This window comes from Ochotona princeps, chromosome 22 (assembly GCF_030435755.1).
Source record: "Ochotona princeps isolate mOchPri1 chromosome 22, mOchPri1.hap1, whole genome shotgun sequence".
Taxonomy (NCBI): domain Eukaryota; kingdom Metazoa; phylum Chordata; class Mammalia; order Lagomorpha; family Ochotonidae; genus Ochotona; species Ochotona princeps.
The window spans coordinates 3,442,185-3,511,300 of NC_080853.1; the positions used below are offsets into that span (position 1 = coordinate 3,442,185).

The following is a 69,116-nucleotide window of genomic DNA, read 5'->3' on the forward strand; positions in this document are numbered from 1 at the left end:
CAATTAAAATAATGGACCACCCACATTTAAAAATGCTGTCATGGTTGGCAGATGACAGCTCATCTCAAAGGGGGAATAGCAACTCCATAAAAGAACACACTGACTTAACAACAAGTTCGGAGTGGAGCTCTGTGGCAAGGGGCCCGAGGACAGAGAGCGGAGTCAGGGAACACGTCCCAAAGAAGGAAAGAGAGTAGAAGGTGGGGCTCCTTCGTGTAGAGACAGGCTTGTGCTTGGCTACAACCTCATGAATGTGCCAGGGGAAAAAAGAAAAAAAGCTGAGAATCAGCAAACCCCACTGAAGGGAAATGAGCAGGTTTGTAGGAAGCAGCAGAGCTGAGCTTCTCGGTGTGAGTGGGCACGGGTGAGGTGTTGTCTCAGGTGGGAGAGCTGCAGCGGCTTCAGTGAAGCCACAGCTGCGGCTCATTTTGCAAGGGTGGGCTCTAAAGTAAGCCCAAACTCCAGCCTTCCAGTCCCACATTCTTACGGGCCAAAAAAATTTAACAGGGCAGAATTCAAACAAAACATTCCTTTCCTACACTAAATTAATCTTTTTAAAGAGTTATTTTATTTATTTATTAAAGATTTATTTATTTATTTTATTGGGAAGTCAGATTTACAGAGAGGAGACAGTCATGGGACAAGGACCAGAGACCTGTTACCCGAAGGTGACCGCCAGCTGCTATCCACCAAGTGTTCCCGGGATTGGGTAGTGGGGCCCAGCAATGCAAGCAGCACACTTAGACACAGCTACTGTTATTCCTGCTTCATGGATGAGAAACTGATGGGGAGGAGAGAGGGAGAAAAGGAGAGAGGAAGGTTTGGTTAAACAAATGACCTAGTTTTTTTTTTTTATTTTAAAGATTTATTCATTTTATTACAGCCAGATATACACAGAGGAGGAGAGACAGAGAAGAAGATCTTCCGTCCGATGATTCACTCCCCAAGTGAGTCGCAACGGGCCGATGCGCGCCGATCCAAAGCCGGGAACCAGGAACCTCTTTCAGGTCTCCCACGCGGGTGCAGGGTCCCAAATCCTTGGGCCATCCTCGACTGCTTTCCCAGGCCACAAGCAGGGAGCTGGATGGGAAGTGGAGCTGCCAGGATTAGAACCGGCACCCATATGGGATCCCGGTGCGTTCAAGGCGAGGACTTTAGCTGCTAGGCCATGCCGCCGGGCCCAATTTCAGAATTTGTTGCTCAAAAATAAGCAGTTTACCCCTCGCACATGTGTGCATGATAATCCGCAGCCGTGTGTAGTATGTGTAGCAGGTGCTGGAAGTGCGCGTTCATGTGGAGGAGGAATGTTACGGTGTGCAGCTGCTCCTTCGGGGAGGCTGGCAAACCAAGGCCAACACAGTCGGCTCACCTACCTCTCTTCTCTCTCCATCTCTAGAGTCCTGGCTCTCTTTGTCCCCACCCTCCGGTCGAGCAGAACCCGACCTAGTTTCTTAAAAAAGAAAACACTAAGGTAGAAAAAAGACAAGAGGTAGAACTGAGTCTTCGCACACAGGCCTTGTTTGGACCCGGATTCAGAACCAGTGACGTGGATGGGAATCTGAGCAGACGCACCTGTGTCTTCAAGTTCATCAGTGGTAGTGCTTGTAGGTATGATGTGGCGATGAGTGCTTTAAAAGTTCCTATCTTTGAGAAGTACCTACTGAAATACCTGTGGGTAACACACATTGGTGCTTCACTTTAAAATAATTCACTGAAGGGGAAGACAGAGGATCAGGAGCTCAGTGTTAGCAAGTCTGGGCCCTCTTTCTGCATTTTTTTTTTAAAGCAGCTTTGTGGAGACGCAAGGCAGGTGCCAAGCGCAGTATACAATTCAGTGGTCATGACACATGCAACCAGCACCTCCCAAGCAACCGTTAGCAGTGCTCAGGCCTGTGGCAACCTGCATTGCTGCTGTATTACTGACTTCTGTACACATCTGACAGTCTGTAACAAAAAGTAAAGAGGAAGGATGGGCATACTTGCTCAAGGCCCCAAGGTGAAGTGACGCAGCCAGCACTGAACACACATTCACTGGAAAAGAGATCTCACGCAAGCTCAGGTTTGAGTGGTCCCCAGCCAAGTTCAGGAAAATGATGCAATTTACATGTCATTGTTTTTCTAGGGAAGTCAACATGGATCAGAAAACTAAGACACAAGAGGATTTGGCCCTGAAGTTACACACGTTAACTCCTACACAGGCATCTAATGTAGTGCTTTAGGAATAAGGGGCTTGGCTCTTCAGTCTGGTATGTGATCCCCCAACAGCCTTTGCAAGTGACAGGCATGGGAAATTGTTTTAGACAGGTTGCTGAAATTCTGTCTGGGCCAGGTACAATGGTTCAACTGGCTAAATCCCTACCTTGCAAGTACCAGGATCCCATATGGGCACAGTTTCTAATCTCGGCGGCCTCACTTCCCATCCAGCTCCCTGCTTGTGGCCTGGAAAAGCAGTAGAGGACGGCCCAAAGCCTTGGGACCCTGCACCCACGTAGGAGAGACCCAAAAGCTCCTGGCTTCAGACTCACTCAGCTCTGGCACTTGTGTCCACTTAGAGAGTGAATCAGCAGATGGAAGATCTTTTGTCTCTCCTCTCCGGAAATCTTATCTTCCTTTTCAATAAAAATAAATAAATCCTAAAACCAAAAATTGTGTCTGGGGACAAGTGAATTTTTTATGTACACAAATACTGCAAGCATTGACAATGAAGGGAAACTGGGAGCTTTCGAAACATCCGGCTGTGTGAAGGTTCTAGAGAACCGAGTTAAGGAGACCACAGTGAGGTCATCTTAGTGCTCTTGGCCCTGGTGCTCAACAGTTCTGGGTCTGATCGTGTCACCCTGGCAGGAGCACTAAGAAACACGCAGGAAGGCAAAGTGGACATGTCTGGTTTTACCCACTTTTGTACTGTTTTACGTATGTCAACTTTCCGTCACCTAACTTCTTGACAGGCAGTGTCAACCACTGGGCACTTGGGCTGGTGTTGGAAGGAGTGGCTGACACCGGGCACTTGGGCTGGTGTTGGAAGGAGTGGCTGACACCGGGCACTTGGGCTGGTGTTGGAAGGAGTGGCTGACACCGGGCACTTGGGCTGGTGTTGGAAGGAGTGGCTGACACCGGGCACTTGGGCTGGTGTTGGAAGGAGTGGCTGACACCGGGCACTTGGGCTGGTGTTGGAAGGAGTGGCTGACACCGGGCACTTGGGCTGGTGTTGGAAGGAGTGGCTGAGACACTGGGATGCTCACATCCCACACTGGAAGGCTCTGCTTCTGAACCAGTTTCCTGTGAATGTGCATGGCAGGCTGTGGATGCTGTCCCACTGGTGCCTCAACTTGGGGTCCTGTCACCCACACGGCGGCCCAGCTGTTGTGGGCGTTCGGGAAGGGAAGCAGCAGGTGGAGGCAAGCTCTCCATCTCTGACGCTCCCTCTGCCTTTCAAACAAAATGAAAATAAAAACTAAAACCGAGCACCAAGCGCTCAACACTTGGATTATCAGGAACAGCTGAACGCCACACTTGAATAAGTTGGCAGGACCCGGCACCCTGCCCTGAGTTAGGTCATTTGTGACTATCTGGCAGATGTCAACCTCATGGAGATAATTCATAAACATGGCTCTCTTGGTCGAGAACCTCACACACTGCCAGTGTCACTGTGCAAGCTCGGACATGGACTATACAGGCAGGTCTGGGGTTCTGCAGTCACAGGAATTGTTAGGGCAAACGCAGTTCCTAGCCTAGATTTTGACTTTCAGGTTGAGAAGAAAAAGCAATCAGAGTAAGAACTGAAATGGATGCCAAGGTAGCATCGTGTGTGTAGACAGCAGGGAGGAGGCTGGGAAACTGCTGGGCACCGGCAGGACAAGGAAAGCTGGGGCAGAAATTACAGCCTGGGCAAGGAGTCGCTGCGTGGGAGGCAGGTGAACCGGAAGAAACTTCCCAAACATCTACCAAGAACAGAGATTAAACGGTAAACGCTCAAGGGAAGGTTGAAAGTGCATGTGAAAACCAGAAAAAAATGTTAAAATTACTTTTCTGCAAGTTTCATTGTTTTATTCAAATCTTCCCCTCCCCGCCATCAAGCATGTGTTTAAAGAGCTGGGGAGAGCCGAGTGAGCACTTCATCTGTTTTAATGGCCCCAGGGCTGGGCCAGGCTGACACCAGGCTGTCCCCGTGTGTGGCAGGGGCCCAGGGTCTGGGTCAGCATCAGGCCGCTGGCCTGCAGGTGCAGCAGTGGGGACTCACACTGCCACTTACATGGGCTGCCGGTGTCGTCACAACACTGGTGCCTCAACTTACTCATCTTTTTTCTTCAAAAGATTTATTTTTATTGGAAAGACAGATTCGAAGAGAGGCAAAAGAGAGATCAATCTTCCAACTGTTGGTTCACTCTCCAAATGGCTGCAACGTTGAGTTGAGCTGATTTAAAACCAGGAGCCAGAAGACTCTTTCAGGTCTCCCACATGGATGCAGGGGCCCTAGGACTTGAGTCATCTTCCACTACATTTCCAGGCCACAAGTAGGGAGCCGGGTTGGAAGCACAGTAGCTGGGATTAGAACCAGCGCCCACACGGGATGCAGGTGGATTAGCTTACTGAACCACAGCGTCACCACCAACCTACTTGAAATTTCTAGTCCTTGCTCCCACTTTGGTTTAGTTCTTTAGACATATCCTACGTGCTGGCATTCTACTCTACATTAGGAAAGGCGTGTTTTTTTTCCTCATTATGCATCTGTGAGCCCAGGATTCCGAGTGCCATCCTGAAGCACTCAACATGGGAATTAACATGTCTTCCAGACAATCTGCACTGGCTCCTACGAGCCACCGGTGGCCACCACCACCTGGACATGCCATTAAACTCCCTCCCATGCTAGATTTTTTTCCAAGCATGCTCAATTTGTGGTCAGGGCTCTGAGACGACAGCCTGTTTGTCCACAACCCCCTTCTCTACCCAAGATCCCTGGTCAACATAGTTCCTTCACTTTCTGGAAGGCAGGTTTCTGTGAAGCGTACCCCTTTTCTTTTGAGGGCGACATCTCCTGGGTGCTTTCTGGCCACTGGCTGAAGTCTCCAGGCCACACACTCAGATGAGAGCTCAGGCTTCCAGGAGGTGAGAAGCTGGCCCGACTGCCAGCTCCAAAATGGCCCCCCAGGCAGACCTGCTGGAGTCTGGAGTTCCCTTACTATGTCAGTCCTGCCAGCTATTTTAAAGATTAAAGACAAATTCCACCCATGTGTCTATGAAAACGCTGAGTATCTGGCCTGCAATATACATTAGGAAACAGAAATCTCCTGGGCGGCTGCTTCCTCCTTCTGGCACCCATGGGTGCTCCTTAGCAAGGCCACATCAGAGCGCACACTGGGCTCCTCCACCCCGCTCTTCCTACGGAAACCCAGAGATGAAGCCAAGATAGTTTTTGCTGAAGGACCCGAAGAAATGAAATTCTACTCAAAGTCTCCAGCCCCCAAAAAAGCAGCTTTAAATTATCCTGATATACAAGATGTTTATTTCAGAAGCCACACATCTTTGCAAGTAACACGAGGTGCATTTTTATTCTGACCTGATGTCACTCCTCACAAGTGCCAGGGTACAGTAAACGAGATGCAGGTCCTGAGTCCATACGGACACTGCTGACACTTAACCCAGTTCAAACCTGATGGTGACTTTCCAAGAGGGGAAAAAGAAAACTATTTTGGCGATACACCAAGTATCTTGATCTTGTAAATATCAGCTCTGAAACGCTAGGCCCACGACTGAACTCATTCTGAAAACTGTAAGCAGACATTATTTTAACTTACAAACAACTGAGTACAGCCAATAGAGGGCATACAGCAACTGCAGTGTGGTCATTCCAGGACAAGAGCTAGGGCAGAATTCAGAAATTAAGGCTCTGTGTTATAGTTCATGGGTGAAAGAAAAAGTAGTGGGGAGTTTGGGTTTCTTTTAATTTTACGAAGTAGCACCTATCGATAGCCAAGTTCAAATACCAAAGAGTGAGGATACCAAGGAAAATTTGCCATAGAACAACAGAGATCTCTGGAAATGAGGACTAACACTCTGATTTCGTATGTTCAGAATCTTTAAAACGGCTTCACAGACCAAGGAGTTGTAATAATCCACAAGGGTACAGTGTAAAGCAGAATTCTTCCATGGTAACTTCAAGTAGTTTCTGAAACATAAAGCAACTTGCTTCACTTTAACCTACTTCCTATTTATCAAATGATCCCAGATTATATTTCTAGGTCCTCTTCAACCTAGATCATGAGGTATTTGGTTTTTATTTTTAAGATGAGGAATTCAGAGTTCTTATAGAGGAATCCAAAGAATTATGAATACCTCCTAAAAAGTTTTAGGGAGATTTCTACCAGAGGGTTAACAACACACATCTCCAATGGGAAGTTATAGTTCTTGCTGCAGAGAACTGAAAAGATTTCAAGTTGGATAAAAACAGTCAGTCAGTACTAACCATCTGGAAGAGACATCTGCTGGCAAAACTGGGGCCCATCACCCAAACTGGATTAGAACACAGTTCTGATCATGTTCCCCATTAAACTGGGGCCCATCACCCAAACTGGATTAGAACACAGTTCTGATCATGCTCCCCATTAAACTGGGGCCCATCACCCAAACTGGATTAGAACACAGTTCTGATCACGTTCCCCATTAAACTGGTGCAATCTTTCACTAAAGAAAGTAACGCAGGTCCTACAAGAGTAACATGTGAGGTGTGAGACACGGCTCCCAGAAGCCCTGGGAAAACCGGCCGTTGGTTCTACTGAAGTGAAAATGGAAATGAAATGGTGGCACTGCAGATCTGAGCTTTATAAGAAAGATGTCCCTTCAGGAGAGAATCAGGGATTGTCAAAACTGGCTCCAGTGTGGCACAGTGCTGCAGTCCTCGCAGCTAACCGCTGCTCATCTGGAAATACAGTAGGAGCAGGAGGGCAAGCTGACAAAAGGACCCATGAACAATTCCTCAACGGACGCACTTGTGATCTGTAAAGCACTTTAATTCTCTATCCTTCAGACAGCCAGTCCTGTATTTACAAGCCCAGGGAGATCACACTGGAACAATCAGTGAACGCACAACTGCACAGATCTGCTTCCCACTTTTCCACCATGATTCTACATCAAGGTAAAAAAAAGATTCTTCTGTACAAATCCACGGTTGTCGACAGAGGTGGCAGCCCAAGGTGCCACAGCTGGTACCCGACTCACTCCTGCAGGTGGCGACAGGGCACGGGGGAGGAAGAGAAGGCCCACACCCGAGAGTGGCTCAGTCGGTGGTGGACCTGCGGTACCAGAAGCGTGCTCGGAAGTCGTCGCTGCAAGTCATGAAGCCGGGGTTGGTGGGCGAGTGCACGATGCAGCGCACAATGTTGTTGTGTCCCAGGGAGAGCAGGTTCCTCCGCTCGGCGGTCCTCGAGTCCCAGCAGCACAGGCTGATGGTCCGCTCATCTGGCAGCAGCACATAGTCCTCGGTGTGGTTGAACACGGCCTGCGTCCGGTGCACCTGCCGGCCACTCAACCCCGCGCCTGCCGCAGAAACAAGAGGTTAGGGGTCTGTGCACAGGGCTAGCCTTCCAAGCTTGCCTCTCACAGTACTTCAGTCTTCTTAATCCTTTCACTGGAAAAAAAATCTACTGTAGTGTTATGTTCTGAAACTTGGAGTATTAAGAAAATGACCTCAAGGCGCCCCCCTGAGGCAACACTGAAAACGTTCTGATGTACTTATAGGCATAAAATGTATTTTTAAAACACAGAACTAGGAGCCCAGTGCTGTGACACAGCAAGTCACCAGCATCCTGTTCTGGAGCTTCTGCTCCGGCTCCTTGCTAACGTACACAGCACGCCGTGGAGGATGGCCAAGGGCTTGGGCCCCCACCATGACTTTAGGTTCCGTCTTCCACGTGGCCCGGCCCTGACTTTCGCAGACAGGGAGAGTGAACCAGATGACTACAAGTTCTGTCACTCTGCCTTTGGAACAAATAAATATTGTTCACAAATATGAGACCGGTGTCATACATATATACATTTATCATAGTTTAAACAGCTTTATGTTAGGTACATTTTAAAAAGAGTATTTTATATGAGGTCAGCATCGTCTATCAGAAGATAGTGTCTAACTCCGCTTTTCATAAATCTTTAAAATAAAAAAAATTATTTATTTGGAAAGTAAAACGCCTGGAGGCAGGAGAGGGAGAGAGGTGGGCAGGCAGGCACATGGAACTGCATTCGCTCCTCACACACCCACAGGCAGGGTCAGGCTAACACAGTGGGAGTTCTGTGCAGCGCAGGCCTGCCGGAGGCCTTTGGCTGCCCTCCCACGTGTGCCAGCTGGCAGAGTAGCAGCCAGGACTCACACCACTGCTGCTCTGACACGGGACAGCAGCAGCCGCAGCGCTGGCCCTCGGTACATTTCCTCACATCTCCAATGGGTGCAAAGCAGCCCAAGTGCTTACTGAACACCACTGCTCAGTGAACACAGCTGCCCTGTACAGAAAGCTTTATTTCCTAGGAACACAATAAGACGGAAGTGTAAGAACACCCACTTTTTACAAAGAGATTTTTACTGCTTTCTAGCATGAAATATGTATTTTATGTTTAAAGTACCACATAACACAGGGATATGAAAACTTTTTTGCTGTCAAGGGCCATTCGGATAATTATATCATTTGTGGGCCACAGACCTAAACATTAGCCTGTTGTAAATTTTGAGTTCTGCCTGGTTGCCTTGGCAGGCCCAGACCTTCTTCACATGATAGAAAAATGTTAAAATTGCACAAATTTTCACTCTCCAGAGAGAGAACTGTCCATCTTTAGGTGAATAGCCTTTCCAAATATTTCTGTTTACTGATTTCCCTAAGCAGGAGCACAGGCCGTGTTCACTCACGCAGGCCACGAGCTCAGGCCCGACTGGCGCTGTGACCAGGCAGATTCTGTAGTGGCCTGGGCCCGGGCGGGGCTGGCTCCGGCCTCCCCTCTCCAGGCTGCTGTGAGGACTGCAGTGACCAAGGCACAGGAGAGGTCCAGTGCTTCCGGGAAACTGTCGCTGTCCCCGACTCTCAACTACTCCAAGTATGGCTGCAGTGTGTACAGGTTCAAGCTCCACAGTTACTTAATCTTTTTAAAGATTTATTTATTTTTATTGGAAAGGCAGATTTACAGAGGAGAGACAGAAAGATCTTCCATCTGCTGATTCACTCTTCAAATTGCTCCAACAGCCAGACTGAGCCAATCCGAAGCCAGGAGCCAGGAGCTTCTTCCGGGTCTCCCATGCAGGTGCAGGGTCCCAAGGCTTTGGGCCGTCCTCAACTGCTTTCCCAGGCCACAAGCAGGGAGCTGGATGGGAAGCAGGGCTGCTGGGATTAATACCGGCACCCACTGCTTGCTTTGGTAGCATATATACTAAAATTGTACCGGACCGTATAGTTTTGATTCTCTGACACTAAGCTGACCTTCACAAATATCTTACTAATTGACTTCCTTACCAAGAGTTGATTTCTTCAAGTTTTTAGCTCTAATCAATAAGTACTATCTCCTATTTCTGAAATCTGATGAACCAAAAAAGACAGTCCCATTTTAATTCCTCAGGCTGACAGTGAAGTCAGTCATTTCATATATTTACCGGTACGACTGGGTCTGATGCAATGGCTAAATTCTTATCTTGCAAACGCTGGGATCCCACATGGGCGCCAGTTAATGTCCTGGCTGTTTCTCTCACCACCTAGCTTCCTGCTGTGTCCTGGGAAAGCAGTCAAGTCCAGCCCAAAGCCTTGAGACCCTGCACCCACATGGGAGACCCAGAACAGGCTCCTGGCCCCTGACTTTGGTCAGCTCAGGCCCGACTTCTGCGGCCATTTAGGGAGTGAGCCAGAGGATGGAAGATCTTTTGTAAATCTGATCTGCCTGATAAAAACAAACTCATCTTATGGAAAAATCTACAAATCCAGCACAATCTCTTTTTTGAAAAATCAAACTGGAACTCTCCACTAAAACAATCTGTGCATCACAGACCACCACAAAGACCCGGGGAAGCACCCGTACGCGGGTAAGCACACCAGCAGGCCACTCACTCCAGCAGCAGGCACCACCTCTCAGGGCAGGCAGCCTGGCCCACAGTGGCTCTCACACGGCTGAACTGTCAGAGCAGTGTTCATACCAAAATGTCTCAACCAAGTCCCTAAGAATTACAATGACGATGGTTCTTCCCTGCTTACACACCAGAAACCAGGACGAGGGCGGAGAAGTAAGCTGGGGTGACAGGAGACCAATCTGGGAGGGTTATGCTGCACAAAATGGTTCATTGCTGCCAACTGTGCTACAAGCATGTTCTTCTAGAAGATGCTAATTGGTAACGCCCGGCAGGGGCCTCCGACATGACAGTTATTTTCCTCTGGGCAGTGCTGCGCATTGGACACTAACACACTCTCTCACATAGGATGCTCCCTGGAGCCTGGACGCTTTGCGCCAAGCAACAACACTTGCTACAAGGCAAAGAATGACACACAGTTTAATAATATCAAATAACCATCCCTGAACCCTCACTGCTCATAGTAACATTAGGTATGCTATAGAGCCCACAGGAAGCAGTGAGACAGCCGGCAATCAGTGGGAATGCAAGAACGCCCTGCCTGCTCGCCTCCTTGCCACCTAGGTCCCACGGGGCTCCTCTGCTTCCCGAGGGGGTGGCCAGCCCTCTCCTCGCAGCCCTGCTGGACGCAGTCACCGAGCTCCACCAGTGGCCGCTCCTCAGGAAGAACACAGGCTGCTGTCTGAACAGGCCGCAGTGTGGCATACAGGCGAGCTCCAAGTGGAGGCGCACTGCCAAGCTGAAGTCAGGAAGCCGCGGTACCCTCTCACAGCCCTGAGGCTGCTTCCTGGCTCAGACTCACCTGTGCCGACTGGAAAGCACCACAGAAAACGTCCCAATACACCAACTTCCGACATACCTGTGTATCTAACCAGCGTTCGTCCTGTTGATATTTCCCAAAGTTTCGCAACAGAATCTTTTCCACTGGAGAGGATGTATTTAGAATTTTTGGAAAAGATGGCAGAACAAACTTCAGCCCCATCATGCGCTTTCTCAAAGGTGGTGATGCACCGATTGGAGACGCCGTCCCACAGCTTGATGCAGCCGTCCTTGCTGCCGGTCACGTACATGTTGGCGCTGGGGTTGTAGCTGACGGAGCAGATGGCGTCGGTGTGCTGGTCCTGGGGGTTGCAGGAGACAAAGCACTGGAAGGTGTTGATGTCGTAGAGGCGAAGCGTGGGGTGCTGAGTGCCCACCAGGATGAAGTCTCCGGAAGGGTGGAAGGAGATGGAGCGTAACATCTCAGCTTCCTGTTGGGACGGACATTAACGTGAGTCACTCACTGCTCAACAACTAGGTCCAAAGGAAATGTGGGAAACATCGAACGGATGCAAGAGAAGCCGTAAAGCAACTGTCGGTACCATACTAGTACCAGAAGGAACCAAAGCGCTTTCTGGAATCTGTCACAGTATCACTGGAACAAAGTTTTACAAAATTATCTATTCACTGCTGAGCCCAAAGCTACCAAAATGAGCTTCCTCCTTTGAAAGTGAGCATCAGGTGTACTCGGAGTACCATTGCCTGACACGCTCATCCACAGCTGCTGGATAAACTCAATCTTACATAAAAATAGCTTCTTCAAGAAAATGTGGAGGGTCCAGTGCAGTGGTCTAGTGGCTAGGTTCTTGCCTTGCACATGTCAGGATCCCATATGTGCGCCGGTTCTAATCTTGGCTGCCCCGCTTCCCACCCTGCTCCCTGCTTGTGGCCTGGGAAAGCAGTTGAGGAAGACCCAAGGCCTTGGGACCCTGCACCCGAGTGGGAGACCCGGAAGAGGCTCTGGGCTCCTGGCTTCGGACTGACTCAGCTCCAGCCATTGCAGTCACTTGGGGAGGGAATCAATGGATGGAAGATTGGAAGATCTTCCTCTCTACCTCTCCTTCTCTCTGTATAGACTTTCCACATGAGGTTGTTAGCCTTGTCTGACGCAGCAGTTAACATTTCTGTGGTGCACAAAACCAGCCGCGTTTCTGGCACACACTTGACATAGCGCTTGTGGAACGCTGTTCTGGTTCCCACGCGCCACGCGCCACCGAGGGCAGCCGTTCTTGTTCCAAGCCTGTGTGTGACCTGTGACCCATGCCGTGTTGGGGAAGCAAGCACACAGCAGCACGTGAACCATGCACCAAGAAAACCTGATCAACGTGCCAACTGGCACGTGTCCTGGGTGCTGCAGCTCTGCCTTGTGGGACAATCACGCAAACATGTCTAAAGAGATCAGCTAAATGACAGCTCACAGTACTTCAGAAAACCTCCTTTCTAAACATTCCCAACCTGAATGTACTTGAAAGCCCGCTTTGCAGATGGTTTAGAATAGTCAAATAATTTCAGAGTGTAATCCCGCGAGCCAGAGGCTAATATCTGCTCTGTGGGGTGGAAGGCAAGACATGTGACTTCATCCACGTGGTCGTACAGAGTTCGAATCACCGGGTGGTTTTCCATATTCTGTTGTGCTGTCTCATTCATCATGACCTAGACCAAGAAAAGATGTTAAAGGGACAGAGCTGTGAGTCAGACCACAGAATCTAAAGGTGGTTTAAACTGTATAGTCACTCTCCCAGGAGTGAACAGCGCAGGTCCACCCGTGAGCGTGGGACCAGAACCCTCACCTCTATGGGCATGGCACTCTTGGCCAACATTCTTTCTGTGTCGAGTATTTTTATGGACGCATCCGCAGAGCCCGTGGCTATGAGCTGCCCGTCTCTACTATAGGTGGCCACGCGGCACGGTCCTTTATGGGACGTGACGTAGCAGGTTTCGTACTCGGAAGCCTCTGGGGACATGGTCTGGACATCCGCATCGAACTCCAGGTCAATGCCCGTGCCAGGAGCGACGGTATCGGAACGGCCAATCGCATACTGAACTGCGCTGTCATCATTTTCCATTCCTGAGAGAAAGCAAGATGAGGGCATGACAAGAACACGTTTCCTTGAAAAGCCACGACTAAGTTCTGGATCTAAAGTGACAGACATAAATCAGTGTGACCCTACGGTTCCCGGGAGCTCCCACCCCGCAGTGGGGCAGGCAGCGTCACCACTGGCACTCCCCACTCCAGCCTCCAGCAGCAGCCAAGGCAACAGTCTTGAGGGTGAAGCACCCACAGGCCCTCCATCCTAAACGCCTGCATCTCAGGACTGAAATTGTTTGGTAGCTGCTCTTGAGTGCTTTAAGTCAGCTACGTGGTCAACATTAACATCAGTGAAATGTTTCTGAAAAAACACAGTATTTAAATAAACCTAACTTTTTTTTTTATCAAGAGCATGTTTTAAATTTAAAAACCAGCACACCTCACATAACCAATACTTTTATTAGTAGAGCAAGAATTAGGACCATTGATGAAGAAGATAAAAGATGACTCTGAATTTTAAACGTTCAGAGATAATAATATCACAGAATTAATCCTTCACGTTATCCAACGCTTGTTTAATTTTCTTCTAAACAACAATGGATCCATATAAGGTGTCATGCTGTGACTCATTTATTAACCATAAGAATAAAAATCCCTCTGGGCTAATTAATATCCATCTGGAGCATTTACCATGTTATACTAACTGTTCAGTTTCACGGGTACTTAATTCTGTATTGTTGGGCTGCCCAGTTGATACTTATTTTCTCAAGACAAACCACTGCCCTTGGCACAGCAAGCCAAAGGGCAGAAACATGCCCGGGGAGTCAGCCTCTGACCGAGTGCTTTCCATCGGGCAAACACTGGGCTGTTCTTGGGGACACCTGCAGCACTTCTTGCGGCTGGGCAGAAGGCATGGGGCGGCAGGGGCCGTGACTGTGTGGCAGAGCCAACTGAGGAAGGCTGGGGTGGGCCGACCTGGGCTGAGGACTCTGAGAAGGCCTGTGAGCTGAGCCTGGAGGCAGGCCAGCAAGCCCAGGCCTCAAGCGCCTCCAAGTTCTCCCCACGTGCATCTGGTCACCCCTCAGGCCTGAACTCCGCTCCTGGCACACATCCGACACCGAGGGAAACAACGGTGCCGCTGCAGCTGCGTGCCCCCAGAAGCCCGCGCCCAGCTACCGAGCTTGATGAGGTGCAGCAGCTGCTCCGAGGGCGCGCACACTGACTGCGGCTTGATCTCGTTGATGAGCCCATTGGCGATGCTGATGTAGCCGTCGTAGAGCAGCTGGCTGATGATGAGCTTGTAGAGCTGCTGCCGGTCCTTCAGGCCCACTTTGGTTCTGTACATGGTGGAGAGGAGCAAGACCGCGTCCTGGCCAGCTGCAACAACACGGGCACAGTAAGGCACTGTGGCATGGGGAGCCACAAAGGGCACACAGGGCTCCTGGGTCCGCACCCCGCTGCACTCACATGCCAGCAACTGGCTGCGGCTCCCTGGTCAGTGGGTCCCTCTCTGAGGGGCTCCTCAGCCGCAACTCAAAGCACGCAGCACCCTGAAAAACCACACTGATCTAACAGCATAGCCCTCACCAATTTTCATTCCTTGCAGTTTGTATTCTTTTTTTTTTTTAAAAGATTTTATTTATTTCAAAGTCAGATATACAGAGAGAAGAGACAGAGAGGAAGATCTTCCAGCTGATGACCCACTCCCCAAGTGACCACAAGGGCTGGTGTTGCGCCGATCTAAAGCTAGGAGCCAGAAATTTCCTCCATGTCTCCCATGAGGCAGGGTCCAAGGCTTTGGGTCATCCTCAACTGCTTTCCCAGGCACCCATATGGGATCCCGGCAAGTTCAAGGACTTTAGCCACCAGGCTACCGCGCCGGGCCTGAAGTTTGTATTCTCAACAGCAGCCCAGAAGCTCCCATTTCTTCTGCTCAGCACGAATCAGGGCTTGTGACAAACAGGCAGGACACTGTCCCTGCTATCCTGTGATAACTAGATCAGCTTCATCACAGAGCCACGTTCACTCTTAGCGCCTGTCTCAGGGCAACTGTGCCCGGGGACTCTTACTGTGCGATTTAGTTCATGAATAGATATCTACAGATAGAAAAAAGATACAGCAAACACACTTTAAAGTTTCTTTAAAAAAAATTGGAAGCATTGTGATTCAGATTTTGCGCAGGACTCTGGTGCTGGTAACACCGGCCTGGAACTTGGACCCTGCAGGTGTGCCCCGTGGGGCCCAAGAAATCAGAAGGGGAGAGAGCAATCCGCTCCCCGACCCAGAGGCCTGGTGAACCCCCGAGCCCCCCGGACAAGGAGACACCGAGCCCCCAGGACAGGCAGACCCCCAGCGCTAGAACAAGGAGACCTCGTGTCCACAGGTCAGGAAGACCCCGAATCCCCAGGACAAGGAGACCCCGAGCCCCCAGGACAGGCAGACCCCGAGCCCTAGAACAAGGAGACCTCGGGTCCCCAGGTCAGGAAGACTCCGAGCCCCCAGGACAGACAGACCCCGAGCCAGCACGGTCAACCGGAGGTGTGCGGACGAGGCCCGGGGGCGCAGAGGGAAGAGAGGGCGTGCAGGCCCAGCCCGGCATCGTGGGCACCTCGCTCCCTTTCCCTCCGCCCGCCTCGCCCCCCGGCCTTCACGCGGTCCCCCGAAGGGCACGGCCCATCCCCCAGCCACGCCTGCCATGCCCCCGGAGCCCCATACCCGCAGATACAGCTCTCTCGCTCTCCGGCTTCCCCCGAGAAAAATGGAGGTGCCAATGCTGCCCAATCGATCGCTCCGAGCGCACGCTTGCTGCGCACGCGCGAAGGGCGCCACGCCGAGCGCGGCGCTATCGATGGGACACTTTCTCGTTGGTACTCCTCACCATCTTACTTACTGGCAGACTCGAGCGCTTCGTTCGCCAATTCCGACTTATTTCCTATGAGACGACGCTGACTCCCGGCGGCTGCCGTCTCACGGGCAAACACCTGACGACGGAGAACCCAGCGGCTGCTAGCACCCGCACTGCAGGAAGGGCCGTTGGCGCCAGCACTTCCGGGGCGAGTGCGCCTGCGCGCCGTCTGCGTCGGGGCGTGCCTCCGAGAGCGGGGTTCACTGGGATCCAATCACAGAGCACCCTGCTGTCGCTCGGGCCAATCAGCTTTCGGCCTGGAGGGTTTAACTCCTATTTAAAATGAAAAGCCTTTGATTCCTAACGGTTGGTCGGTGCGGAGCAGTCGGCGCCCAGGTGGCGGAGGAAGGGGTCCGCCGGTGGGTCAGCCGTGAGGGCCGGGCCTGGGGGCACAGGAGGACGGGGGCGCCGGCCTTTGGGTGGGCGGGCAGTGGGGTCCTCCGGTGCGAGGTGCCCGGCGCCCCCGGTCGCTCTTGGTGTCGGAGGCGGAAGCGAGTGGCTGGGTTTTGCATTCTGTATTTGGATGAGAGTGAGTCTTGGGGTTCGCGGGGCGAAGGCCTGCAGGGCTGAGGAAGTGACTGCCGTGTGTGTGTGTTTGTGTGTGTGATTCCCCGGCGGCCGCCCCGTCTGGCAGTGCCGAGGCCCCCTCGGGGGTAGGAGCCCGGAGGCCGGTGCTGCGGGCCGGCAGGTGCGTGTGGGTCGTGTGCCGTGCAGCTTCTGCTGGTCCAGGCTAACGAACGCCAACTGGGCCCGCCTAGCTGCCGCCCTTGACTTCCTGAATTCGAAGCTTCTCGCTTCCCTGCCCGCTTGCTTCTACCCCCGCGCCCCTTCACGGCCCTGCGAGCTTGTTACTGCCTCCCGGGACCTCTGGTCCGGTGCTTCCCGCGTCTGGACGGAGCCTCTGCCGAGAATTCTGGGTCCGAATCTGAACTCCGTTCTGCGTATTATGTGGCTAAGTTGAATCAGTGAGAACAGACACCTGGAGGCGCTGCTAAAAGAGTTCAAGGCCTGGAGCCTGTGCGATCTGGTTAGCCAAGACCAGGTTGAAAGGCCCCAACGAGCCCCGCTTGAGAGAAGGCCTCCTGGGAGAGGGAGCAGGCGTGCACAGGCCCTGCTGCCAGGGCTTGGAGGGAAGGAGGAGGCCGGACGCGAAAGGGTGGAGGAAATAGGCTGTGTAGGAAGTAGGCCGAGGCACCAGGTCCGGTCTGGAGATGGGTGTTGTGTGTGTGCTGAGAGCCTGGAGGGTCTGCCCTGCCGAGTGTGGAGGCACCGGGTGAGTCTGAGTTCAGGGTGCCCGCGTGCAACACCTGGCAGAGCTGCTTGGAGGGGTAGTCGGGATTGGGGTGCTCGTTGCCTGCTCCTGTGAGGGCCTGTGCTGCTGGTTGACCTCCGAGTGCCCTCGTCAGAGGAGAGGGCTCCAGGCAGAAGGTGCGTTTGAGTTAAGTTGATAGAGAGGCTGGATGAGGCTCCCCAGAAGGCAGGTGGATGAGACGTGTGGGTCTGAGCTGTCATGCCTAGGCCAGTTGAGCGGAGGGCTAAGACGGAACGCATAGTGAGGCTGCGGTGAACGTGGCAGCTGACTGAAGGAAAGGGTTAGGCAGTGGTCGGCTCATGGAGTGCTGCTACCACGGGCTGGAGTGGCATCTCCAGGGGCCAGGCCGGGGCTGACCATGTGGGAACGGCGAGGGCATCCTGATGAAGGGTTTAGGTGGCAGGTGATCCAGCAGGCCATGTGTGACTGGAGATGCTGGCACGTTGAGGCTGTCTCGAGGGTGGGTGGGTGTCAGGGCAGGGGAGAGGTTGGCCCTCAGGGAGAGCAATGAACTTGTGCATTGCTTAGGTGAGGATGGGGGCAGCTACTCTGCCCTGCTCTGTTGTGTTTGGGCACACAGAAGTGTAAATGCTGTGCTCGTGGAAGGCTTTTTGTCAGAGCTGTGACCTTGCTTAGAATAACAATGCTTTGGAACAGGTGACTTTATTTACGTAAAATGTTTTGCTTTTTCCTTTTAGGCATCATGGAAAGATCCAAGGAAAACTGCATTTCTGGGCCTATTAAGGTAAATAGAATAGCCTTATTGTGGCGAGTGAGATCACACCCCACCGAGTGCAGGATGGTGGCAGGAGTCTCATGAGCTCAGCCGCTCCTGCTACGCTTCGGCCCACATGGCCGAAGCTGGGGCCTTGAGGCTCTCATTAGCACGCAGCGTCCAAGGAGGCCATCAGCTCAGGTGGTGCACATTACAAACCAGTCAGCTTGCATCTTAGCCAATCAGGTACAGAGGCTGTGGTTAGCCACGCCTGAAGCCTAGTGCTGCCCTGGGGTGCCATTAGCCAGCTTCCCTGCCACAGTCTAATGGAGGTTGATCGCTTCAGAGTTCCCAGCACTTGGTCTCATGTCTGGAGTTGGTTCCTCCGGTTTATAACTTGCAAGTAAGTGCTCATCCTTGGGAGCTGCTGATGGGTTTTGGGCCTTTTCCAGCTGGAGAAAATCTCCCACCACAGGATTTTTGTTAGATTAGCTCAAGGTTTTAAAGCTGTATAAACCACTGGCCCCTGAAGTACACTACTTACAGGCATGTCAGTATGTTTTAGTAAAACTCAAGGGTGCATTTGTTCCTTCTTTGTTGATATCCTTTCGGCATGAATTTGTTTTCTAAGTGCTTGGAAAATGAGACATGGGCAAATTATAAGCTTATTGTAGGAAATTTAGCATATACTTAAACTTAGACTGTTCTAAAATTTAAATATAGCCTTTGTTGGACATTTTCAGTCTTATTTAAAGGCAGAGTTAAAGAGGGGAGGAGGGATGCAGGGGCGGGCGAGGTAGTGGAGGTGTACAGCTGTCATCTATCACTCCTCGAATAGCTGCAACAGCCAGGGCTGGGCTGGGCAGGAGCCAGGACTGCGTCTGTGTCTCCTGTGTGGATACAAGGTCCAGGCATGCTAGCAACAGCTGGATCGAAAGTGGAGCAGCTGGGCCTCCAGCCGGCACCCATACGGGATTGAGCATCTTGGGGAGCCTTGGCGTGCTATGCTGCGACACTGGCCTCTGTCTTTTTTCTAAAGACGTGTATTGAAGACGCGTCGGTGGACTTGGGATTTAGCCGGAAGTCTCTGTATTACGGCTCTTTGCTGAGTAGCAGGGTGCGTGTTGCCAACACTGAGGTTTTCGATGGTGCTCAGTGGTGGGTGAGAAGCTGGTGCTGGGGGAGGAGCTGTCACTCACAGGTTTGCTCTGAACACCAACTGTCCTGCAAGTGTGGGGAAAGGGAGCTTTTCTCTTCTGGTGTTGGCAGTGACAGCATTGTTACCATGGAACAGAAACATGGTCAGGTCTCTGAGCATCCGTTTCTGGTTTCTCTCCTCTCCTAGGCTCCCCTGCTTGGTGACGGCCCCAAGCGTGTCCCAGTGACACAGCATCCCATCTCTGTGAGCAGTGGCCAGGCTGAGCGTGTCCTGTGTCCTTCAAACTCCTCCCAGCGGGTCCCTGCGCAGGCGCAGCGGCTCATGGCCACCCAGAAGCCTGTGCAGAAGCTGAAGCAAGCTCCGACGCAGGCCGCCCTCGCGCCTCGCCCTGTCTCCAAGCCGCCGAGTAGCACCCCGAAGAGTGAGGCGCCCCCGCCGCCGGCGCCTGGTAAACCCTCTCAGCCTCATGAGTTCTTCTTTCCAGCTGCTGCTCAGGAAATACTTGTTAGATGTGCACTGCTTTTATTTATTAAAGATTTATTTGTTATTGGAAAGACAGATAAACAGAGGAGGAGAGACAAAAATCTTCCATCCACTGGTTCATTCCCCAATTGCCGCAACTTCTGGAGCTTAGCGGATCAGAGCCAGGAACTCCCTCCTGGGGTCTTCCACACATCGCTGGGCTCCAAGGCTTTGGGCCGTTCTCCAGTGCTTTCCTAAGCCGCAGGAAAGCAGCTGATGGAAAGTGGAGCAGCCAGAAGGTGCACCGCACCCCATGGGGTGCTGGCACTTGTAAGTGTAAGAGGAGCCAGCTCCGTGACGTACATAGCTTTTACGTCACTGTCCCTGAGAGAACAACTGGTGTGCTACAGAAACAGACCAAGTTCCCCATGTTCCCGTCCTTTCTGAGGAATGGGGCAACCTGGCAGTCGGGCAACAGTGTCAATCCCATGTGCCTTCTGTTGCTTCTGAGGGGGCTGTAGTGTGAGGAGCTTGTGACCAGGGCATTTGTGGAACTGAGAGGTAGTGAAGGTCTGGCGCTTGGGTAGGAAGTCTGAAGAAGTGGAAGGACGGAGGTAGTGCCAGGCGAGGCCTCCCTGGGCACGGCTGCCTCGTTAGAGTGGGCTTCCTCTGCACGCTGGGGAGCTGCCACAGGGCTGCTGTGAGCTGTCAGGAAGCTTGCTGGGTGAGTGGTGAGTGACTCGGAGAGCGCAGGCTGCCCTGGAGGAGGCTGGCCGAGGTCAGGCCTGATGACATGCCTGCTGGAGCAGGCTGGACGTTCCTTGCCCTGGCTTGCAGGCTCTGAGTGGGTGCTGCCTGCTCCTGTCCCTGCCAGCCCCCACGGCTGCTTCCTGAAGGCAGCTGGAGTGGCTGGCTCCGCTTCGCAGAGGAGTAAGCTGGGACTCCGAGCGGTTAATGTGTCCAGAAGCTGTGAGGATGGAGAGGCGCGGACCAAGCCGCAAAAGGACCAGGTGCTAGATTGGTCCAGAATGGCAAGTGAAGAGGCTTTGGGAATTGTAATGTAGGGAAAAAGAGAACTCTTCACCCGCTGAAGATTGGAAAGTTGTGTCTAACTGAACTGACAGTAAATAGATTAACCAGACAAGTTGCCCTGAGGATGTGCGTGTGCACACACAGGCGTCACACAGATACCAGGTGGAATCCTGCTAAGCCATAGCGCCAGCATGCCAGTGGGGCTGCTACGCCTCCTCCAGCTCCCTGCTAATGTGACTGGAAAAGCAGTGGGAGATAGTCCAAGTGCCTGGCCCCCTGCCACTCACATGGGACACCCTCGTGGAGTTCAGGCCCCTGGCTTCTGCTTGGGCCAGCCCTGGCTGCTGTGGTCATGTAGGAAGTGAACGATCTGTCAGAGGTGTCTCTGTCCTCTTCTGCCCTCTCGAAGATCCATTTCAATAAATGTGAGAAGGAGGGATAAGGGGCAGATGATGGAATTGTTTTATTGTGAGCTACAGCAAAGCTGGGAGGCAGTGCAAGTCAGCCAAGGCTGTCCTGTCACGCAGGTGGGAGGGTGTGCTGCTGCAGCTGCAGCCGACAGACACTTGGGGAGGACGTTTGGTAAGAGGAAAGCCCTTCAGGGCTGCCTCAGTCTCCAAAGTATCCAGCCCCAGACATATCGAGAAGTCTAACTTGGGTGGCATGTTCTGGTCTCCGGCATCATTTGGCGGCTGTGTCCTGCACTGCCATGGTCATTGTGAGTGAGTCAGCGAAGTGTGGATGGCAATATAATACCCAGTTTGGACCTGCAGTCCAATTGTGAGCAGAGCATACTGGCTGTTACTAGGATGCAATTGCAGAGAGCTCTTGTGTGGGTGCTGAGGTACACTTGGCCCCCTGTTGTGCAACTGGGCTATTGTGTGTGTTGCTGAGTCGTTGGCTTCTGTGTCTACACTTTGGGGTGTTTCCGCTTTGTTAGCTGTGTGGGCATGCACAGTCCTGTGGCCGTGGCTGCCACCCTGCTGAGGGAAGATGACAGGCGGTACCCTGGGTGGGGTTGGCGGTGGCTTTAGGTGGGTCTGCAGCCTGTCAGTGTGGTGCCTTCCCTGGCGCCCTGGGAGGTGGGTGAGGGGGCACCTGTCCTGTGATGGCTGCTCCTGGTGCAGCTGGTTCATTCCTGCCGTACCGAGTCCATCTTAGGTAATGCTTTCGAGGCCACTTGATCCACCTGTGTTGTATGGTTTTCTACCTTGTTCTATATCATTATTCTAAAAGCAGATTTCAAACTTACTCCACACAGAAGCTAATCCTGAAAAGGGACTGACGTCAAGCCAGAAAAATGAAAAATCTAAAAAGTAAGCTTTTTTTGTTTACAAGGTTCTGTGGCAATTTTCTAGAATATATATTTCATTATAAATTGGGTGAAAGTTTGTTAGATTTCCAATCTTTAAAAAAAATGAGTTTTTAAAATTGCTGTTCATAGATATTTTTAAAATTGCATTTCAAATTTAGAGAAAACATGTATGGCTGTGTGACAGTGAATGTGCTGTGTGCTTCTAGAAGGAGGTGGCCACTCCTCCTGGTGTATGTGTGCTGCTCATGGTTACATAGCATGCAGGGTTGAAGAAGTGTGTCCTGGGTTCAGACTTGGACGTCGTAAGTGATGATTGCATTCGTTCTGTGTCGTGGAGAGGTTGACTGTTGTATCTTCCCCAGGGGTTTTTCTAAAAACTTCAATCTGTGAATTTTCTGGAATGTGGGGAGAAAAGCCACACTTCTTAAAAATGATTTTATTTTATTTTTATTAGAAAGATATGCAGAGAGGAGGAGAGAGGAAAGTCTTCTGTTTGCTGGTTCACTCCCAAAGTGGCCACAAAGGCTGGAGCTGAGCCGATCCAAAGCCAGCAGCCCCTTCCACGTCTCCCACGCAGGTGCAGGGTCCCAAAGGCTTTGGGCCTTCCTTGACTGCTTCCCACAGGCAGGGAGCTGGATGGGAAGAGGGGCTGCCAAGATACAAACTGGTACCCACATGGGATCCTGGTGTGTACAAGGCAAGGACTTGAGCCACTAGGCTACTGTGCTGGACCTGAGAAGCCACACTTTTTTTTTTTAAATGAAGATTCCTCAGAAGCTTCTTTGGAAACCAAACCCCATGGCTTTAAGCCCCAGCCTGTGGGGGCTAGCCTGGTTTCACTAATGCTGGGGGGTCCCATGTTCCCCCACTGAATGGCTCTCCACACACCGTCTGCCTTTCAAGGTGGAGGCTGGGGTTCCTCAGCGGGTTTAGGTACCCTGTTTGGTGATCTTAGTTGTAATGCTTAATGTCTCTACTTCAGAACATTTCCCAGTGTAAAGTCTGATTGTTTTCTTCATCACTAGTTCAGTTAGTGGCAGTCAAGGGCATCGGGTTTAATCTTTTTGATTCATTAAGAGTGGCCATTTCCTTGGTTCTTACCAAGGGTACATACTGAATGCTGTTTTGTATGTTAAATTATAAAATGTGTCTAAAGGTTGCTTTTCACAATCTAGAATATTTAATTTCCTTTCTAGAAGGCAGTGGACCTTGGATGATTTTGACATTGGTCGCCCACTGGGTAAAGGAAAGTTTGGTAATGTTTATTTGGCAAGAGAGAAAGAGAGCAAGTTTATCTTAGCCCTGAAAGTGTTGTTTAAAGCCCAGCTGGAGAAGGCCGGGGTGGAACACCAGCTCCGGAGGGAAGTGGAGATCCAGTCACACCTGCGGTGAGTGTGTGAGCGCGGGCTGCGAGAGTCGGGCACAGTGAGCGTGTGTGTGAGCGCGGGCTGCGAGAGCCGGGCACAGTGAGCGTGTGTGTGAGCGCGGGCTGCGAGAGTCGGGCACAGTGAGCGTGTGTGGGAGCGCGGGCCCGTGGGAGCCGGGCACGGTGAGTGTGAGCATGTGAGCGCGGGCCCGTGGGAGCCGGGCACGGTGAGTGTGAGCATGTGAGCGCGGGCCCGTGGGAGCCGGATACGGTGAGTGTGAGCATGTGAGCGCGGGCCCGTGGGAGCCGGGCACGGTGAGTGTGAGCATGTGAGCGCGGGCCCGTGGGAGCCGGGCACGGTGAGCGTGTGTGTGAGCGCGGGCCCGTGGGAGCCGGGCACGGTGAGCGTGTGTGTGAGCGCGGGCCCGTGGGAGCCGGGCACGGTGAGTGTGAGCATGTGAGCGCGGGCCCGTGGGAGCCGGATACGGTGAGTGTGAGCATGTGAGCGCGGGCCCGTGGGAGCCGGGCACGGTGAGTGTGAGCATGTGAGCGCGGGCCCGTGGGAGCCGGGCACGGTGAGTGTGAGCATGTGAGCGCGGGCCCGTGGGAGCCGGGCACGGTGAGTGTGAGCATGTGAGCGCGGGCCCGTGGGAGCCGGGCACGGTGAGTGTGAGCATGTGAGCGCGGGCCCGTGGGAGCCAGGCACGGTGAGTGTGAGTGTGCAGGCGTGGGCCTACGAGAGCTGGATGCGTAGACTTGACCTGGGAGGCCTGCCTCCTGGGACCACAGAGAGCTAGTGAGTGCATTGTTGGGTTTCAAGCATGAATCAGATGCTCATCTTTGAAATCTGGCCATGCCAGGCCTGTACTGCCTGTGCTGGGGGTGCTCAGGCCTGGGATTTCCCCCCTGCTCTATCCTGTGCCTGGCTGTGGTGCACATGGTCCCACATGGTGTCTTTATCGGAGTATTTATCTGAGTTTCCTCCAGGAGTAAAGGGAAAGAAGGAATGATGTTAATTAAATCTGTGCATGGTGAGGTGCCGTGTGGATGCGTCCAGAGAAGCCAGAGTTTGCAGCTCACGGGGGGCTGGAGTGGGCTCGTGCAAAGCCTTAGTTTGATGTTGAATGCTAGTCTGTCAGCCCATGGCTGCACACCCAGTGTCTTGATTCGTGTTGCAGGCACCCCAACATCCTACGGCTCTACGGCTATTTCCAAGACGCTACCCGCGTTTACCTGATCCTGGAGTACGCGCCGCTGGGCACTGTCTACAGAGAACTGCAGAGGCTCTCCCGGTTTGATGAGCAGAGAGCTGCCACTGTGAGTTAACTTTCCTGTCCTTCCTGCCTGTTCTCTGCAGTGGGCCTTTGGTTACACTAGAGTGGGCTTTACCTGTAGGCTACCTTAAAACTAGAGCCAGACAGTTCAAATGGAGTATGTGCAGATAAAAGCAGCTACCTGCTAGAGTGTGTGGCTTATTCGTTTTGAGGTTTTCTGTGGCAATGCGCTTGAGAGAATGGTGCTTTGTTTCAGTTTTTGCAAAAGTTGGGAAGACAGTGCAGGTCTGCCTCTACCTCATATGTGACCACTGTCCTGCATTAATACAGTATGCTTGTCACACCTCATGACCAACAGAAGCATGACTGCTCACTGAGGTCGTGTGTCCTGCAGGTTCTTCAGCATCTGTGTGGTTTGGTCCCCTGACTGGGGCTTCTCCACTGGGCAGGGGCCATCTTCCTACACTGCCTTTCAGTGGAGGGCAGAGTGGGCAGAGGAGCTGCCAAAGTTACTTGCAGTTCTGCATAATAGATTTAGCTATTATCCCTTACTGATCCATGTATTTTAAAACGTAGACCCAAGGATATTTGTTTTATACTTGGAGTTACCCAGTTCTATTTCATTTGGTTGCTTATTTTGTCTCTGCTTTGGCCATCGGAAGATTTTTTTCTTAGGATTCCTTGCAAGCCATCACTCTAGGTGGGTTTTTGGAGGGTTTGGAGACCTCTTGTACTAACTAGTTATCCATTCCTTGATTGCTTTTATTGGCAATTTTTGTTTGTTTGTTTTTTAGATTTATTTTTAGATTTTTGTTGGAAAGACAGACTTATAGAAAGGTATTCCATTTGCTGGTTCATTCCCCAAATGTTAGTGTTGGCTGACGCTTAGCTGACTGAGGCCAGGGGTGGGGAGCTTCTTCTTGGTCGCCCAAGTGGGTGCAGGGTCCCAAGAACTTAAGCCATCCACCACTGCCTTCCCAGGACATAAGCAGGGAGCAGGATCGGAAAGGAACAGCTGCGACACTCTGGCACCCAAATGGGATGGTGGCTGTACAGGTGGAGGCGTAGCCTACTGCACCGTGGTGCCAGCTCCTGGTCATGTATTAAGAACTAAGGTTGAAGCTGGCTCTCTTCATTGCTATGGGGGTGTCAGTTTTTTCTTCTCTCAAGCTCCATGAGCTCATCCTGACGTTGCCGACTCAGATCCGCACCTCGTGGGTCATCTTGGCTTGGCCCTGGCTTCTCTGTACGCTGCTGCTCCGGCAGTGAGAAAGCTGGGTTTCAAATGCTGTCTTGGACGTGTGCACGTGATTGTACCAGGATTGTTAACATTTGCCGGGGCAAACGTCACCAACTAGAGTAGGTTGTGGGTGCTTTCCTGCAGGTTTTTCTGTCTTGGTTTGGTTCAGACTTCACTCATATGCACAGTTAGTCTCCACTTTCCCCTATGCATTCAGTGAGGTGGCTTTGAGGTTTGTAACTTGGTTAACTATTCTGGGATCCCTTGACCTAAGTGTTTTCCTTTTAAACCCACTTATACTAAGGTTCACTTTTTGTATGAGAAAGTTCTCTGGACAAGGGCATGATGCTGCGCACCTGCCATTACAGTGGGGTCTCCGCCCTGGCACCTCCTCTGCCCACTTGCCCACAGTCAGTGGCAACCACTGCTCTGTTGGGTGTAGTTTTGGATAATTGGCATCAGAGCAGCCTGCAGCCTTTTTGAAGTGGTTTCTTCACTTCACGATGTGTATTTTGGAATCAGCTGTTTCTTCCGTGGGGTTGCCAGCTCATCTGTTATTGATGAGTATGGTTCCTCATCTCACTAGCACCCGAGTTTCGTATTTTGCTCGTAGTAGGTAGGGTGGTGTTTCTTTGTTGAATTTGCAGTTTCATTATGATGTTGACATCTTGTCATGCACATCTTTGAGACATCTTCGGGGTGTGTTGCCATTATTATTATTCTTAAAATATTTCATCTGAAAATCTCATCCTGTGGCTCACTCCACAGGTGCCTGTAACGATAAGCAGGGTAGAGCCAGAGAGACCCAGGAGCCAGGAGCCAGGACTCAGCTGGGCCTGGACCTGCTGGGGGCAAGCCCTTGAGCCCTGCAGTGGCTTTGCCCACCAGTGCCAGCCTCTTCATCCCTTTTACAATCGGCACGATTCATTGATGAGAGTGTAGATGTCTTGAGGCCCCGTCCCACCCCCGGCTCTGCTGGATTGACTGTTAAGTTGCAGCGTTTTGAGGGGGAACACATGTAAAGCTGGTATTATTCATTGTACAGTGCATCTGCTTATTGTTTGGAGTAACATTTTCCCCAAAATTTTGACATATTTAGCTTTTTTTTTTCCATAAGAAATATTTAGCTTTAAATCTTTTGTTCTAGAATGATAATTTTGAAAATGGGAACTGACCGTACTTGAAAGCGTTAAGCTCTTGCAGCATTGCTTGTGCGTTAGAATTCCTGGCTTGTGCCCGCTCTTCAGCACTGCTTGCTTAGTGTTCGTCACCGGGCCGGGAATCGCTGCGTGAAGTGATGGTTGCAGCTGGGCATCAGTGCCTTTCCGGTCTCTGGGCATTACATCAGCTGTCTCGGCAAGGAGCTGGCTACGCACCCAGTACACACAGTTCGGGGCTGTTGGCTTTCGTTGGTTTTATACCTTATTTCTTCAAAATCTCCACCATACACGTTCCTTGCTGAGTCTTCCTTTCAGGAGAGATGTTGAATAGTAACTTGAATTACTTCATTCCTAAAACAGACTTCTAATTTTTTTTAATTAGTATATCACCGAATTGGCAAATGCCCTGTCCTATTGCCATTCCAAGAGAGTTATCCATAGAGATATTAAGCCGGAGAACCTACTGCTTGGGTCAGCTGGAGAGCTGAAGATTGCAGACTTCGGGTGGTCGGTACACGCACCGTCCTCCAGGTGGGTGACCTCAGCGCTGACACTTGTTGCTCTGACCAGGAGCCAAGTTCACTGTGGGTTTTGTAGGAAGCTGGGCAGAGTAACTTAGGCCTGATAATGATCCTCATGTCTTCAGGATGATTCCATTCTCTAGCTGTTTGGGGCTATCAGTAGTGTTCTGTGTTTGGGGGTGAAGATGGGTGAAGGGGGCAGGTGAGCCAGCAGACCAGTGTGTGGCACAAGGGAGGAACCCCTGGGCTGAGAGGCTGGGCCGGGCCTGCGGGGCTGTAGTGCGGCAGACACCCTGGTAGTTGGCTGGAGTTCTAGAAGGCAGCACATCTATCTTGCAGTAAGATATTTTGTCTGGGAATGTGGAAATGGTTCCAAGTTCAACGGTGCTAAGGAGGCTGATGGTCCATTCTCTGTGGTGTGCGTTCATCATTGGGGTGGGGGGAGCGCCTCCTCTTCTAGCTTAAACCTGAAGCAAAGGCATTGATTTCTTCTTTTGTTTCAATTTTAAGATTTGTTTATTTGAAGGCGTTGGTTGGTTCTGAGTCTGCAGCAGCCAGGGCTGAGGCAGGCCCAAGCCGGGAGCTTCCTCCTGCTCTCCCGCGTGCTTGGTAGGGCCAAGGACGTGTGCTGCATTCCACTGCTTGTCCTAGCCCTTTACTATGGAAGCTGGATTGGAGGTGGAGTGTGCCGCCTTCCACTGCTTGTCCTAGCCCTTTAGTATGGAAGCTGGATTGGAGGTGGAGTGGCTAGGACAGGAACTGTGCCCATATGGGCAGCTGGCATTACAGGTGGTGGCTTCAACTGCTGTGCCATAGTGCTGGCCCTAAAGGCATTGATTCAGCAATTTAAGTCTTGGATAAACCTCTCAAATGAAAGCTAAAATATTCCCTACTGTTTTAATGATCTTGTATCTGCTGGTTCATTCTCCAAATGGCTGCAATGGCCAGGGCTGGGCCAGGCTCAAGTTAGAAGCCAGGAGCTCCATGTGGGGCTCCCATGTGGGAGTCAGGGTCCTGAGCACTTGGGCCATCTGCTTCCCAGGGACACGAGCAGGGAACTGGGTCGGAGGTGGAAGAGCCAGGCTTGAACTGGCACCCATATCAGATGCCCAAATCAGGCAGTAGCCTAACCTGCTCTACAGTGCTGGCCCCTAGTGGGGCATTTTAAACTATACTTCTAACTTTGGGAAAGCACCTAAAAATTAGTCAGAGGACTTAGAAATAAAGCTAGTTTTTTTTTTTAAGATTTATTTTTATTGGAAAGTCAGATATATAGACAGAGGAGGAGAGACAGAGAGGAACATCTTTTGTCCATTCATTCACTCCCTAAGTGGCCGCAACGGCCAGAGCTGCGCCCATCCGAAGCCAGGAGCTAGGATCCTCTTCCAGGTCTCGCACGCAGGTGCAGGGTCCCAAGGCCTTGGGTCGTCCTTGACTGCTTTCTCAGGCCACAAGCAGAAAGCTGGATGGGATGCAACGCTGCCGAGACTAGAACCAGCGGACATATAGGATCCCGGAGAGTGCAAGGCAAAGACTTTAACTGCTAGGCTAGTGCACTGGGCCCATAAAACTAGTTTTAAAAAAAATTATGTCGGAGCCTCGTGTTGTGGTGTACAGGCTGATCTTGGACCTGTGGCAGCAGCATACCATATGGGCACTAGTTTGTGTCCCAGCTTTCTATTTCCCATCTGGCTCCCTAGTTACAACCTGGAAAGGTGGTGTAAGATGACCCCTGCACCTGTGTGGGAGACCCCACAGAAGCCCCTGGCCTTGGATTGGCTCAGCTCCAGCTATCTGCTAGGTGGAGTGAACTAGCAGATGGAAGACCTGTTTCTTTCTCTCTGTAAATCTGCCTTTCAAGTAAATAAAGTATTTATAAAAAATTTTTATGTGGCCTGAGAGTTGCAGGGATGCCCGTCTGTTACACACACCACTTCTGATTATTTCCATCAAGGCACTGCATCTACTATTGGAGTCTCATTTTCTTTTTAGAGTGATTTTAAATGGGGGCGCTTATTCCCAGTGAGAGAAACAAGTGATTCTAGGTTTCACGGTTCGCAGGATTGTTTGGGTCTCCAGCTTACCCTGTCTAGTGGTGTCCCCGTGGTAGGAAAGGCAGCATTTGTCCTGTGAAGTTCTCTGTGCGAACATTGCTGGCCATTTCCCCGCAGCGCAGGTGGTGCTGCAGCCAGTTTCTTGGTCCTGTGGACAGTTGCTGTTGGTGTCGGTGTCTGTGCAAGCCCATGTTCCTGCTTGCTTGCTGGGACATGCCTGCATTTACTGGGCCAGACACAGCTGGACAAAGTCCCCACTTCGTCACAGACCTCCCCAAGCCATTGCTGGCGGAGTGGTGGCCACCCTGCCTATGAGCACAGAATGAAAACACTGGCTTGGCAGCCACTAGTAGAGTTGCCAATATTTTGCCATACTGACTGAGGCTGATTTTTGGTGATTTTTTTTTTCAGGGCAGAGGACAGAGGGAGAGGACAGTAGACCATCTTTGGGCTCATTCCCCAGAGGCTGCAACAGCTCCAGCTGAAGCCAGGAGCCAGGGACTCCCCTGGGTCTCCCATGTGGGTAGCGGTGGCCAAAGCACTTCAGCTGGATTGGAAGTGGAACAGCCAGGATGAGAAGCAGTGCTCAGAAGGGATGCTGGCATTGCAGGCTGCAGTTGAACTTGCTGTGCCACTAGCTGGCCCCTTTGGTGAATATTTGAATATAAGTTGCAAATAGGATGTTTGTTCATTGAGCACTGCAGCATACATCTCCTGAAAATCAGGATATTCATCTGTAATCATATGTGGTCAGCCTTAAGAAAATTAAATAGTTAAATCCACTATTTTTCCATGTTTGTTTCAGTAGGGGTCCATGGAATTTGATAGGTGATTTTTTTTTTTTGGATTATTCCCGAGTCAGGCTGTTCCAGGAGGTCCTGGAGTTGGAACAGTGTAGGAGCCTGGCTGCCGCAGGGCTGGGTCTGCTCGCTACATGGAGCTGGGGTGTACGGTGCCTACCCTGGCACTGGGTCTGGCCTAGGAGACTGCACGTTCCGTGTCAGGTCACTGTTCATGCTTTCTGAGCCGTCAGCGAGCCTCCCACTGTCTGTTCAGGAGGACCACTCTGTGTGGCACGCTGGACTACCTGCCCCCCGAGATGATTGAAGGCTGCATGCATGACGAGAAGGTGGACCTCTGGAGCCTGGGAGTCCTGTGCTATGAGTTCTTGGTGGGGAAGCCTCCTTTCGAGGCCAGCACATACCAGGAGACCTACAGACGCATATCACGGGTAAGCCCTAACGGCAGATGATCTGGCACATGCCATGGGTTCTTCCCTTAGGAGCCTGGGCACGAGCTGTGGCCTGAGGATGTGGACTGTGCATAGTCTAATGTTTTGTGATGCTTGTTCCAGGTTGAATTCACATTCCCTGACTTTGTGACTGAGGGAGCGAGGGACCTCATTTCCAGACTGCTGAAGCACAGCCCCAGCCATAGGCCCACCCTGACGGAAGTTCTCGAGCACCCCTGGGTCACAGCCAAGTCAACGAAGCCCTCCAGCTGCCCAAACAAAGAGCCTGCTGGCAAGCAGTCATAATCCCACAGGGCAGGAACGGTTGAGCCAGGGCTTCTGTGGAGCCTGTGTGCCAGGAACACGCTCGGCGCTCCTGCAGAGCACGGCGGGAAGCGCTGCGGCTGGACCAGCAGTGCCACAGGCTCCTGCTCAGCGAGCTCTGCTTCAGGGTTAGTAGCCACGAGTGTGGCGTGGTGGCTGCTGACCTCCTAATCAGGAGGTGAGTTCTGACCAATCACCAGAGCCTGCGCTGCACAAGGTGTCCCTGTGGGAAACAATGTGGTGTCTGCTTGTGGGGCACATGACCACATGCCCCGACTTAATTGGCTACATGGCAATCTTGCAAGTACCTGAGAGTGTGTGTGTAACTTATTGGGTAGCCAAACCCGCTAATGCTGTTGGAATGAATCTGTGATTCTTTTAAGTGTTAAAATAGACTCGAGACTCACAGCTTTCCTCGGTGCTTCCTGTGCATGAGCTGTGGTCCTGGTCCTAAGGCACTTTGTAAACGGGAACACCTGCTCTACCTCGCTGTCAGGACTCGCTTGGGACATGGAAGAGACTAAGTGTCTTGGAGCCATCTTAAATGTTCAGGGTGTACTTCTCTGCATTGGAGTTATGGCATATGTGTAAACTCTAAATATACAACTAAATGTCTTCCTGGAGTGCGTGAGTAATTCTTTCTCCCGCCCGTACACTGCTGGTCTGGAACACAGCTGGCAACATCACAGCAGCAGGTCCCGGCCCACTTGTGGTGTGCTGGATGTGTTGAACTTGGTACTAGCTCAGAAATACGCTCTTGTGGCCAGTTGTCAGAAGGCAGACAACGTAGACACACAAGCTTTACAGAGATCCTTGAATCACCAATTTAAGCTGCTTGCTCTGTCAGATAAAATCAGAGGCAAACAATGCTTTACATTTTAAAAATAGCTGTTTTATTTCCTAGTTCCATAAAAACAGTTGTAAATACAAGCAATCTATACATCCTGCTGGTGAACCTGCACAATGGTTACCTGACCCTCGCCCCGCTTCCCAGTGTCGTTACTGGCCACAGGAGTGGAGTGGGCTGGGCCTGGGAGACGGCCATATGGCTGTGTGGTATTTGTTATTGCTTGCCTTTGAGTCCACTCCCATGACTTCCAAGTTTGAGACTTGAGCCCTTAAATCTGTAGACCTTGCAGCTGTTTTGGTCCATTCTTGCATAGGCATTCTCCAGGGTCCAAAAGGGGAACTGGCACAAAAAGTGGTTAGGAGCCCCAAGCCAGCAAGAGACTGGAAGACACGAGATGAGAAAGCTCGCTCGGCAACTGCCCAGCACCAAAAACACGCATGTCGCTTGCTTGGCTGTGAGGTCCAAGGGACCAGAGCCCCGAGAGGCATTCCAGGGTTACGTCATCAAGCCTTTTAGCAATGGGCTAATTGGTTCAGAAAAAAAGTTGCACTTTAAACATTTTAGAAATAAACTTGTTCCACAAAGAATTAGTGACATGGACAACTGGGCCAACTAGGAAACTGTCAGCAGCCAGATCTCAGTAAAACCAGGACGGCAGGTTTTCTGATTGCGACTTGTGTGACTTAAAGGGACAGGAGCCAGAAAGGTGAAAGCAGCCTGGCCCCGTGGCAGCAGACTTCAGGCTTGGGGATGGGATCCTGGAGCAACAGCCTTGCATCCCAGCAGGGTTGGGAAGAAAGTGTTCAATGATGCACCCAGCAAGGGAATTCATTTCCAACTGCTGGCTCCTGGCTCCTTCCCACAAGGCAGCTTGCTGTGAATTTCTGAGCTTGAATTTGTTTCAGCTAAAACACACCCTATCTGGGTAAAACTGGCTTTGTGGCCTGAAATTCCACCTGCCTGGTCACCCTCCTTCCCCAGCTTGAATCACTTCATAGTTGCCTTCCAGTGTTAACAATTGGTAAACTTTCCTTTTTAGGAAGTAGGACAAAATCTTCCTGCATACACAATTTTATCTAACAAAAATAGTGACATGATGTAAACAGTCTGACAGTTCTGGAATGTCTGAAGTTTGAGAAAGTAAAGATTGTCTAAGAAGTGTTAAGATTGCCTCATGCCCCAGCTTTCTGCATGATGGGTATGCAAATTCCTCTGGGAAGAAGGGCCCGAGGAGCACGTGGTTCATGACCCTTGGCAAGGCTCCGTGTTTTTGCTAAATGCAGGCAAATATGCCATTGATGTTACTGAGATTTCTGGAAAGGAGGCCCTTTGAGCCCAGATGTGAAGGTGTTTGGAGTCGGACACCAGAACACTTGCTTTTCTTCAAGCGTAGTGGATGTCACGGCGCTGGTGCGGATCATGTCGTGGTTACACACTGTTGGAGTTCGTTTCATTCACCGCAGCACTAGCAGCTTTCTGCAGAATATTGCATATTAAACTGCAGGCAACAACTGCAAGTATCAGAAGAAGGGGAATCAACTCAATCATTTCCTTTTGAAGAATTCCAGCAGATTGCTCCCAGGGCTTTTGCAGAAGACCCTCACCAAAGACGTTCCAGAAGGAACACTCTAGGTTCGGGCTGAGATGCTGACTCACTGGTGATGCTTTGCTGACATTCTACATTATATACACGAGCCCTGTGCTAAGCAGCTTAACAAGGTTTTTAAGCCAAAAAAACGTAATTCAAAACCTGACTTTCTAGCAGAAGAAACTCTGAGACAGCTCTCTGCCCATCCGTGGCCACCCCATCCCCAAATTCCTAAATGCTAAAACCTATCAAATCTGCCCACAACGAAAGAGTTCATTAAGGTTTCACAGCTGGAGGCTTAAAGAATCCCACTTTCCTAAAATGTCTGACAATGAAGGGCACAGAGACCAAGGTGATGCTGATTCGCACTGGCGCGAAGAGCTTGTGGATCGCGTAGGCCACCACAAAGGTGCTGGTGCCCGCTGCCAACTTGGACTGGACCAGCGCCTCCGAAAACCCGAGCTTCGTCAGGACTGTAGATATGTCCACGCCACTGGAGGGAAATGAGCCAGGAAAAGAGTTACTACAGCAGAGGAGCAAATCAACCCGGCCATAAGACTGACAGCATCTTCTGAGATGGGACAAAAGCTGGATGAATAAAAAAACTTAGGGCAAAAGCACATACTTGGACTAACATGGCAGCACAGCATAGTAAGGATTACTGTCCACAGTCTCACCTTGAAACCACCATGTAAAACAAGCCCAGGGAGATGAGCGAGATCCCAATGTGCAGGGACACGGCCACAGCCCCATATTCCTGGAAGATCTTCTTGAGCTGCTGAGCCTTGGTCTGCTTGCTCTCCCCCGCGCTGACACTGCTACCTGTTGTCTCCGTCACTCTGCTGGGATCCTGTGTGCAGAGCAAGCCAGGAGAAACCTGCTCACCAAGTACAATATCCAGCTCCTAATCCCCAGAAACTGGCACAGGGACTGTGTGGGGCCGTCAAGTGAGGCTCTGGAGACGGGATTCTCTGGGTGGGACCAAGGGCATCGCAAGGTCCTTACAGGTAATGCCAAAGGCAGAGCTGGTGAGCGGAAGGTGCCGTGCCATCGGCCTAGAGGAGGCCTGGGAGCCAAGAGATGCAGGTGGCTTCACAGGCTGGACACCACCAGCAGTAGGCTCTAAGGCAGGCCTCCAGAAGACACTAACTACTGATATGTGACCTGGTGATGTCAGCCCTGAAAGAGCCACTGCGGGCTTCTGCCCTCCAGGGCTGTGACACGCCTGGGTTGCTTTACCCCCTATCTGTGGTCAGCCGCCACAGCAGCCACTGCAACTACAACGTGGTCATGGCAGTGACACTTGATGGGGCGCCTTCCCAAAGCCGGGCCGGCCCCCTTTAGCCATCACCCCTCAGAGGTAGATGCTAACATTTTCTCCATCACAGGGGAGCAACCCAGGCCTGGAGGGGCCACGTAACTGCACCGAGGCCCAGGCAGCGGAGGCCCCAGCTAACTCACAAGGACAGCAAGTGCAACGTAAAATAGCATGAGCGCTCTGGTCAACTCGCAGAAGCTGGGATCTAGGACAAAGGGAGCGGCAGTTCTCAGCACACCTGATCACGATTCATTGCGGGAGGTGTCTCAGCATCACCGAGCCCCTCCAGGGAGCACTGCGCACGCGCAGGACAAACACCAATGCTGACACTGCATCGGAGGCAAGGGGTCTCACTAAGAGGCCACTTTTCTCAGAAGTTGTGATAGCAACGCCTGGCATCTTGGCCTGCTTGCAGTTGGTGGCTCTGTGCCAAGGCAAGGAGGGGCTCAGGATTCCCCAGAAGGGAAAGGAGACATCAGGCCAGAACGGCAGCCTACAGGCCCATGGGCTGCACCCCTACAGCCTGGCATGCCTGGCCCTGTCTCACAGTGGGAGACTGTAGGCCCATGGGCTGCACCCCTGCAGCCTGGCATGCCTGGCCCTGTCTCACAGTGGGAGCCAACACATGTGGCAGGGAGCAGGCAGCTCTGGTGGCAGCCTGGGGTGAGGCCTGGACCTGCGCTTGACACAAGTTCCAGGTGGTTCAGATGCGACTGCCTGGTATGGATGAGTCACAGTTGAGCACAGCAGTCCCATCAGTCACGGTCAGGTCGTGTCCCAGAGATAAGATTCAGATGGGGTCATGTTCCTTTAGAGGTGGCAGGAAAATCCATGTCCTTTGGGTAGGCCCCTCCCACTGAGCCAGCAGCAGGCCTTCACCAGGGTCACTTCCTAGAAACCCTGGCACCTGCTGCTCCCACTGGACAGCCAGAAGACAGGCTGCAGTGGTGGCTGGCTGCCAGGCTGGATACTGCGTTGGCCCTCACCAGGCCCCATGGCCTCGTGGTATTTAACAGGCTCCTGCCCTCACGTCTGCCTGAAGGCAGAGCCCTGCAGGGGAAGGGACACAGGCAGCAGCTTCCTCTTGGTGGACTGGCACACGCCACCTCCCTTTTCTCCGAAGCTTCTTGCCTAGTGCTGCCACCCCCACCCCACCCCGCCACCAGGGTTGAGAAACCCAGCTCTCTGATAAACACGCCCCACCCGCCTTGCAGGCCAGGAGTCCCACACTGATAGGCCACAGTATCTGCAGAGCCTGCCAGTGCCAAACCCTGCTCTGCAGGCTGCGTCAGGGGAAAGCCACTCCTTTCCCACCCTGGACACAGGGCCCAGCCACACTGCCCATCAGCAAAGCTCTCTGCTGAGGGCCCTCTTGTTTACACAATGAAAGCCAAAGGCCTTCCGCCAAAGGAGAAAACAAAGGGCAGCCAGACTTCCAGCCACAGGAGCAGCAGTATCTCTTGCAAGACCGGTGGGGGCAACTTACTGTTGACTAGCGCAAGGTTAGTTCCCAGTGTTCCAGAAGGCACCATTCCCCCACCCTGGTGAGACCTAGCTGCCTCCACGCGCAGCAAGACAGGCATTCCTCTTCCTAACCCCCAGGGGAGGTTCAGAAAACTGTAACACACAGGAACTTAGGAGGGGTGATTCAGAAGCAATGGAGAAACTGTGGGACACTCATTTCCTCATGAAATATCACCTGTCGGGCACTGCCCGGGATGGGGTGCCATCATCCATCCTGCAAGTGCCTGCGCTTGGACAAAGCCCTCTTGCATGCCTGTGTGCGTTGCGCACTCAGCTCTGCCCTGTGTTTACGGGAACACCAGGAGCTGCAACGGAGACAGGCAGAAGGCTGCAGGCTTGAGCCGAAGGCCTTGTCTACAGTGTTCACAGAGTGACACCTGTTCTCAATTGTGATGACACACAGTGTAGTACTTGGAACCAGCATTCTGAGTACTTTGTACTTTGTTCTAAGTTCTTGGAAAATACAAATTCACAGAATCCCTACAATCCACCTAGGAGACAAACATTGGGTGCATTCCCACCCCTCCTTCCGAAAGGGATCCTGGAAGCCCAGAGGGGCTGAGTTACGGAGGACCATGCAGGGATTAGCGCTTAGAGCTGGGACCCAGACAGGCCTGCACCCAAGATCCCAGATGGCCACAACAGTAAAGGATTCCCCCCACCTCGGTTTTAAGGAGTTATTTATTGAAAGAATTACAGAGAGAAATCTTCCCTCTGCTGGTTCCCTTCCCAGATGGCCACAAGAGCAGGGCTGGGCAGGTGTCCCTTGGATGGCAGGGGCCCAGCTGCTCGGGCCATCTGCTGACTTTTTCCAGGTGCACTTGCAGGGAGCTGGATGGGAAGTGGAGCAGCATCCATGCAGGATGCCGGGGTGCAGGCAGCAGTCTTACCTGCACCACAACGCTAGCCCCAGCAGTGAACTTTTAGCCTCTCACCGCCCCCACAACCCCCAGAGCATCTGATCTAATGGCAAGAGAAGATAATAAGTAGAAAAGTAAAACTCCAGGTGCTGCGGAAGAACAGCAAGCTAGGGAGGGGACAGGCAGGTCAGGGGGAGGGTTGCTGCAACCAGCTCAGAGAAGGTCTCCCAGAAAAGCGAGTGAGGGGTGGCTCTTTGGCTCAGTGACAACGACATCACTTAGGGTACCTATAGGCCACGTGGGATATTGGATTTCTTGCTGATGCACACCCCGGGAGGCAACAGGACCCAAGAACCGAGTCCCCCCACTGAGGTGGGACCCCTATGTGGAGTTCTGGCCCAGTCCCAGTGTTGAAGGCATTTGGGAACGTGAGCCAGTGGGTGGGAGCTGCCAGTCTCGGTGTTTCAAATAAATAAAAGCTGAACCAAGTCAGTGAAACCATGCACGGTAGCCCTGCGCCCGAATGGAGGGGGACTAGAGGTCCAGAGGGCTCCAGCAGAGCCGTGCCCCACCTGAGTCCTGGCCGCTGCAGGGGGAGGTTGGGCACACTCGGGCTGACTCGCTCAGTGTGACACCACGATATGCCAAATGAAAAAGGCAGAAAAAGGGTCTGTCCCTTGGGCACCTAAGTAAATGTCTCGTCCATTTAGAGACCCCACCTGGGACCTACACTGGTGCCTCCCCCTGCGGGCTGGGCCTGGACCCCTCTACCTGCCCAGGTCCTTGCAGGGAAAGTGTTCTCCCAGGGATATGACCCCAGGCAGGCCCTGCTCCCGCCTGTCAGAGGGCAGCAGAGGCCAGATGAGCAAGGGTGACCATCACAACTGCTCATGGCAACTTAGGTTGTGCCAGGGAGGGACAGTCCCACTCCGCAGAGTGTGAATGACGGACAGTACATTCCAGAAGACAGGCGTCTGTGCAGTGAGGGGCCACACGTGCCACCCCCCCAAACACACCCAGGACCACCTCATGTGCCATGAGGGCGCCCAGAGGGGGCCTGCAAGGACTCCTGGTGTGAGGGAAGGCTTCCTGGGGGGGCATGCCCTGCCGAGTCCAGCTTTGCAGACAGCACTTTTGGCCTGATGGGAGAGAGGCTGTGCATGAGTCGCGGGGAGCTACGGGTTCGAATCTCCCTCCCCCCTGGAAATCTACCGAACATTCTGGAAGGCTCGCTGGGGCAGCCCAATGGTGCCCAGGCCCGCCTGAGCTCCTGGAGTAGTCTCCCAAACTTCCACAGGGAAGGCATGATCGTGAAGGTCATGCAACGGCAGCTAGGAGGCCTGGGTGCTGGGGGGTGCACCCGGAGCACCTCTAAACACTTCCTCCCCCAACCCAGGAGAAGCCACTCTCCTCATAGACTCACTTTTTAAAAACAAACAAGTGCTTTCCTTTTCCTTTTAAGGAAAGCTTGTCTGACCACTCGGAAGCATTCGCCGAGGGCGACACCAGCAGGGCCCGGCCCACACCCTGAGGTCACCCGATGTGCCCTTGGAGGTGCCAAGGTGGGGGTGGCGTGGGGGGCTCACCTGGCGCTGGCAGTCCCCGCGGGTCGTTCGCAACAGCCGGGCGTCCGGCCCCGGCCGGAGCGAGGCCAGGGCCAGGGGCGGCGGGGGGCAAGGGGCGCACGGGGCCGCGGCGCCCAGCAGCCAGCTCACGCGAGGCCCGACCCGGGCGCTCACCCTGCCCGCCGGGCCCAGCAGCGCCAGCAGCCCGGCCATGGCGTGCAGACAGCAGCTCCGGCCGGCCCCGAGCACCCGACAGGCAGCGGGAGGCCGCCCTCCAGGCCACGCCCCTAGGGCGGGGCTGTGCGCGGGATGGGCGGGCCCGGAAGCTGACGCTACCACTCGGCCCGCCCTCAGGAGCGGGAGCCCCTTTCTGAAGGAACCGGACGGGAGGAGGAGCGTGCGCTCTCCGGACCCCGCCCACCGCCCCCGCCCCATCCAGGGGCGTGTCCGCGCGCGGGCGTGTGGGCCCTCCCCAAGCCCCGCCCCCGAGGGCGTGTCTGTCGCGTGTGGCCCTGCCGGAGCCTCGCCCGGCGGCTCGCGTGCCCGGGTGTTTTCTGAGGGGACAAGGGCGGGCCTGGCACCCCGGAAAGGTACCGGCGTGGGTACTCGTTTGCTCCCCACGGGAGAAAAGAAAACTCGGAAAGTGACGTTAGAAGTCCGCTAAGGGACGCTGGTCCGTGGTTGGCGTGCACCGAAGCGGTGGGCAGGACTGTGTGCGAATTCGTGCAAGTCCCACACGAGGAGCCACGGAAGCCCGCGAGGACTCAGCGTGCCCAGCTGGCGCGCCCAGGGCGGGGGCGGTTCTGGAGGCAGCCGAGCAGCCCCTTCCCCGGGACCCCGACGCCGTCCCGCCTCCTGGCTGGTGCGCTCCGTCCTCAGGGCAGAACGAAAGGTGTGTTTGCCCGGCACAACCTGAGGTAATACAGACTAAAGGGTTTTTTTGTTTTTTTGGCATTTAAAGGTGGCGACAAAAACTTTCTACCCTTTTCACGAAAACTTCTTCCTTTTCAAGCAATTCAAGTCCTGTTGTGTGCGCACTCCTTGCTCACCTGAGTAGCCTATTTTTGCTTTCTTTACTGTTGTGAGTAGGGAAGGTAGCCTCATGTTTCAGGTGGTTTGTCAGCCCAAGTGGGAAAAAAGGCAATGGGAGATTTTCCGGAGTCGAGCTGAGGGAACGTGGGGCTGTCCCGGCCTGACAGCCGAAGGCCTGTGCCGCGAAAACCAGGGCGAGCAGAGGAGGACCGACCTTCCTTGCTCTCTGTCTCTCTCTGTTTCTATTTCTTTGAAAACATTACAGAGAAAAGGAGAAATAGCTCTCCCATCTTCTGAGTGCGCTCGTAAGGCTGTTTCTCACAGCTTTCACTGTGAGCCTATTAACCCTAAGTTAAGGAGTTTAGTCTCCAACATCTAATGTCAATGGCAACAAGAAGGTGAGAACTTTTTTTTTATAAGCACTTTTTTTTTAGATTTATTTATTCTATTACGAAGTTAGATATACACAGAGGAGGAGAGACAGAGAGGAAGATCTTCCCTCCGATGATTCACTCCCCAAGTGACTGCAACGGCCGGTGCTGCGCCGATCCGAAGCCGGGACCCAGGAACCTCTTCCGGGTCTCCCACGCGGATGCAGGGTCCCAAAGCTTTGGGCTGTCCTCAACTGCTTTCCCAGGCCACAAGCAGGGAGCTGGATGGGAAGTGGAGCTGCCGGGATTAGAACCGGCGCCCATATGGGATCCCGGGGCGTTCAAGGCGAGGACTTTAGCCGCTAGGCCACGCCGCCGGGCCCAGAAGGTGAGAACTTAATCCAGTGCTGTGGTTTAGTGGGGGCCAGTGCTGACTTGGGGTCAGGATGTTGGGGTGGGCCTTCAGGCATCAGCACCAGGCCCCCCGTCTCGTGGTGCGGGGTGTTCTGCTCACAGAGCCAGTGGCAGGAGGCGTGGGCCAAAGCGCAGTCTTTCCTTGATAAAGTGTCTGGCCTCCAGGGTTTCATGGCAGTCGTAAAAAGCAGATACAAACACATGGTGCCTGTTCCTCCTTGCTCCTTCCTGCCTGCTTTTTCCTTGAAAAAATAAGGCATTAAATGCTTAAAATCTTTTTTTAAATTTATTTATTTGAGAGGCAAAAGTTAGAGAAGGAGAGAGGGAAATGAATAAGGAGAAAGGGATGGGAGTGGAGGGAGGGAGGGAGGGAGAGAGAGAGAGAGAGAGGTCTTCCGTTCACTGGTTCACTCCCAAATGACATCTGCATGATCTGTAGTGATGTACAGTGAATTTTTGAATCAAGAATTATTGTTGAACTTGTCTTCCTTGGAAATTTTGTTTGTTTCATTTTGTCACTGAAAGTATATCACATGGCTCTTTTTTTAAAAGAGATTTAAAAAAAATTATTCTGGCATTTGTAAAGGAGGATTAGCTAATCGAGCCATTGTGCGGGGCCCACTCACATGGCTCTTGATGCCCTGTGTCATGTAGGGAAACACTGGGATAGTCCTGCAGCTGCCAACATCTGGTTGAACACAGACACAGAAGGGGGGTCTGTGAGGGAAAGGGAAGAGCGTGGAAACCACCTGAGGTGTGGGCAGCACATGGCAGTCACTCAGGGAGTCTCTTACTGTTGTGAAGCAGAAGCAGGTGGAAATCAGCACTGTCCAAGTCTAGCGCTCTGGAGCTGGTGCTGCGGTCTGGTAGGCAGGGCCTCCACCTTTGGCACTGGCATCTGATATGGGTGCTGGTTCAAGTCCTGTCTGTGCCACTTCTGGTCCAGCTACCTGCTGCTGTACCTGGGAAGGTAGTTGCAGATGATCCAAGTCCTTGGGCCCCTGCATGCATGCGGGAGACCTAGAAGAAGCTCCTGGCTCCTGGCTCCTGGCTTTAGCTTGGCTCGGCTCTGGCCTCTGAGGCTATCCGGGGGCGTGAAGCAGCAGCTGGAAGCAGCTCCTTCTATATCTCATCTATAAAAGACTGTGGTTAGGTTACAGAGTCATTTTATTTATCTTAAAGCAGAGAGAGAAAAATTTTCCGTTGCTGGTTCACTCCCCAAATGAATGCCACAGCTGGGGTCAGGTTAGGCCCAAGCCAGGGGCTCAGAGTCCAGTCGGGGTCTCCCACTTGGTTGATAGACCCCGAGTGCTTGATCCATCCTTTACTGCCCCTCAGGGAGTGTGTGTTAGCAGGGAGCTGGTATCAGAAGCGGAGCCAGGACCCAAGCGCACACACTCCCCTGAGAGATAAGGCTTCCCTCATGGCGTCTTCCCCACAGCTCCCAGCACCTGCTCTGAGATTCCTGTGTGTCACTTAGTGTTATCTGCAGGGGGGCCTGCAATTTCAGGATCTGGTGAGCGGAAAGGCGCTTGACTGAGGTCCAGGCAGGCTCATCGTCATCCTCCTGAATAGCATGGAGCTGCTGGAGCAGAATGACTACTGAGGAATGGGTGATGGCACATCGCAAGGGAGGCGCACATGAGCAGGTGTGCGCAAGGGGAGGGGTGCCAGAAGTGGCGAAGTTGCTGAAGGAGGAAGGAAGGCATTTTTCCCTTTATGCGGAGCAACCCACAGGGACAAGTGTTATTAAACCCTGTAGTTACTCATTGTGGCCTGTGTTCATGCGAACGTGGGAAGATGGATGCTGTTTCATCCCACTTGTTCTTTCTGAGGCAAGAGCATTTGTATTCCAGTTCTCGGTTGGGGTCTGCAGTGGTTGTACCCAGCGTGGCCAGCCTGTCCTGGTGCCTTCTCGGTGCCTTCTCCTTGGCTCTCACCTTCTTGGCTTGCAGCTTCGCATCCCCACAACACCTGTTGCCTCCTCTGCCCCTCCCTGCTCATTTGCTGCCCACAGTCACTAACCTGGACACCCATGGTGAGCCAGTACTGTGCTGGCAGTGGGAAGGTTTTTTTTTTTTTTTTTTTTGTGAGGTCCAAAGACTGTATTGAGAAGTCTGAAGGGGTGGCGGAACTTGGGAGTCATTCTGAGATTGAGGGAAATCTAGAGTTCGCAGCTGGTACCTTCCTGCTGCCGTGTCTCCTGAAAGCGTGGGAAGGTTTCACTTGTGTAAGAGTTTGGTGCTTACTGTTCTAGCTTCCGTGCAGGACATGCTTGTCTTAGGACTTGACTCTGCCTTGAACTTGGGACCAGTGGCTCAGACCAAGTCTGCTTCCTCACCTGGTAACACCTGTCTAAAGGGCTGCAGGAAGGTGAGATGTGATGACTTGTGTAAGTGCTTCAGGAGAGCTGGGCCTGGCGAGGGACCCAGGCCGGGAAACGTGGCAGGCACATGTGCCATTTTTGTCTTCTCATCACTCTGCATGGATGGCAAATGCTTCTCCATTTCCCCTTTGTGAGACTTTTGGTCAGGGAATGGCCCGTGGCCCAGATCTTGCCGAAGTGCCCCACATCACTGGCGTGAATAAAAATGTGGTCATGTTCTCTTTATTATCCTAGCATTTTTTTTTTGTTTAATGGGCTTCTAATGTTTTCTGTTTGCAAACCATAGTTGATGGACCATGGTTAAGACTCCACAGCATTTTTTTTTAAAAAAAGGCTTTATTTATTTATTTGTATTGGAAAGTCAGATTTACAGAGAGGAGGAGAGACATAGAGGAAGATTTTCCACTCGCTGATTCACTCCCCAGGTAGCTGCATTGGCTGGAGCTGAGCCAATTCAAAGCCAGGAGCTTCTTCTTGGTCTCCCTTGTGGGTGCAGGGTCCTGAGGCTTTTGGCCATCTTCTACTGCTTTCCCAGGCCACAAGCAAGGAACTGGATGGGAAGTGGAGCAGCCAGGATTTGAACTGGCGCCCATATGGGATCCTGGAACATGCAAGGCGAGGATTCTTGCTGGCCCAATCACCTTTCCGTGTGAGTGGAGGAGCACTTTTCTTACAGAGTAAACAGCAAGTCGTCATGCTGTGCATGTCAGGAGTGATCCACCTGGTGGGCATGCAGCCGTCTGTTTTCTGTTATTGTAGTGAAGTACTCAAGGACGCCTACTTCACAGAGAAGAGTTTTGTTTGACTCACAGCTTTGGCAGCTGGAGACACCAGCAACCTGGCACGTGGTCCGGCCAGGAGACCCACTGCCTGCCTCCTGTCATGGTGGACCAGGCTTGTGTGAGTGTCTGGCTGTGTAGTGCTGTCCCCTGCTTGCCAAGCCCCCAGGACGGGGTCCTGGGAGCTCACCCGAAGTGCTGTAGTCGGGTTCAGGGTCTACTGTCACAGCAGCAGAAATGGATTAACTTTGGGGATCACACTCCTTTGTGAATGGGGATGGGGAGGACTCACACCACAGCAGGCTGTGGAGACGGAGAGCTAATGCTTTTGTGTAGCCCAGCAGAGGCCACCCCTCGGTCCCTGTCCTCAACGCCAAGGAGACACAGACTCTGAGTGAGAGGACTTAGCCTGCACTTGGGGGTCATTGGGCTGACCGCTGGTGTTTGCTGAGTGTCTGCATTCCAAGAAACCATGGGCAGCTCTTGTTTCCAACAAGTTTCCTAACGTGTCACCTGTGTTTAACTTTCACTTGGACTAGGAGGCAGAGCAGTCTCCCTCAGTGTTTGCTGTAAGAAAGACATCGCAAGGGTCTAGAAGCCATCAGGAACCTTAGTTCACTTTTTTTTTTTTTAAAAAGATTGATTTATTTGTATTGGAAGGTCAGATTTACAGACAGATCTTCCATCCTATATTCTCCTTTATTCCCCAAGTGGCCACAATGGCCAGAGTTGAGCTGATCTGAAGCCAGGAGCTTCTTCTAGGTCTCCTGTGTGGATGCAGGGTCCCAAAGCTTTGGATTGTCCTTGACTGCTCTCCCAGGCCACAAGCTAGAAGCAAAGTGGAGTAGCCAGGACACAAACCAGCACACCCATATGGAATCCTGGTGCATGCAAGGTGAGGACTTTAGCCACTAGGTTATGGTGCTGGGCCCGCTTATTTAGCTTTAAACAGATTTACACACATTCCAAAAGGCAGAGGAAGAACTGAAAAGTTTCCTGCTCTAAGGAAAAGGAGAGGATGTCTTTCCCTCTCTGCAACAGGGAAAGTGACTTTTTCTCCAGTGGTTTGATGGGGTGGACATTAAACAAATAGTGATACACTGTGGTGCTTCAGGGATGCAGAGAGGTCTCAGAAAGGAACAGGCTGTGTGACAAGGGTCATGGAGCCTGGGAGCCAGGGCAGGCCTGGCCAGGAGCCCCTGTGTCCTTCCAACCATGTCCCTGTGTGCAGCAGTCCTGGGTTTTGTCTTGGGTTTCTCTGTGACATGAGCTTAGAGCATGTCCTTCATCTGCTTCTCCGTTCACTGCCTCTCCCAGGCATCTGTGGCTGTTGGCAAACAGGCGGCCCGGGCTTCCTCTACATGTTTATGTTGGTCCCCTGCTGTGGCTGCCCTCTCTCACTTGATGGACTGTTAGGTGTCCTTGGAAGAGGTGAAGAGAATGGATATGGGAGTGAGGCTGAGGTCCAGAAGTGGGCTGTGCCACTTGCTTGCTGTGTGACTCTGGGCAGGTTCCTCACCTGTGCCTCAGTTTCCTTGAAGGCAGGAGGGGAGCAGTAACACTAGGTGGGTGCATGATGGAATTATTGTGCGGAATAAAATGTGCTGACCTGGATGGCTTTTGGTGCAGCAGTGAAGGTGCTGCATGGGTGTGGGTGGCAGGGACCTACTCCTAGCACCATCCCCCCACTGCCTCCAAGGAGGCACATTAGGTGGAAGCTGGCATCACAAGTGGAGCTGGACTTAAACCCAGGCACTCTGGGAATGCTGCCATGCCAAGGGGCATTGCAACTGGTGCAGCAAATGTCTGCCCATCTGATGACAACTCTGACCAGGTCCCTCTGCTTCCCAGGTGAAAAACTGATGGAAAGAAGCAACCAGAAATGAGGAAAGTGGCCGGGAGGATTCTGTGGTGCTCCGGCTGAGAGAGCGTGTGCCCTGGGTCTAAAGGTGACTGGGCCCTCAGGGAAGGCGTGAGGGCTGGTGCTGGCCTGGAGCTGGGCGGGGGAGGGAGGGTCTGGGGGTGATGTGAAAACCTCACACTGAGCTGGTTGGATGTCCTGGGTAGGGAGACTGGACTAGAATAACTTAGGATTCTCTGGACCAATCACATTCCTGGGTGTGAAGTGCCTGTGGGTGTGTCAGGAGGCAGGCACGCAGGTAGGAAGTCAGAGCTCCACTGGCTTCCAAAACCACCTCCCAGTTGGCCTCTTCACCATGTGGGCCAGTTCTTAGACCTCACAGTGCAGGGATACCTTAAAGTGGGCTGACTTCTAGATGCAAGGGGGTAGGGTGTGTGTGTGTATGTGTGTGTATGTGGTCTCCTTGGGAACGGCAAAGGCCACATCATTGAGCATCACTGTGCCATCCCAGTGGGCTTGCTCAGGTCACTGTGGGAGACAGCAGCTGAGAGCACCAGTGCGGCCTGGCAACCACATGGACTGGCTCCTGGGTTGGCAAGCAAGGGACGTGAACTGCTTAGCCTTAGCCAGGTTCCTCTCCTGCTCTAAGATAGATACAGACGCCAGGGCCACCATGCGTGTGTTGGAGAGGAACTCAGCACAGGAAGGCATCGTGGGGGAGTGATCTGGGAAAAAGAAAAGCACGCTTGAGGAGTTTAGTTTCTCCTTTTCCATTGCTTGCCAGGAGTGAAGGTGAGAGGCCAGGAGAAATTGGCCTGCCGGTGTCAGTCTGGGATGGCAGTGTTAGCACTCCTGGATGCAGGCAGCGGGCCTGCTCCCTGCAGAGTGGTTGGCCCTGGACACGTTCGTCCCTCTGAGTTTAGTTCTGTATTGGTGAAGGGGGGGGATGTTGACTTCACTGAGATTTGTTAGAGCCTAGCAGACACTGTGTGCACCTGCTCTCCTCTTACTTCAGTGACAAGGAAGACTACTCTTTTTTGTGATTGCTGTCATAAAATGTCATTCAGTGACATTCAGACCTAGCCATAGCTGCCATTTATTGCACATTCCTCGTCGTGCTAGGCTCTGGACATGTGAGATCAGGGGCTGGGTGCACAGGCATGGAGCACCCAATGGGGCTGGCAGGAGAATCATTTTCAGTTTGCATATGAGAGACCCCAGGTTTAGCAAGTTAAAGGAGGACTTGGTGTGGGAAGTTTTCTCAGTTATGTGCTGGCCTGGCCTGGAGCAGACTTTTCTTTCTTTCTTTTTTTTTTTTTTTTTCATTTTTCACAATATGACATTAATTTTATTTATTTATTTTATTACATTGCATTATGTGACACAGTTTTATAGGTACTGGGATTCCTCCCACCCTTCCCCAAACCCTCCCCCCATGGTGGATTCCTTCACCTTGCTGCATTGCCACAGTTCAAATTCAGTTGAGATTCTTTCATTGCAAGCATATACCAAACATAGAGTCCAGCATCTTATTGTCCAGATAAGTTCAACGGCTTCTTGGGGAGACCATCTCTCGTCTGAAGGTAGAGCCGGCAGAGTATCATCCTGATCAATTAAAAGACCCAACATAACATCAACAATTTATAACGTTATGGAATTAGTGGACATAGTATTGAGTAACCAATATATTTAAAAAAATGCAAGTTCTTAACCACATCCTGTGACTTCTTCATTGACATTTCGATTTTAGTTTATATAAAACTGGGTTCTATACATCTTAAAATGGCTATAGATTATTATTCAGTTGTCTCGTGTCTATTTTCAGTGTAGTATTTAGCTTTTTATAGCGTTGAAGTGTAATTTTGGTGAACCTGGCTTTTCTTTTTTTTCGAGAAGTCTAGACTGGCTTATAACTCTAACAAGACATATGTCAACAGTTTAGGTGTAGAACAGGTTTATGGAAGGGTGTGCAGAGAAATCTTCAATGCCCTAGTGAGGAGTAACTAATCTTTGTGTCCCACCTAGTAAGATATAAGTGAGTCCATGCTGACTGCTTTCTGTCTGGTTCTAGGCTTTCCTTGTTCTCCGTCTATCTATTCTAGATTTTTTGTTTGTTTGGTTATTTGTTTGTTTTGAGGGGTTTCTGGAGCAACTCTGATGGTCATTGCCAGAGAGGGTGTGGACCCAAAGTTGGAACCAAGCGAGAACCAGAGAGAGCTCCTCTCCCTAGTCCCGAAGGAGGTTTATTGTTCTTCTGTTTCTGCGGACTGCTCAGGGCTCTTGGCTATTGTTCTGATGCTCTTGGATCCTGTGAGGGAGGATTTGGACTTCTTCCATCCCGTGTGGTAGATTCAAGCGGGAGTGGATGACCTCAGAGTTCTCGGCCTCCGAGGGCTCTCCAATTCCCTGTGGTCTCCTTGGTAGTTGGGATGTAGTTCTTGGTGCCCGTACTGATAGACCTTGGTGAGGATCTGGGAGTCTTCAGGGTTGGGATACAAGCCTCCTCCTGTCCCCCTGCTCCGCTCTGGGGTTCCGCCTGGAGCAGACCTTTCTTGTGAGGCGTGGCCACAGCCCAGGACTGCGTGCTGTGCAGGAAGGCGACCTGTCTGCTTGGTTTGGGAAACGGAGTTTCCAGCTCCGCGTAGGTGCGATCAGCTAATCTGAGACCAGGCGTCAGTGCCCGGGAGGTGGCGCTGCAGACCCTTTCAAGATTCCAGCCCAGGAAACGATTGCACAGCCGTGGCTCAGCTGTTTGCAGGGCAGTTGGAGTTGGGAATTGTTGAGGTTTAAGGCCGCCAGGGCCGCATGTGAGATCTCGTGTCTGCATCACGGATCGCGTTTGTGGAAGGCCTGACACCAACTCAGGCTCACGGATGCTCCCTGTCCTTGAAAGATACTTTGTTTGATTGTTAATACTCATGTGCTATGGAAAGTCAGAGTTACAGAGAGGGAGAGAGATCTCCCACTGGCCGACTGAATTACTCCCCAGTGGCCCAGGCCAGGCTGAAGCCAGGAGCCAGAAGCCTCTCTTATTGTGGGCAGCAGGACCCCAAGCACGTGGGCCCTCTGCTGCTGCTTTTCCAGGTTTATTAGCAAGGAGATGGATAGAAAGTAGAGCAGCTGAGACTCAAATCAGTGCCTAAGTTGGATGCCAACACTTAGGTGGTGGCTTTACTCACTACACAACAGTTGTTCTCCACCCCCCGGAAGTTTTTTGTTGTACAAAATTGGGCCTACATCGATGCAATATGAATGACTCCATACAGTGTCTGCCAAGCGAAGTGTGCAAACAGAACAGGCACAGCCTTTCAGGTGAGCAGACAGAGGCGCTGAGTGTAGCTGTGGAGCCAAGGCAGGACCCAAGGCCACCTGGCTCCAAAGCACCCCCTTTCAGAGGCCCCTGGTGGCCGAGTAAGTCTCCCTGTGCCTATAGACTGTTCCATTAGACATCTACTGAGGAAGGACATGGTGAAAGCAGAAGGGAGGCATTTTCTGAGATATGCACATGGACTCTTGGGTCTTGCACATGGCTGTGTTCGTGACTGGGCATGGGTTTTTAGGATATATTAGGGTCAAGGTCATCTTGAGGTCAGAAAAGCCAAGCCTTCCTGTCCCTTAGGGTTGGACAGCTGCATAAATGAACTGAGAAGCAGGGCAAGCCTTGTGCAAGGAGTGCAGTGCCTGTCAAAGGAGCACCTGCTACTGGCACACAGATGCTGGCCGGGGCAGGGGTGGTGTTCCTGTCATGGCCACATATACTGATTCCTTCAGTTAATTTTATGTGGGGGTCTGCCAAAGAGGCCACAGATTCTTCCTCTTCCATCCCTTAATTCCAGAGAAACTGTGACCATACTCGGCACAAGCCCAGGTCAGGCTTGCAGGGCAGTGAGACAAGGGGGAGCTGAGCAGCCAGCCCGTGTCACTGAATCACGCATCATGAGCAAGTAAATGGCTGTCACACGGAAAATGCTAACTGATCCAAGCTGTATGTCTGGACTCAAGGAATGCAAAAATCTTGAAATTCCGAATGTTGCCAGTGAGTTTAAAAAAATGAAATTTGGGGCTGGAATTATGGCATAGTGGGTACCATTTGAGTCTTTGCTGCTCCACTAATCCAGTTCCCTGCTGTTGTGCCAGGGAAAAGCAGCAGACAATGGCCTAAGTCCTTGGACTCCTGTATCTACAGGATCCCATCTTGTTGTTCTCTGAGTGGGCTGGGCTCTGGAAGGCTTGGATAACTGTAGGTGATGAATAATCAATACATGGATATTGATAAGGCCTGGGAGACAGTTGTTTGAAATCCACATCCCTGAGTGCACTAAGTCAGGCAGCTGAAGGAGTACACTCTTCACAGCAGTTTTTTTTTTTAAAGATTTTATTATTATTATTGGAAAGCCGGATATACAGAGAGAGGAGGAGAGACAGAGAGGAAGATCTTCCATCTGATGATTCACTCCCCAAGTGAGTCGCAGCGGGCCAGTGCGCGCCGATCCAAAGCCGGGAACCAGGAACCTCTTCCGGGTCTCCCACGTGGGTGCAGGGTCCCAAAGCTTTGGGCCGTCCTCGACTGCTTTCCCAGGCCACAAGCAGGGAGCTGGATGGGAAGTGGAGCTGCCGGGATTAGAACCGGCGCCCATATGGGATCCCGGTGCGTTCAAGGTGAGGACTTAAGCCGCTAGGCCATGCCGCCGGGCCCTTCACAGCAGTTTTTGAAGGATTTCAAGTTGCTCTCACCACATTTTGGTGAGATTTTAAGGAGCCCCTAAATGCAGATTTGGCCCTCATTACCTGACATTACCACACAGATGTAATTCCCAGAGATTTAAAAAGTTAGGAAAGAACAAAAAGATCCAGAGGAAGGGTAGTAGTGGCCCTCGATCCTTTGGCTGGAATTTTCTCGGAGTTATTCACTGGTTGATCTTTTGTGAGACGCAGAGAATGGATTGTGATTGCACACATTATATACAATAGAGCTCAGCTTGCCGTCCTCTGCCTTCAGGCTCTGAGGAAGGCCTGGCTCATTTGTGCTGGTAAATGCTTTCAATGCCATGCCCATTTTGCAAGCTGGCTCGTTTGTGCCTGCAAATGCTTTCAATGTCATTCTGTCTGGAAAGCTGTGATCGCTTGAGCTAATGGGTCCTGATGGTAGTGCTGAGGATATTGTTCCTGTATCAGGATTGCCTGGACAGGGGCAGGGGCCGAGGCAGGGGAACGGTCTGCACCACTGATTTAGGACTGGCATGGTGCTGTCTGCAGCGCCAGCATCCCATATGGACACTGGTTTGAGTCTTGGTTGCTCTTTTACCGGTCCTGCTCCTTGACCATGGCCTGGGAAAGCAGCAGAGGATGGCCCAAAGCCTTGTGCTCCTGCATCCACATGGGAAATCCGGAAGAAGCTCCTGGCTCTTAGCTTAGGACCGACTCGGCGCTGGTTTATTGAGGCCATTTGGGGAGTGAACCAGTGGCTGGAAAAATCTCCCCCACTCTCTGTAACTCTGAATTTCAAGTAAAAGTACCTAGATCTTAAAAATGTGAAAAATGTAAAAAGTCACTGATTCAGGAAGCCGTGGGCAGGGGTGTAGGATCTGGGGATTTGCAAGCTCCTCATGTGCCTGTCCACAGTGCAGTGGGGCAGAGGAGTAAGGGGTGGTGTGGCGCCAGGGTGAGCTCTGCCAAAGCTTCTCCATGGAATGTCTCAGCACAGAGAGCCCAGGAAGATGCTGGCCTATGTCCTTGAAGGTACAGAGAGCTACCTTTGATTTTTTCCACTAGAACCAGGAAGGCGTTTTGCAAAGAATTAAAATTGTGTCTTAGCACAAGCTAAAAGGACTGTCTGTGGCCAAGAGAGACTCGTCTCTATCTGACTTAGAAGAAGATTGGCATTTGGAGCAAGTCACGGATTATGGAGTGTGACCCTTTAATAGGGCAGCTGACCTGTAGTACACTGTGATTACCCACTGCAGTGTGGCAGGTTCTGTTTCTGTGCTACACCCCTCCATCTCTGTAAATGCCTCCGTCTGCTTAGTATCAAAGGCAAGGTCTTATGGGCTCTTTGGATCCTTCGCCTTCATCATCCCTAACATCCAGTCCCAGGCAGGTATTGTTGGCTCTATATGCCTCCCAACAGCTGCTCATAAGCTCTGCTACTGGATGCTGCAAGCCTAGCTGTCATCAACTCTCAGCTAGGTTTCAGCAGTGTTTTATTTTGTTTTGTTTTGTTTTTAACCTGGTCTCTCTGCTTCTATTCTTCTTTTTTTTTTTCTTCCGATTTACTTTTATTGGAAGGGCAGTTCACATTTACAGAGAGAAGGAGGGACAGAAAGAAAGATTCTCCATCCCCTGGTTTACTCTTAAATGGCAGTAATGGCTGGAACTGAGCTGATATGAAGCCAGAAGCCAGGAGCTTCTTCTGGGTCTCACACATGGCTGCAAGGTCCCAAGGCTTTGGGCTATCCTCCATTGCTTTCCCAGCCCATAAACAGGCAGCTAGATGGGAAGTGGAGCAGTGGGACATGAACCAGTGTCCATATGGAGTCCTGGTGTGGATCCAAGGTGAAGATCAAGTGATTGAATCAAGATGGTGAAATAGGGTAAGGACACATTTAAACAGATGGAGAAATATTAGCCAGTGTGGAGCAGAGAGGGCACATTCCAGGAAATAGAAGAGGACAGAACAACAGCAGAGGGGCACCTGGAGACTGACAGACAGAGGAAAGCAGCAGAGACAATGGTGTGGTGTTGCAGTGACTGATACCCCAGCAGCATTCAGTAAACAACGATCTGAACTCCACCAGCAAAAAGATGGGAAGGGATGTCTACCGGGAGCTCCAGAGGTGAACCCAGACAAAGAACTGCCTATCTTGCTGGTTTGTTTGATTTGACCAGAGGCAGAGAGACCAGCAGGTCCTGGACGGGCATTGTGGGAACAGGGTGGATTTCACAGCCCAATCTGCCTCCTAGAGCAGAATCAGGTGCCATTTTGTATAGGAAGGCAAAGGCTATGGCTAGTTCTGAGCATGCACTGAGCTGGGAGAGAACGCTTTTCTGACTCAGTGAACTGCAACAACATGGCATCCTTCAAGTTCCACCAAAGACAGGTTTGAGTAGCCCTCATACCTGACAGCCAGCAGATCAAGAACTCTAGTAGTGGCATATCAGGAACCATTTCTTACAGTGTGGCAAAGAATTTAAGACTGCAGGGAACAACAATGGCTGTGCAGGCACTGAGCTCAGCAAGAACTCACTTAGCTCATTGCAATGCACTGGTCTCACAGGGAAAGTAATACCGACTATGGCATTGTATGGGTCAAAATAGGTCCGAGTGGCCCTCAGACCTAACAGCCAACAGGTTCTGGTAAGATGAACACAGCAATAACCTAGCTATATAGGACACCCAGTGTCTCCCTAATCCTGGGACCTGCTTCAACCAGAAGTGGGAGAAAGTTTGTACAGACAGTGGTGCAGCCTCAGTACAGTATCACAGGAGGTGGAGAGTGGTGATCCAGGAGCTGGGGCTACAGAGATCAGGGGGAACTCTAACATAAGAACCCAGACCTGGAACTCACTGGAGGGAGTGGCACAAGTAACTGCAAACAAAGAACTGTGTACCAACTGCAATAAGTAAAATTGAACTGTAGATCTGTGGATAACACAGCTTAGAAACCTGCCCCAAGGAGAAGACTCTGCTAACCAGAAGTACAATGACCAAGAGCAAAAGAAGAGACAAAGGAACAATGAATATTACTGAAGTCTCTCCTGCAAAGAAACAAAACCCTTTGCCAATCTCAGAGTTAACTGAGGAAGATATTGAGAAAATGGGGGATACAGAATTCAAAACACTTGTTATAAAACTTATCAACAATAACGAGAAGCATGTAAAGCAGGAATTCAAGAAATTTAAGGAACATGTCACACAGGAAATTAATCAAATAAAAGCTGATATATCAGAAATGAAGAATATAATGGAGCAAATTGAAAGTACAGTGGAGAGTCTCCAAAATAGAATGAAGGAGGCAGAAGAAAGACTCTCAAAATTAGAAGATATTTCCTGTCACCAGGGGGAAACAAACAAGAAGTTGGAAGCAGAGCTGGATTAGGCCAAGAAAAGTATTCAGGAAGTGAAAGAAACTATCAAAAGGCCAAATGTAAGAGTTATGGGAGTCACAGAAGGTACAGAAAAAGAAGCTGGGTTGACAAATGTATTTAATGAAATAATAAGGGAAAATTTCCCTAATCTAGACAAAGAATTGGGAAACAACATCTGGGAGGGGCACAGAACTCCCAACAAGGTTGACCAAAAGCGATCTTCACCACAATACATGAAAATCAAGCTCTATTCAATCGGAGCTAAAGAAAAGATCCTTAAATGTGCACGTGAAAAGTCAACTGACATGTAAAGGAATGCCAGTTAAACTCACAGGAGACCTCTCATAGGAAACTTTAAAGGCCAGAAGACAATGGAGCGACATATTCCAGATTCTAAAAGAAAAAATTGTCAGCCCAATGTAATGTACCCAGCAAAACTTCCCTTTGTCTTTGAAAATGAAATGAAATTCTTCCACAGTAAAGAAAAGTTAAAAAAAAATGCCTCTTCCAAACCTGTCCTACAAAGGATACTTAAAAATGTTCTCTTGACAGAGAAGAGGAATAGCGTCCACCAAAACCAAAGGCAAATGGGAAGAACATCCCGGTGAAATAACAACAGAAGACTAAATCAATGAACAATCCATTGCTACAATGACAGGACCAAATTGCCACCTATTTGTATTAACTCTGAAAGTAAATGCCTTAAACTCATCAATCAAATGTCATAGATTAATAGACTGAATTAAAAAGCAAAACCCATCTATTTGTTGCCTATAGGAGACACACCTCACCAGCAAAGATCAGCAGAAACTGTATCTCATGGATTTTCACTTTTTTTTGTTAGTTTCATCTCTTCAAAACACTTTCTTCTGATTAAATTCTTCAGTGACTCATAGATCATACAGTAGCATAATTTTCTTCAAGAAGGTTCTTGGCTTTGTTTTTCATTTCTTCAGCGACACATTAGTCATTCAGTAGCATGTTATTTAGCTTCAAGGTGTTGTTAATTTCTTTTTTTTCCTTCCTGTTGTTGATTTTATATTGTGGCTTTTCATTTAAGTGGATATATAGTAATTGTGTAATGGAGACTATCATATCTAGTAGCATGTTATTTCACTTCATGGCATTGTAAACTTCTCTTTTTCTTCCTGTTGATTTTGTGTTATGGCTTTCCATTTAAGGGGATGTATAGTAACTGTGTAATGGAAACTATCATATCCAGATATGAGGATGCAATGCAGTATGCATCTCTACTTCCAGACAAAGATGGACTCCCAATGAAACTGTTTACGATATGTTGACAACACGATCTATGGAACTGTATCATAAAATGATAATAATAAAAAGAAGTAAAACTAAAAAAAAAAAAAGACCTAGCCACTGAGCCATCGAGCCACCGAGCCATCGAGCCATTGAGCCATCGTGCTGGGCCCTCTCTGCTTCCATTTTTGCCCCACCCCCCCTAGCCCCCAGTCTGTCCTCTGCTGTGGCCAGAAGAAACCCTGAAAAGGCAAATGTGGTAGCAAAGGAAAAGCTGGAAATGTGCCTTGACCTTGATTGTTTCTTCTGTTATAACAAAAAGTTAATTTTGATTTGGTTAAAACAGTACGAGCTGAAATCTTGTCTTTTGTCTCCTGTTAACATGGAAGGAAGATTCTTAGTAGCTCATTTCAAATCCACCCTTCTCTTGGAAAACAGTATTTCCCAGCCTCCCCTAGCCTGAAGGCACAACCGTGTGCCTCCTATCCTGATGAAGAGCTGCTAGGTGCTATTGGCCTGAACTAGCAACCAACTTCCATAGCTTTGGGAACTTTTCCTAGACAAGACTCCCCACTACCCTGCCCAAACCCGCCGCAGCTGATTTTGTCTTTCTGCTGTAGTTTTTGTCTAATTTGAGCTCCATCATTTCTGTACTGACCAGAAAGTCGCCGTAGTCTCCCTAACTCCATCTGTGTCACTGTCATGCAAAGTTCTTTCCCTAAATTCTGTCTTGTCATTTATTTCACTGCTTCAAATGCCTCAGTAGCTCCTTGTTACCCAAGATATAAAGTCATAATATTTTAGTGTAATACAAGGCATCATGTGGTTTTCTAACCTCATTGCTTGCCATCTCCTTGCAGAAACTATACTGCAGCCTTCAAAACTCACTGCCACTCATCAAATTTGACTTTCTGTATTTTGATATGTGCTGTTTACTCTGCACAAAAGCCATTTTCGCCTCTTTTCCACTTGGAAAATTGTTCCTTTCAAGGCCCGATGTCTTCTTTGGATGCAGTTGAAGGTTGAGGCTCTGATGTTCCATTCTCATCCTGTTCCCACAGTCCCGCAAGTTTCAGCACCACTGTGGCGGACAGTTCCCTGCGTATGAAGAGTGGGCTGGTATTTGTAGAAATTTGAACTCTTGGGCCTGGCACAGTAGCCTAGTGGCTAAATCCTTGCCTTGCATTTGGCAGGATCCCATATAGGCACTGGTTTGTATCCTGGCTGCTCCACTTTCCTTTCAGCTACCTGCTTATGGCTTGGAAAAGCAGTAGAGAGTGGCCCAAAGCCTTGAGACCCTGCACCTTCCTGGGAGAGGGACCTGGAAGAAGCTCCCACCTCCTGCCTTCAGATCAGCTCATCTCATCTCTGGCTGTTGCGGCCACTTTGAGAATGAACCACCAGATGGAAAGTCTTTCTCTCTGTCTGTCCTTCCCTGTATATCTACCTTTCCAATAAAAAAAAAGCTTAGAAAAAAAAAAAAGGTTTGAGCTCTTGTGCATTGCTGATGGGAACAGCTACTTTGGAACAACACTTTAGAGTTAGTGCATGATGCAGATATTTTACTCCCAGATTATATAGTTAAAAGAATTGGGAAATATGTCTACATAAAAATTGTATGTAAATATTTCTAGTAGTCTTCATAGAAGTAAAAAAAAATGGAAAAAACTAAAATGTCCATCGGCTGGAGAGTGAATAAAAATATACTATATTTCTGTAATTATTTGGTAAAGGAACAAAACACTGATGTGTGTTACAATACGAAAGGACTTTGAAGATGTTATGATTATCATGAGTGAAAATATTGCATAGCTCAATTTCTCTGAAGTGTCCAGGCTAGATAACTCTGTGAAAAAGAAAGCATGTAAGTGGTTGCTAGGAGTTTAGGGAAGGGGAAGATGAGGAATAACTGCTAATGGATGTGACTTTTTTTTCTCCTAAAAGATTTTATTATATTTATTTGCAAGGAAGAGTTATGGAGAGACTGAGACAGAGGTTTTCCACCTGCTGGTTCATTTCTCTAAAGACCATTATGGTTGCTGTGGGGCCAGGATGAAACCCAGAGCTTAAAACTCTTATCAGGTCTCCTGTGTGGGTGGTAGGACCCAGGCACTTGGACCTCACTCACTGCCTCTCCAGTTGCGTCAGCGGGGACCTGGATGGAAAGTGGAGCAGCTGGGACTCCAGCCAGCACTCCTGTGAGATGCCAGTGTCACAGGCGGTAGCTTAACTCTGCGCCACAGTGCTATCCCTGAAATTTCTTTCTTTCTTTCTTTTTTTTTTTTTTTTCTTTTTTGTGTGGTGGTGAGATTGGTCTAGAATTAGATGATGCTGGTAGTTCTACACTTCAGTGGAAGTTCTATAAACCAATAAAAGAGGTAGTTTTTATCATACATTAATCATATTTAAGTTTTTAAATGCCCTCTTTTGCTGTTTTCACTTTGATCACTGCTTGTGAATGTACTTAATGTGACTCAATTGCCAAGATTCTTGTTTGTAAATTCCCCAGGGGGACTGATGCTTGAATGGGCACACCTGGGGGACGTCAGGTGCCCTGAGAAATGTGTTGCATCTGCATCAGTGAGAGCTGCCTGGTATCCTCCTAACTTAGGAAGCACCCATAACACTTTGTTCCCATCCTCTCAAGTGGTTGCTGTGCTTGACAACAGTACTTTATTTTGTAGACTCAGGGAGTAAGATATGAAGCTTGTTCAGAGTCTGCCTTAACTCTGAGCAGTTAGGGAAGGAAAATGATGTCCAACTCAAGCCATAGGTGTTGCCAAGTTAAGCCTCAGATACCTTGCAGGTGCAGCTTAGGAACTTCCATGGCCTGCACAGGAAGACTCAGACTTTGGGACCATGATAGTCTAAGTTTTCTGAGTTCTGTGGTCTGTGAACCTCAAGTTCTTCTTTGTGAACCATGCTACTCCCTTGGGAGACTTGGGGGGCTTCAGAGGCCTCGAGGAGGTCTAGATGCAGATGGTGCTCCCTGCTAGTGGTCAGCCTCACAGAAGAGACATAGACACAGTGACCTTGTGGAGGATCTCATCAGTCTAACCTTGGGCTGGAGTTGGGAATGTGCTAGAAAGCACAGCAGGAAATTGGCATACATAAAATGCACCCTCTTTGTTTTATAAACAACTTTTCAGTGACACCTGTGGGACTGAGGCCTGGGGAGCTCAGTACAGGACAGCTAGTTGTTTTTTTTTTTTTTTTTTCTCAGAAAACGTCAAAACTCCTTTAACATTGAAAAAGTACAAAGCAGTGCATTTTGTCTCCCTGGCAACCAACAAGTCAAATTCCACTTCCAGGTTCAAAATATGAGTTTTCTTCAGGGAGGGCTTGAACTTAACACATGGATGTCTGAGTGTCTGTCGAGAGCTACACTTCCCAACTGCAGACACTAGCCAGGTGCTGTGTGACATAGATGGTGAGTCTGGGTTGTGTAGACATGGTTCAGACACCATCCTAAGGGTGCACCTCTTGCTGAACCTGCTCTGTGGCTGGCCACAACCATGGTGTAGCCGAAAAGCCCGTCCGTGTGTTTTCACACAGGAGTGAAAACTAAAAGCCCTTGACTGTGATCTGACTCTGCTTTGCTTCTCATCTGAGGCCGATTCCCATTACTGAGGAAAAACACTGGTCTCTTTCCTTGGCACTGTGTCTGCATTTCTGAGAGGTGTACACAGTGCGGAGACATTAAACTTCTCAGCTCTGTGGCTTGAGATGCTGTCATTCACTTGCGGGTTCCTCTGAGATCTCTGTTGTCTCTTGTTCTGAACTCCAGGTCCTGGTGTGCACAGCTCACTGTTGTCCTTTGTGTCTAACATCCCTGCCCCTTTACATCTCTTCTCACTCCAGCACCACCCTTGAAGGCTTGAGGCTCACTGATGTGTTTATATGTCACTCTGGGTGTGAGGTTTGCCACACTGCCAGACACCCATGCACTGGAATGAACCAGAAAGCAATCCTTCCTTGTCCTTAACAGGCTCAGAGTCCTTGAAACTGTCTAGATGTGAAGACCAGCTCACTGCCCCAGATGTTTGTGTAAGACATTTATTTGTGTAAAGTATAGAAAGAGATCCAATTGTGTTTCCCTAAGTAGGTAGAAGATGTACATCAAGCTAAGCAAGTGCTAAACTCAGCACCTGCTGGTGGCTTCTGTGTTGACCAAAGCACTCCATACCTAGAAGGTCAGGTTTAAATTTAGAGGCCTTGAACTCGTCAGAGTTTTCTCTCAGACCATGGCAGCTTGGGGAGAGCTGACTCCTGCCTTTGGGGCACTCTCTTGATCATACTCATCCTGTGCCTATGTTGAGCCTTGAGGAAGCTTGTATAGGCACAGGTGCATAGGTTGTGGGCAGGCACTCCCAAGCTTTAGCCAAACCCCATGCACATAGTTATGTATCTTACCCAGAAGAGAGATGTGGTAGTATCTGAAAGCAGGTGGAGCTCATTCAGCATGGAGTTCCAGATCATAGCAACTCTGGTGGGAAGAGGGATGGGGGGAGGTTGGGAGGGAGTGGGATACAGACTTTCTAGAGCACTGAACTTGGAGCAGGAGCTCTTCTTACCCAAATGGAGGTCACTCAGCCACCCGCCTTAATTCTTGGTGCTTGTAATGGAGGGGTGGGGACAGACCTGTGGGAATAGCTTAAGAAGGAGTCAACCCATTCCTTATAGGAGACCCTGACCAAATGGTTTGGGAAGAATTAATGAAGGAATTGTGCATGGTGCAATTGGCTGGGTTAGTAAAAGCAATGGGAACTGTCCCCCTCAGGGACCTTTCATAGGTAAGTGTTTCCACCGAGGAGTAGGGTAGGGAATGGCACAGCTCTCCCCATGCATAGATCAGCTTGAAGATATGTGTGTGTGTGTGTGTGTGTCAGCTGTGGGGAGTACAGCCACTGTCAGGCCAGTGCCTAGGAATGAGGACTAGAGGACTGAACTGTGAGTCCTTTGGATTCTCATGTTAAAGCCCTTGCCCCAGAACCTTGAATTGTGCTTGTATCTAGAGACCCATGTTAAAGTGAGACTGCCATGGTGGGAGCCCATCCAGTTCTCCTGGTGCCCTTAGCAGGAGAGGAGATTCCAGGGGTGCACCTGTGAGGAGGCAGTGAACTGACCAGTGAGAGGCCTAGGAGGAAACCAGCCCTGCCACTTCTTGATCTTGAATTTACAGCTTCCAGACTAACGAGGAAACATTATGACTGTTGAGGCCATCTAGTTACTGGCACATGGTGATGGCAGCCCATACTTCCCAAGGTGGGGATTTGTGTGACAGCGCCCCAGTCATTCCATTCTCTTGCCCTTAATCCTTGTGTGGGTGCCATCCATAGACCACACGTGACTGGAAGGCAGAGTCCAGGGGAGCTTAGGGAAAGCAGATCCAGAGACAGCTTAGCGCACAGAGCAGGGGAGGGGGTGGGGTCGGCAGCAGGATGGACAGACAGGAAACACCCAGCTCAAGTCCCTGGCATGGTCACTCAGAAATCCATGCAGCAAGCCCACACCAAAGGAAAATCTGGATTTCCCGGAGACAAGGTCTCTGATGCTTTGGAGCAGCCATGGGGCTTAATGTTGGATGGAATGGGTTTCTGGAACCTTCCATCAACTGAAAAATATCCTCTTGTTTCTGTCTTTTATTTTCTTTTGAATGTTTTGTCAAAAGAAAATGTCCCACATGTTAGAAACATTTTAAAAATCACTCCTGAGAGCCCTCTGACCCCTGTGTGCTTTCTTGTCTGCAAGTAATAGGGCACAGTCAAGCAGCATGCTCCACAAAGCCCCGCTTGACCCTCTTTTCCACAACCTGGAGTGGCAAATTCTTTTGCAATTGGAGTTGCCTCTGATCTTGTGCCCAGGAGGAGAGGCAGCAGCCCCATGGAGCAGGCCTGACATTTAAGATCTCAGCATCCTTGTTTTGCTGTCTTAGTAGAGGCAAAGAAGGGCAGGTGCTAGAGGCTCTGTGTTTTGGGCTCTGTGCCCTCCCTGAACTCTGAGCTGTTTGTAAGGAACTGGGGAAGCAGTTCTGCTAAACAGTTTTAAAGACAAAATTCAGAGAAGACACTCTTGAAAAGTGAGATTCTGAGTGGAGAGAGACTTCCTGGTGCCTCTCAGCAACCTCTTCGATGCGTGTGTGCTCTCTGCTGTGTGTGCACTTGGCACAGGCACAAAGTGAGGGAACAATGGAGAAGGGTTCTGCCTGCCAGTAGAAACTGTCCTCTGGTCCTATCTCCCTTCCCTTACCCCTGAGGGTTTTTATGAAGGAACCGAGAGCAGGAAAGGGAGAGTGGAGAAAGAAGAGTGGGAATAAGATGCAGGGCAGGTGCCAGGATGGCGTGGTTCAGGTCTTGGTGTGGGGTAATGGTTTAGGGTCACAGTGCAGAGTGCAGCTATTTTGTACTAGGGACCCAAACAACAACTTTTAGATGTACACTTTCCAGCAATGATCTTTCTTTTCTAAAATACTTTATTTATTTTTTTTTTACTTATTTGAAAGGGGAGGAAGGAAGAGAGAGAGAGAAAGAGAGACAGAAAGACAGAGAGAGAGAGGGCTCAGTGCCATCTGTTAATTCACTCCTCAAGTTCCTATACAGTCAGGATGAGGCCAGGCTGGGAACAGGAGCTGGGAATTCAGTCTGGGTCTTTCGGTGGCCGGCAGGGGCTCAGTGTCTGGGCTAGCACCTGCTGACTCCTGGCATGTGCACGGACAGGAAGCTGGGCTAGGTGCTGAAGCAGGGACGCACCCTCACTCTCTGTGCTGGGATGTGGCATCCCAAACGCCAGCGCAGAGGACAGTTGAGAGAGGGAGATGATTGATGAAGGATCTAGCACTAACCCCTGGAAACTAGTTTGAGTTGAACCTCAAGTTCCAAGGCAGAATCTTGACTGAAATCTCTAGGTTAAAATTTGCTTTTCTCCCTGCACACGTTATTTAATAAATCCTCTTGTTTCATCTTCAGTGTGCTTGGTACCATGTGCCCAATTCTGAAAACGTGGGACGTCGTAATCTAAATGAAGAGAAAGCAGCAGGGTAGGGCCCCCAAACAGCTTTTCTTGAAGAGCAGTTACTTTGGTAACATTGGGGACTGTGGTAGAATCATTCTTCATTTGATCTAATTGAAATGAGAATGGATTCTGGCCTTGACATTTTTCATTTCCCTGGGGACCTTTTAAATATTTATCTATCTTCTGCGTTGCTCATATGAGGTTTCTTTGTAATTGAAACCAGCTTCAGTTCTGATAATCCATTGGTGTGTGTGGGAGTGTCTCTCTATTAATAATGGCAGAGCAAGGGCTGCCACTTAGAAAGAGTCTCTTGTTGGCAGATGGGCATGCGGAAGGCATGTCTGTGTATCTGCTTCTGCTGTTTGTTTTGCGCAAAGTATGAATGTATGAGTTAAATTGTTTGCATTTATTTGTGAGAATAAAAGTTTGTAAAATGAACTGGCACTATTCAAGAGATGCTAGGGACCATCTCACTGGGGTAGGTTTCTTTTCTAAAAAAAAAAAAAAACAACAAAACAAAATAAGCAAACCAGGAGAATCAAGATGGCAGAATACGGTAAGGACACATTTAAACAGACGGAAAAACATTAGCCAGTGTGAAGCAGAGAAGGCACATTCCAATGAAATTATTGACTATATCTTGGCAATAGGATGCTGGACTCTGCCATTGTCCATGCCTGCAATGATGGACATTTGACTGACTATGAAGAACTATATGTTAATAATGATATAAGGGAACTGATGGAGGGATGGGAGCAGCATCATGGACACCAAGCAGAATGCGTTTTTCTTGTGACAAGTCCCTTGACATATGTGTCTTCTTGAGCCTAACTTAGCAAACTTAGCTCAGAGGCTAATGCTGTGCAAGGAAGTATACTCTGCATTTGTAGTGACTGATTTATTAGCTTAGGCAAAGTGTGTGGTTGGTCCTGGACAGACTGGTGCTGACTCGTGGAATGAGAAAGCCATCATTGGGCTTGGCGCAGTAGCATAGTGGCTAAAGTTTTCACCCTGCGTGCGCTGGGACCCCATATGGGCGCTGGTTTATATCCTGGCTGCTCCACTTCCATCCAGTTCCCTGCCTGTGGCCTGGGAAAACAGTTGAGGACAACCCAAAGCATTGCGACCATGCACCCGCCTGAGAGACCAGGAAGAGGCTCCAGGCTCCTGGCTTCAGATTGGCTTAGATCTAGCCGTTGCAGCCACTTGGGGAGTGAACCAACAAAAAGAAGAGCTCTCTCTTTGTCTCTCCTCTCTGTATATATGCCTTTCCAATAAAAATAAATAAATCTTTAAAAAAAGAGATAAAGCCCTGGAAAGAGAATTTCTGGGTGAGAAAAAAAGTTTGTTTAAAAAGAATTTTTTTTTTTTTTTTTTTTTTTTTTTTTGGGTAGCCAAGATACAAGCTGGCATCCAAATAGGATCCTAGCGCATGCAAGGCGAGGACTTTAGCCATCAGGCTATCACACTGGGCCTAGGAGAGAGAATGTTTAATAATTAAGTGAAACATGTTCCTTATCTCAAAAGAGTTGTTCAAGAGTGGGCATTGCAGCAAATGAATGAAACCACTGCTTAAGACACCTATAATCTGGGCCCGGCACGGTGGCCTAGTGGCTAAAGTCCTCGCCTTGAACGTGTCGAGATCTCATATTAGGTTCTAATCCTGGCAGCTCCACTTCGCATCCAGCTCCCTGCTTGTGGCCTGGGAAAGCAGTTGAGGACGGCCCAAAGCCTGGGGAGCCTGCACCCACATGGGAGACCCAGAAGAGCTCCTGGCTCCTGGCTTCAGATTGACACAACTCCGACTGTTGCGGTCACTTGGGGATTGAATCATCGGGCAGAAGATCTTCCTCTCTGACTTTGTAATAAAAATTTTAAAAAGACACCTATAATCATATATCTCAGTGTCTAGTTTGAGTCCCCACTACCTCACTTCCCATGCAGCCCCCTCTGATGTCCACCCTAGGAGGCAGCAGGTGATGGACCAAATGCTTGGGTCCTTGAAACCCACATGAGAGATCCTAAGCTTCTGGTTTAGGAGGGTTAGTGAGGGTATTTGAAGACTTTATCTCTTATTCATTTCTCTGTTAGTCTGCCTTTCAAATAAAGAACTAAACAATGAGTAAGTAAATAAATCTTAAAAAGAGTAGTGTAAAGCACGAGAAAGTGATAAAATGGAAAAAGAAGAATGCTTTATGTCACAAATCATATTCTTGCAAAAGAAAAGCATAAACTCAGAGCACATTTTCTTCCGAGGAGACACAGGCACCAGGCTTGCGAGGAAACGGGATGCGATAGGGTAGGGTTATAGCTGCTGTTATTTTTTTATTTATTTATTTTTTAAATATTTTATTCATTTTTATTACAGCCAGATATACAGAGAGGAGGAGAGACAGAGAGGAAGATCTTCCATCCGATGTTTCACTCCCCAAGTGAGTCGCAGCGGGCCAGTGCGCGCCGATCTGAAGCCGGGAACCTGGAACCTCTTCCGGGTCTCCCACGCGGGTGCAGGGTCCCAATGCATTGGGCCGTCCTCAACTGCTCTCCCAGGCCACAAGCAGGGAGCTGGATGGGAAGTGGAGCTGCCGGGATTAGAACCGGCGCCCATATGGGATCCCAGGGCTTTCAAGGCGAGGACTTAAGCTGCTAGGCCATGCCGCCGGGCCCTAGCTGCTGTTATATGTATTACAGCTACAACTGTCATCTTTATTGATAAGAAGTGGAAGTTACTTGGCAGAATGATAAATAACTTTCCTAAAGCTCAAGATTGTTGGTAGGACAATTTCCACCACACTAATGCTTCACAGATCTCCCTGTGTCATGGTGAGTGAATCATGTCAGCAAGTTGGTGACCTAGAGGGAACAACACAAAATTCTGGTTGTTTGTCACTATAAGCACTATAAATAGCATTTGTTCTGGCTCCATGTGTCCTGCACGGGTTGGGGTGGTTGCCCTGGCTTGTTGTGGTCACGGAGAACACAGGCTGACAGAGGCTTTCCCATGTTGTAGCTGCGTCGTCTGGAGGCCGCACAGCTGCTCCTACATACGTTGGCTTTGATGGCCACACGTCACTTCTGCACAGAGTCCATTGGCTGGCACTAGTCGGCTGGCCCATCACCTGTCAGGGAGACTCGGAGGGCACATGATGTGTAGAAAGTAATAAAGTCTCTGTGATATCACAAATATATAATAGAGTCTGGGTGTGGGCTTTGTTTTAGGGATTCTTACCGTGACATCACACATTTCAGGAAGCATTTTGGAATGCATGTGAGGGTGGAAAACATTCTGATGGGAAAAATATTGGATGGTGTAGTTTAGGAAGGACTTTAAATTAACCGGCAGGCTTGGAGCTTGTGATCCACCTCCTAACCGAGCGAGACAAGCCAGAGTGTGGAGAAGCAATGCGCTGTACCACACATGTGCATCTTTGCATTTCAAAGCCACATGCTCAAATGATGGTCCTTAGCCATGATTCTTCCCCCCTTCTTTCTCGTCATCTATTTATCCATCCGTGATCTGTCCGTCCCTCGCTCCTTCCATTGTATTAGACAAAGGACCTGTGAAAGTTAAAAATGACTTTCTTTTGCTTCCTGGATCTTACAGCCTGTTGAGGCAAAGAAAGATAATGTTAAAAATCTCACAAGCATTTATGTAACATCAGTTGGACAATTATTAGGAAAAGTACAGCAATGAACTCTCCCCCAACAGCTGCTTCTTCTATCTGCCTTCTCTGTAGTTTGATGTTCACCATCTGATTTGACATTAGCTATGATTTGAGAATTCCCCGAGGGTAGAGCTGGTAATGAAGAACTATTTCTTGGAGACCGAGGCAATGGTGGCACTTGATATGTGTATTTCATAAAATTATCAATTATATGATGGATGTTTATTTCTAAGCCGTACCTCAAGTATTGATTAAGCAAACAAAATATAATTTCTTTGCAAATGCCAGTCTGATAAATATCTTTGATTTTTTTTTTTTTTTGCAGCCTTCTGCAGTTTTCTCCTGGAGCATTCATAGTTCATCCCACGGCCCCATCCTCCAATTCCTGTGACTTGGCAATAACTGGATGGCCAGCATCAGGCTTAGTCTGTCCCCAGGCCATCAAACAGAAGGCAGATCCTAAGCCGAGGCCAGAGACTGTCCCTGCGGCTTTATTGAAGCTGACGCCCTGACTCCTCCCGCGGCCGCACGAAGTGCATATTGCTGTGATCCTCCTGTCTTTGGCAGGTGAGACCAGAGGCTGAGAATCACGTAAGGGTCCCAGAGTCCCAGAAGTGGTGGTGGGACCAAGCGGCGAGGTTTGCTGAGGTCTGAAATCCACTTTCTTTCACAGGGTTATTGCATTGTCTTGCAAACTTTCTACTCTAAGTCATTACTAGGAGTCCCTTTTGTGCCCTCACTGTGCCTTAGAACCTGGGAGCACTCTGTGGACAGGCAGATGCCAGGCTTTGCCCATCCTCATGGTCCCTACTGCACCCAGCGCAGAGCAGGGATCCTCAGAAACTTCATGGAAAATGCAGTGAAAGGGTGTGACAGGTACGCTTCTTCATGCCTTTCTTTTCATAGTACACATTTTCCCGCAGATTTTTTTGAAGTGTCCTCTTAGGAACCCACAAGAGGCATGGCAGGCTCTTCACTTTTGGCCTTGGAGGTCAGGTCACCTCCCAGCTGCTGATATATGACATTTAAAGCAAAATGTTCCAGAAACTGCTTGTCAGGGGAACCTGGCAGCAGCTCTCTGCACAAGCTATTCCCTATTGTTTTAGTGAGTCTAACCAGGGAGGTGGTGTAATCGTGTTTCTCCTGGAACATAGAAAGCTCTTGTGCCAGAAGGCAACCAGAACCCCACAAAGAAGGACCCAGTGACCGTGAGTCTAGGGTGCCTCTGAAGATGTGAGCAAGTTCAGGACCCCCAAACAGCGAGGTCACTGAATGTCTGGAGTTTGGGAAGCAAGCTGCTGTCCTTTCACCCACCCTACATGATGCAGAGAAATCATCTTAGACTGCTGATTACTGGAATGAATTGGTGAGGGTAATCTTCATGACGACTTATACATTACAACTGCATGGAGGAGACAGAAGGAACCCCAGTGTGCTCCGCGGGGCTCTGGTTAACCTCTGCATTCTGCCCAGTGATAGTTTGAGCATGTCTGGGCTGGTGCCGGCTTCTCCAGCATCACCAAGTCATGGGCATTAGGGAGTGGGAGGCACTGGCAGTGAGATGAGGACATTCCAGGAACAGCATTAGGGAAAAAACTGGCGGAAAGAAGAAAGGCCCAAGAAATTTTGCAGGCTGACATTTGCAAAGGAATGGTTTTCTTTTGTTTAATGAAATGTTTACCTTCTTTTTTTTTTTTAAAGGGGAAGGAAAGAGAAGGGAACTTTAGTTATTAGGATGGAAATCTCCAGGTTTGGGTACACCCTAGGGCACCTCAGAAAGTTTAGGAGAAAAGCAAAATGAAAAGATAAGCCAATTTTGGGACAGAAAAATTAAAATATGTAATTTGTTCAGAACATGTGTCTTCCGTGAGAAAGACCCTCTGTAGCTTCCTTCAGGGAGGTTTTTCCAATTCTAAAGAAGCTGCATGAGAAGGGACGGGGTGGGTTTTGAGGAACAGCTAAGGCTTGTGGCCCAGCTCTGAGGGGGAGGGTCTGTTGTGCTAGTAATAACTCTCCCGGGGAAGGGAAAGCACAGGCCATCAGGGAACCCTGGGGACAGATGTGCGTCCTGACGGCTGTGTGCTGTGGGGCATGGGGAGGGCCGCCGTGCTTGGTTTCCACAGCACACCATCAGGAGTGGCCCCCACCCAGGTTCCCTGATCAAACAGGCGGCACAGGGGTGTGACCAGTGCTCAAGCTGCAGTGGGATCACCTCCGTTCTGTTTAGGAGTGCCTGCTGGAGCCCCAGCTGTTCCGCTTCTGACTCAGCTTCCTGCTAATGCACGTGGGAAGGCAGGAGAAGGTGGCCCAAGTGCTTGAGCCTCTGCCACCCACGAGGGAGACCTGAATGGAGTTCCAGACTCCTGGCTTCAGTCCGACATAGTCCCAGCAGGTGCAGTAGTTTGGGGAGTGACCCAGCATATGGAAGAATTTTCTGTCTGTCTCCCACTTGGTCACTTTGCATTTTAAATAACTAAATATTTAAACCCAGCAAACTATCAATAGAAGAGACAAGATAGCAGAGAACTTAAAGGCCCTAGTGGATCATTGGCATATAAGCCTCTCCACTTCCCACCCTATACCTGATTTGTTTCTAGTTCTGTTGTCTTGATCATAAAATATGTTAGAGATGATCATAAAATATATTAGAGATATAATGGAAAGAAGAAAAAAAATATTCAAATTTCACCACTTTTAGCATGTGCACTCTCACATTTTGGCATATTTTCTTCCAAACTCAGTTTGCTCACATCTGGTTGGAATTGTTACATATGTGCTATTTGGTGTCCTTATTTTTCACTTAAGCCTTTTCACTTATCTTGTGTGCTTTAGAACTGTTGCATTTCGGGAGAGCGTTGTGTTCCATGCAGTAAATCTGAGACAATAATGACTTTGTGATTCTTTTCCTGTTCTGAGTAATCTCCCTCTGTAACACATCCCCTCCCCCCAACACAACACCTTGCAACATAATATTTGGGCATTTCATCTTTTTTTTTTTTTTTAGAACCGGCGCCCATATGGGATCCTGGGGCGTTCAAGGTGAGGACTTTTAGCCGCCGGGCCCTTTATATGCCTGATTCTTTTTTTTTTTTTTTAAAGATTTATTTATTTTATTACAAAGTTAGATATACAGAGAGGAGGAGAGACAGAGAGGAAGATCTTCCGTCCGATGATTCACTCCCCAAGTGAGCCGCAACGGGCCAATGCTGGTGTGTGCCGATCCGAAGCCAGGAACCAGGAACCTCTTCCTGGTCTCCCACACGGGTGCAGGGTCCCAAAGCTTTGGGCCGTCCTCGTCTGCTTTCCCAGGCCACAAGCAGGGAGCTGGATGGGAAGTGGAGCTGCCGGGATTAGAACTGGCGCCCATGTAGGATCCCGGGGCGTTCAAGGCGAGGACTTTAGCCGCTAGGCCACGCCGCCGGGGAAATTTTTCAATTTTTATAAATGTAAATGCTCAGAAACCTTGTTCACACATGAATAAATGGAGGGAAATGAGTTTTGTTTTAAGTAGTAATGTCATTTTATTAAGGTCCTTCTGA

The 69,116-nt window shown here is 50.3% G+C and overlaps 3 protein-coding genes across 5 annotated transcripts; 1 reads left to right on the plus strand and 2 right to left on the minus strand.

Moving 5' to 3' along the window:
• Positions 1–6,986: 6,986 nt before the first annotated feature.
• CSTF1 (cleavage stimulation factor subunit 1) lies at positions 6,987–15,966 on the minus strand. The gene is made up of 6 exons (XM_004585915.2): positions 15,829–15,966; positions 14,115–14,315; positions 12,700–12,977; positions 12,365–12,562; positions 10,950–11,340; positions 6,987–7,533 (listed from the first exon to the last, which is right to left on the minus strand). Exons 2-6 carry the CDS (start codon positions 14,281–14,283, stop codon positions 7,274–7,276), a joined length of 1,296 nt encoding a protein of 431 aa, XP_004585972.1. The 5' UTR covers positions 14,284–14,315; positions 15,829–15,966; the 3' UTR covers positions 6,987–7,273.
• Positions 15,857–31,064, plus strand: AURKA (aurora kinase A). 3 transcript variants are annotated; one of them, XM_058679821.1, is made up of 9 exons: positions 15,857–15,991; positions 17,854–17,900; positions 19,216–19,477; positions 21,785–21,839; positions 23,035–23,226; positions 24,383–24,521; positions 27,261–27,409; positions 30,510–30,684; positions 30,808–31,064. In XM_058679821.1, exons 2-9 carry the CDS (start codon positions 17,859–17,861, stop codon positions 30,988–30,990), a joined length of 1,197 nt encoding a protein of 398 aa, XP_058535804.1. In that variant the 5' UTR covers positions 15,857–15,991; positions 17,854–17,858; the 3' UTR covers positions 30,991–31,064. The 3 variants fall into 3 exon arrangements, with proteins under 3 accessions (XP_058535804.1, XP_004585971.2, XP_058535803.1); XM_004585914.4 differs by lacking the exon at positions 15,857–15,991 and adding an exon at positions 16,066–16,202; XM_058679820.1 differs by lacking the exon at positions 15,857–15,991 and adding an exon at positions 16,170–16,262.
• A 2,410-nt stretch (positions 31,065–33,474) lies between these two features.
• FAM210B (family with sequence similarity 210 member B) lies at positions 33,475–38,987 on the minus strand. Its single transcript, XM_004586098.3, has 3 exons — positions 38,735–38,987; positions 34,124–34,296; positions 33,475–33,939 (listed from the first exon to the last, which is right to left on the minus strand). Exons 1-3 carry the CDS (start codon positions 38,924–38,926, stop codon positions 33,723–33,725), a joined length of 582 nt encoding a protein of 193 aa, XP_004586155.2. The 5' UTR covers positions 38,927–38,987; the 3' UTR covers positions 33,475–33,722.
• Between the last annotated feature and the right edge of the window lie 30,129 nt (positions 38,988–69,116).

What these genes read in the sequence shown, in the direction of transcription:
- CSTF1 (XM_004585915.2), bottom strand. Translation starts at nt 14,283, where the DNA reads ATGTACAGAACCAAAGTGGGCCTGAAGGACCGGCAGCAGCTCTACAAG. An exon ending in GGGCTTTCAAGTACATTCAG is followed by an intron (nt 11,341 to 12,364) that starts GTTGGGAATGTT and finishes CCGTCCCAACAG; the next exon opens with GAAGCTGAGATGTTACGCTC. An exon ending in AACGCTGGTTAGATACACAG is followed by an intron (nt 7,534 to 10,949) that starts GTATGTCGGAAG and finishes TTTCTGCGGCAG; the next exon opens with GCGCGGGGTTGAGTGGCCGG.
- FAM210B (XM_004586098.3), bottom strand. Translation starts at nt 38,926, where the DNA reads ATGGCCGGGCTGCTGGCGCTGCTGGGCCCGGCGGGCAGGGTGAGCGCC. An exon ending in GCGGGGACTGCCAGCGCCAG is followed by an intron (nt 34,297 to 38,734) that starts GTGAGCCCCCCA and finishes CTCTGCACACAG; the next exon opens with GATCCCAGCAGAGTGACGGA. An exon ending in TTTTACATGGTGGTTTCAAG is followed by an intron (nt 33,940 to 34,123) that starts GTGAGACTGTGG and finishes ATTTCCCTCCAG; the next exon opens with TGGCGTGGACATATCTACAG.
- AURKA (XM_058679821.1), top strand. Translation starts at nt 17,859, where the DNA reads ATGGAAAGATCCAAGGAAAACTGCATTTCTGGGCCTATTAAG. An exon ending in GAGATCCAGTCACACCTGCG is followed by an intron (nt 23,227 to 24,382) that starts GTGAGTGTGTGA and finishes TTCGTGTTGCAG; the next exon opens with GCACCCCAACATCCTACGGC. An exon ending in CCTACAGACGCATATCACGG is followed by an intron (nt 30,685 to 30,807) that starts GTAAGCCCTAAC and finishes TGCTTGTTCCAG; the next exon opens with GTTGAATTCACATTCCCTGA.